At 31.8% G+C, this 72,089-nt stretch overlaps 3 protein-coding genes across 7 annotated transcripts; 1 reads left to right on the plus strand and 2 right to left on the minus strand.

Annotated features, from left to right (window-relative positions):
- Nucleotides 1–1,763: 1,763 nt before the first annotated feature.
- EMF2 (VEFS-Box of polycomb protein) lies at nucleotides 1,764–21,848 on the minus strand. 4 transcript variants are annotated; one of them, XM_085675846.1, is made up of 23 exons: nucleotides 21,539–21,848; nucleotides 20,743–20,869; nucleotides 20,519–20,642; nucleotides 20,280–20,335; nucleotides 19,473–19,578; nucleotides 19,197–19,362; nucleotides 19,035–19,112; nucleotides 12,753–12,886; nucleotides 12,514–12,576; nucleotides 12,263–12,384; nucleotides 10,223–10,255; nucleotides 9,964–9,995; nucleotides 9,353–9,405; nucleotides 9,202–9,255; nucleotides 9,060–9,119; nucleotides 8,427–8,473; nucleotides 8,224–8,333; nucleotides 4,988–5,117; nucleotides 4,235–4,280; nucleotides 2,987–3,070; nucleotides 2,496–2,575; nucleotides 2,329–2,418; nucleotides 1,764–2,252 (listed from the first exon to the last, which is right to left on the minus strand). In XM_085675846.1, the coding sequence occupies exons 2-23, from the start codon at nucleotides 20,775–20,777 to the stop codon at nucleotides 2,132–2,134; spliced, it is 1,824 nt and encodes a 607-aa protein (XP_085531972.1). In that variant the 5' UTR covers nucleotides 20,778–20,869; nucleotides 21,539–21,848; the 3' UTR covers nucleotides 1,764–2,131. The 4 variants fall into 4 exon arrangements, with proteins under 4 accessions (XP_085531972.1, XP_027937254.2, XP_027937253.2 ...); XM_028081453.2 differs by having other exon boundaries at nucleotides 4,235–4,283; nucleotides 21,553–21,847; XM_028081452.2 differs by having other exon boundaries at nucleotides 4,235–4,283; nucleotides 21,539–21,847.
- A 6,855-nt stretch (nucleotides 21,849–28,703) lies between these two features.
- Nucleotides 28,704–34,073, minus strand: LOC114192716 (polycomb group protein EMBRYONIC FLOWER 2-like). The gene is made up of 9 exons (XM_028082508.2): nucleotides 33,924–34,073; nucleotides 33,017–33,116; nucleotides 32,739–32,794; nucleotides 31,446–31,551; nucleotides 31,161–31,320; nucleotides 31,006–31,077; nucleotides 29,821–29,954; nucleotides 29,556–29,618; nucleotides 28,704–29,196 (listed from the first exon to the last, which is right to left on the minus strand). The coding sequence occupies exons 2-9, from the start codon at nucleotides 33,023–33,025 to the stop codon at nucleotides 29,110–29,112; spliced, it is 687 nt and encodes a 228-aa protein (XP_027938309.2). The 5' UTR covers nucleotides 33,026–33,116; nucleotides 33,924–34,073; the 3' UTR covers nucleotides 28,704–29,109.
- A 3,949-nt stretch (nucleotides 34,074–38,022) lies between these two features.
- Nucleotides 38,023–50,744, plus strand: FU (kinase family with ARM repeat domain-containing protein). Of its 2 annotated transcripts, none has more exons than XM_028081969.2 (22): nucleotides 38,023–38,237; nucleotides 38,318–38,392; nucleotides 38,910–39,002; nucleotides 39,162–39,236; nucleotides 39,432–39,524; nucleotides 39,906–39,969; nucleotides 40,077–40,161; nucleotides 40,778–40,850; nucleotides 40,947–41,015; nucleotides 41,124–41,204; nucleotides 41,284–41,365; nucleotides 41,495–41,644; nucleotides 42,705–42,843; nucleotides 44,449–44,620; nucleotides 45,875–45,973; nucleotides 46,167–46,694; nucleotides 46,892–48,049; nucleotides 48,269–48,502; nucleotides 49,029–49,172; nucleotides 49,496–49,576; nucleotides 49,946–50,134; nucleotides 50,294–50,744. In XM_028081969.2, exons 1-22 carry the CDS (start codon nucleotides 38,148–38,150, stop codon nucleotides 50,537–50,539), a joined length of 4,020 nt encoding a protein of 1,339 aa, XP_027937770.2. In that variant the 5' UTR covers nucleotides 38,023–38,147; the 3' UTR covers nucleotides 50,540–50,744. The 2 variants fall into 2 exon arrangements, with proteins under 2 accessions (XP_027937770.2, XP_027937771.2); XM_028081970.2 differs by having other exon boundaries at nucleotides 41,516–41,644.
- The last annotated feature ends 21,345 nt before the right edge of the window (nucleotides 50,745–72,089 follow it).

Raw genomic sequence — 72,089 nt, forward strand, 5'->3', positions numbered from 1 at the left:
AAAGTTGGTGAAATGAGAATTTGTGAAGGGATGAGGTGAACTAGGATTTCATGGGAATTCCTAGAAAAAGTACTTAGTGTGTGTAAGCATTTAAGGACTCGTTTTTGGTTGGCATCCTGACGCTCCAATAATCCATTAAGACTCACGTAGAGCGTAGTGGGTTATGTCGTGAGGAGTAGCAGGAGGTCCTAGTCTGTGGACCCGATCAGTCATAGACGCGAGGGGACTTACCTTGGAAGTGGTTGGGTGATAACCCCTTGAGCCTAAATTCTGCAGAGTTTAGGAACCTTCACAGGTGCAAGCTACCAAGAGATCCAATTTGCTTACACAATCCGGATATTGAGTTAGAGTCGGGAACTGGTGTGTCTTTTAGTAGCGACTTGGTTTAATTTTCAATGCGTGAAAAGTTTGTTTGTTTACTAAGTATGTATATATTTATGTGACTTCACCGTTCTTTATGTGAGTTGTTAGCTTACCCTTCTTGCTTGGCATGTTTCCTTGAATATCTTCTTTTGCGATGACCACCTATTACTTGGTGTGAGCAGAGAAGAATACAGGTGATGGTATGTCTCCCTCGGACCGGACCTAATCAGTGACTCTTAGTGTTCCTTTGTTTATGGACTCATGTTTTTAGAATAGAGCATTTTGGAATGTATGAGTCGTACTTTTCCTTAAGCCTGCTTCTGGTAGTAGTACAAGGATTGAAATAGGTTTTTTTTTTTGGAATGACTGTATTAAACTTTTGTATGTCTTTCTGTCGATCTGCTTTGCTATATCATAATATGATATTTTGTTTAATAACCGAAAAGACTATTAAATAGGATGTTATTGAGTTCATATTTTTATTATGGGTTTTTTTATTCGTATACTCGTGTTTTATACGATGGAATGATGACTATAATTCTGATTAGGCATGAGTAACGATTAGATTTAGATCTAACAATCAGTATAATCTAAAATTAATATTTCAAATTTTATATCAACTATATCTAACTTATCTGATTAGTCTGATATGAAATACTCAGATTATGGATTAATTTAAACAAATTATTCAGATTTACTTTTAAATTGAATTATTTTTTTCTAAATTATCTGATTAGTCTGATATGAAATACTCAGATTATGGATTAATTTAAACAAATTATTCAGATTTACTTTTAAATTGAATTATTTTTTTCTAAATTTATTTTATTTTAGTTTTTAATGAATGAAATAAATATATCGAATCTTTGGCAAAACAATCACACATGCATGACTTTATACAATTTACTACTAAATTTTAACCAAAAAGTATAATATCAAAATAAAATAAAAAAAAATTTAAAATATATCTATAATTATAAATTTATAAATATTAAGATATTATTTTCGAGTTAAACTGAATAAATTATGAATAGATGGAGTGGAATAATGTTGCTAAATTGTGCAATCATAAGTCAAAAATGATCTCCAAAAGTTGGAAATAATTACGAAAAAAAAAAGAACTTTCAAATTGCATAGTACAAAAGATACTTTTGACTTTACATTCCACAATCTGAAAGTTATTTTTGACTTCCTAATTCTACAATCCAAAAGTGTTTTTCTTTTTATAAATGACCACCTTTGCTCCAAATTGTATAGTTTAGAAGTGATTATTGACTTTCCCATTGCATAATCTGAAAATCAATGAAAAATTTAATATTGATGGTAGTGCAGAATGAAAAGTATGGAGGTGCAGGAAGAATTCCCTGAACCTAGTACATCACTGAAACCTACATCACCTCTTTTCCTATTAATCTTTCTTCATCATAAATTTTCATTAAAATTCACAACACTTCACAATTTGTAAGTCGAAACATGAATTAAATATTTTTACACATAACTCCCGGAATCAGAGTTGTAATATGATGTGATGAAGGGAATAAAAAAAAGCAGAATGCAGAAATAATGATGTCTTTGCTTAGAATTTTCCTCGGTTCAATGCCCGAGGGATGCAAAACTTTATCCCTCAACAACAGTACCCCACAATAGCAAATTGTAAAATTGAAACCCTTACTATTTGTAGCTTGTGAAGGGAAAAAACCAAATCCAAAACCAAAACCAAAAGGTCCTTGCTCTTTGCCATCACTTTCTTCAATCAAGGGTTTTTTCTTTAGCTATTGGGGTCTGAATTCTCCTTATGGTGGTGCTCAAGAATAATATTACAGTCATTCATGGTTCGAGCATCTAGAAGACCATGATTGTATAATTTCACCATAAATATTCTCCAACACCTGCCAAGAAAAAAGGGTTTTACAATTATAGCCACATAGTAAGGTATAAATTCCAAAGACGAGAAAAAGCAGTTACCCGGCCAGTGAGCGTGACCGAAGAAACTCAGGTGCATGCAATTTGGAGAAAGCTTCACATGCCCATGAAATGTGACCATCTGCAATCACACTGCCACCACCGCAACAAAATAATTGAATCAACAAACTATTAATCAAACCTATATTCAGTAGAAAACAAGGATTTACCGATGCTTCCGAACAAACGAGTTCCACATGTGCATGAAATTCTTCTCATCCTTGCTCACGTCAACGAAATTTTCAAGCATCTGCAACATATCAATACCAATAGTAAGAGCTGCAACACACATTTCGTAATCCCTGGCCATGCCTCAACCTAATCCTATGTTGATCTCTGCGGGACGTAGTGACAAACCTACGTGTATACGAGAATGGACAAGCACACCCCTAATTTTTGTAAATGATTACCAAATATCTTATTACTTTTACTTTAAAGGGTTGTTAGATTGAGACCAAAATAATTTCTAATTGTCTCCACAGACTTAAAGTTTTAGATTTGTCATTGACTGGACCTATGACAGTTGGGCTTACAAATAAAGTTTATGAGAAAGAAGAAAGAGGTTAAGGGTATATGCAAGTTGGGCTTACAAATAATTAATAGAAATCACTCTACAATAATTTTAGAAAATAAAACAAAAAATTTATATAACCAAACATACCCTTCTATCTTCAAAATCAGCAACATCGTCATCAACTTCATCTTCGCTATCTTTATCTGATAGAACTTGTTCAATTGTCATTGGCTTTAAGCAAAAGTAAAAAAAAAAAAAAAATTAGCAACAAAGCATATGATGCCAACAGAAATAAAAACTAAATATAACTAATCCAATAATACTGGACAAGAAACTTTGTTAAGAAACAATAAAATCTTTCAACAGCAAAAAATGTTGTTCAAGAAGCATCATGCCACCATAGAGTGATGACCACCAGAATCTGAGATTAGAATCTAACTCAACCAAATGACCTAATTATAAGATGAGAATTACCCAACACTTATAAACACTACTTACGTCATTTATCTACATGATACAGTATTTAACACGATCTAGGATGTAATTAAGAAAACCCACAACAAAAAGAGACCACAAAAACGGAGACCTTCTAACAAATACAACCAAGCAGAAACTAATGACCTAGCAGTAGTAATTTTATTAAACAAAGCAAGTCTGTATAACTAGCAATACGAAATAATTCAATAGAGCTCATAATTATGCATTGTTGTTGTGTTGTAATAATATCATAACAAAAACCACGTTCACAAAGAACTAGTACCCAATTTATGATACTTTTCTAAATTGTACTAATTCAACCACCACTGAATTTAAGCAGCTCCCCATTCAGCAGAAATGAAAACCTTCAATTTTATTATTTTAATGGATAATGTCAAGTGCAGATGTGTTTCACAAGTCAAGCAAAGCTAACCCAAATTTTAAAATATTGAGATCTGAAATCACGCCTATATAAATTTGTGTTTATGGCCTTTTCCTATTATTACGTTCACAGATGCTTTATGAGAATTTATTTCCGTAATGGAAAGAAATGAGAATTTTAGTACATATTTAAGCCAACTTGACTGGCTGTTTTCTTTCCAATTTCATATTTTAGACGATTTCATATCCTCCTTCGAGATGTTTTCTCATTCCCTGTTATATATATATATATATATATATATATATATATATATATATATATATATATATATATATATATATATATATATATATATATATAATAAAACACAGTCGTTTCTAAACTCCACATCAGAAGAGTCAGATCATATATTTAAAGAGAAGAGGCAGGTGATAAACTCCCCTTTCTAAACTAAGTCCAATATTTTGCAGCAATTAATATAGCAAGAAACAGTGATAAAAAGTACAAAATCATAATATAAAAATAGAGGGTTTTACCTGAGCTTTGTGAGAATGAAAAAACTGTCGTTTCTTTAAGAGGGCACTGCTGAAATGTTTTCAAAATAATGTCAGATGAGTGACCATAAAGATTACACATATTAAAGATATGATAATCATTAGTAAAATTGGATATTTGCTAAATATTCCGACACTACCAATGAGAGGAAAGTCTATAAATTTCAATAAAGTCACATTCATCTCTAAACCAGTCCAAGAATCACATATGAAGAACATTTTGATACCATAATAACATGATTATATGTAATAATATCAAATACATTCAACCTACAAATGTTGTTGGATTAATAAAGTGGTAAAAATCAAGATATTGCTTATTAATTGACACAAATACATAAAAAGTACACCCAAATAATCAAATCATAAACCTGTCAAATATAAGCATCCTAAATGAGACATTTTAATAAGCTAAACCAACCCATAAATTTGTCATATCATTTAACTGATCAAAATAATTCTAACATTGAACAAGAAATTTATATTTAACCATTTAGCCTAATTGATCTATTAGGTTTACATCTGTATCTATGATATGTAAGTAAATTATTACTAAAAAATATCATTACAATTTGAAACATAAAAAACATTTTTGTTTGGAAAGCTTTCATTTCAGGAACATTTTAGCATTGCATTTACAAGGATATCCCCTGTAATTGGGCATCAAAAAGTTTCCTAATGTAATATCCTCCGTTTTGTTTTCCAAGAATAGAGAAACAAGCCTGTAGAACATACTTTCGTGAGTCAGAAGACTCAATTGACAACTTCCTAGTCTTGGCAAACTGAAGCACTGCTTGATCACAGTCTGACATTGACTGGACAGAGTCTCGATCAGGATGTGATCTAATAATTGTGGCAGAAATCCCTGCAATGTCACAGCAGCATGTAACATATTCCTAACACAGTAACATGCTGGCATCACTAATGCAACATCTTGGAGCAAGAATCACAACTCAAGAAATATGAAAAAAATAAAACGATGACCGTATTAGGAAAAGCAATTAATAAGCCTTTTGACATAAATATGACAAAACAGAGCCTCATTGCAAAAGTTTAAGTCTAGATTAGATAAAGATACTCTGTTTCATGCGTTGCACAGTTTACTTTTGATTTACATAATAATTAAATTTTTAACAATCACATGAATAAGTTTGACTTATTTTTCTTATGTTTAAAAGAACTATAATGAAAATATTCTAACACTCTTTGAAGGACATCTAAAAAATACAAATCCAATTAATTCTAACAAACTTTTACAATTATACAAAGTTATTACACTTGTTTGGATTTTCAATTTAAGATTATTAACATAATTTAGTACTTGCATGTAAATTGAGTAAATAAAGGGAAAATTTGTCATTTAAATTTATTTTAGCACATTATGACAATCCTTTTGTGATATAAAAATCATATGATTTTCCTTCCATGTACTTTTATTTTATAATTTTATTAAAAATGTAATTCAATCTTAGTTATATTTTCATAACTTTTTAATTATATATGACAGTAAATTATTTTACATAGCAATTAATAATTAAAGTTTATATTAAGTAATTTTAATACTTTGTGTTTTAGTTTATATCACAATATATTCCACAGTAAACATCAAACATATCAAAATTTTATTAACTACTGATTAATTATAAAAAAGTCTATGGCCCTCAGTAGCCAAGGAGCAAGTCACTAGTAGATTTAAATTTTTCGATACAAAGAAAGTTATAAGAAAAAATGGAATGGGTATAGTGAGGAAGAAATGGAAAAAAGTACGCTGGGTCTTCGTGATTCAGGTCTTTGGCAATTGGATGACTCATACCATGTTTTTGTATAACAAAGGAATTAGCATCAAAGATTACATAACAATTTAAAGAGCAAATTAATTGGCCGAGAGAGACTATACTATAAGACCAGGGTGATATGTACAATTAGGGATCGCAAATGCACACGCACACGAGCAATTACAAGACGAAAGTAAAATAAAAAGAACATAAAAGATTTACGTGATTCAATCAAAATGACCTACGTCCACAGCCGACTGCACTAGTATTCCACCAATTAATAAACCAAGATTCCAGACTTTTCTTAAATGTGAAAGAGATACACCAGGGAAAAAAGACTATAGATGTAAGATATAGAAAGGGATGGTATTTTTGATTGATAAATTAGGTTTACAATTATACGAGTATTTATAAAAAATAGAGTAAGTATATGGGCCAGGCCCAATAAACCCTTCAGACTCCACATACCCAACATGTACAAGACAAAATTAAGGTTTATAGGAGATAAGGGAACTTGATCAATTATTTGAGATGCAACTTTGAATCCATTGACTGCAAGTAGAAGCTGAGGAGTTTCTTTAGTGATAATGATAATGAAAAGCTATTACTAGAAATATAGTCAGAGAACCTAAGTCAAGTATCCATGGACCTTGACCTTCCACAAATTGAGAAATACAAGTTATTATTGAAACAATTGGTACGGAGGAAGATTGACAGTGATGGTTAAATTTTTCAAATTAAGTCCCAAATACTCTTGGTACTCCTCATCAAAGGACTTAGACTCTCCTTTTTCAAATTTAGACACATGGGTGGCCTTGTGTAGAGAACCATACAAGGAGTAGCAACTCTTCCGGTTATGAGCCATTCTTTTGCAGTAAGTGCAATGAGGACATCCACCATGACCTCCTCGATTGCTATGATCTCCTCTTCCTTGTGGTGCTACCATTGTTAATGTTTCAATAACTTCAACTGGATTTTCATCTTTCAACAAGGTAGGAACATGAAGACATTTAGTGATTAAGATATCCATTTGAAAGAATGTTGCCACCAACTAAAATTTGATCCAAGTACATGATCAAAATTTGTGTAGACTTCTCAAAGTTATGACCATGTATAATTTATCAAGTTTTTTTGTTAATATACTCCCACGAATCATCCACAAGAAATCTCTTTTGGTTCTTCTACTGTAGCCCAAGCTTTTGCTATATGTGAGATCATATCATAATTGGTCTACACTAGAGAGGCCAGTTGAGTTACATCAACAAGATGTTGAATGTCATTAGCAAAAATATTTTATGCCTTCTTACATAAAAGAAGCTTGTCTTAAAAAATATCTGAGTATTTCTAAGACATCCTATTCGACTTACTGTCATAAAACATGTAATTGGAAGTTTAATTTCTGCCAGTGAGAGTTATCTTCAGTTGGAACAGCACTGACTTCCTTTTCCAAGATAAGTAGTTCTTCCCAATTGAGTTTTGTTGAGGTAATGTTAAGGAGTAGAAATATACAAGTCATTCCAGATATAAAGCTACAACACAAACAGGTTTGAGAAAGAGAAAAGAACCTTAAGTCATGAGGAGAGAGGCTTGACCAGCTATCTAAGTACATGGAAATAGCAAGATAGCAGAAACATGCCCAAAAGGTCTCAACAAGATGAACGGCAGTGGTCTGTGGTCTTGTATGATTCTAACACCGGGAAGATGGGGTTTGGAACCCACACATCCATTGACCAGCTGACAAAGGCCAGCACATTGTGAAGATTTTAGTCATGCGACCACCGGGGTAGGGTATCACTCCTAGAGGTGTGGCTAACCTTGACTTAGTCAGACAAAACAACACTGGCAGCGTCTAATGATGGCCAGAGACAGAAAAAATGGCGGTCTGGCAACAAGGCTCTAGATACCAACTTGAAATTGGATATGATTAAAAACTCAGTGAGTGTCCTGCTCAGCTGATGTGTGTTTATGTGCGTGTGTGTGTATGTGTATGTATGTGTGTGTATACATACATACATATATATATATATATATATATATATATATATATATATATATATATAAATATAAAGAGAAGAGTAAAATAGAAGGAAAAGTTATATCCTATAACACTCAAACCCTTAGACTAGATACATACACCCAAACAACAGTTTTATGAAAGCTGTACAATCCAATAACAATCATAATTTTAACACATACCATCATCCTTCTCCAAAATATCAGCCTCTCCTGCAGGAAAGGCAGACTCTAAGCCTACTGCATTTTTAGAAGATAGGTCCTTTGGTGTCCTACGCTTAAGGGGCTTTCCACTGCATATAGACATGGTATGCCATCTGAATCTCATAGCATGTCATGAAAGCAATCGGAAGCCAAAAAAGAATAGAAGAGGCAAAATAGCTTACCAATAGAAAAATGTTTGCACTCTTGGATCAACATTATCAGCAACAATCTGAACAAAAGATAGTGTTTGAGATGATAGAGTGCCTCTCAAACAGAAAGAGGAAGACTAGCTCACAGCAATAAGCTGGCAGTGACTATGGTAGCAAATGTTGAGATGCATGCACGCAAATGTAAGACAAATTTAGAAACAAAGGTATCTACAAGAAAGTTGGTGTAGCAATTTTTAAAGAGAAGATGACAGAAATCTAAAGTGGTTTTGTCATGTGAAGAGAAAACTCAAATTAACCCAAATGGATTATTTGAAATCTAGTATTTTTTTAGCTCAAAAGTGAATCTGATTGGACTCAATCAATTGATAGAAGAACAGAAAGATTTTGAAAAGAAAAATAACAAGGAGAAATGAGCCAGCATTTTTATTAAACTTCTATATGAATAAAAAAATGAATAAGAGATAAATAAGGCCCAAAATCAGAGTCAATAATGTCCAAGAACAAATTAGAGGTCCCAAATGAGAGATATATCTTCCCAAGCGTCTAAGAAGCATTAGTTTGTAATAGAGAAAGCATAACAAATTAGATATATTAAATATAATATAATGTTTATGAATAAAGTAATTGAGCAGAAACTATCCTTACCTCTGATCTCGAGATATCATTCTTCACAGTCACATTTACAGCATGACACTCATCCGATACCTACAAATTATGTACTTGATTACAGATGGTTCAGTACAGCTCACTGAATAGAATGCCAGCAAGAGATTTAAAGACAACTAACCCAAAATTCAAAGTTGAAGAGATCATGTGACGAGGACAAATGACATCTTAGACCCTAGAAAAGATCATGTCAGAAGCATTAGAAACATGTTTCAACATCATATAGGCAGGCATATAGGAAAAGTATTGATTTAAAAGAAGAAAGTTTTAACCTTAAAACTAGAACATTTGACCAAACAGAATGGACAAGTGAAATCTTCGGTGACTGCAATCAAACATTATGTTCGAAGAAACATTGTAAGATACAATAACCCATAGACATTCAAAACTAGGCATGTGACGATAAATAGGAACTATAATTGGTCACATCTAAATAATATATATGTAATATGATACAAAACCATAACCTAGAAGTCTTTTCTATACATATATTTTATTGTGTGACTACTCCTAGAATAAGCCGTATACAAACAAACTAATAATAAATAAACATAGTATGGGATGTTCTAACTAATGGGCTATCCATGAAATGACTCTGAAATCTTACTACAATGTTAGGAATGATAGATATCCTTTCATCATTTTTAGGTAGAGCGCTGTAAAATGAGCAAAATATGAAGCTTGTGGATCTTTTCTTTATGCACATATTTAATTACATTTATTCCCTCATTATGACCACCTTACATAGCCCTCTATATCTCCACCCTCTATTTTTCTCTCTTTCAACAATTTTCAAATGATCATAAAAAATACATTAATAACTCGATAAAGAAAAGAAAGCAATCACATTTTAAAATGAGAGACAGAATAATATTTACATTACCTTCTGTCCTCTGTAACTTATTATTGTAATACCTGAAATATTTTTAATTAAAAAAAGGGCTCATTAAGAAAAATAGTACATGAATAATCATTTTTTTCTAACAACAAAGGAAACATGGTGTTCAGAAAAAAAAGAAAAAGTTCTCAAATCCCTCAGCATATCTTGACCAAAACAACCCCTTTAGACTTTAGAGGAAATCCATGATCATAATAAACTCATACAAATCAAATAAGAGCACTGAAAAGTTAAAAAGTGATACCTGTAATTAAACATGACATTTCCTTCCCTCAACCTGGACAACACAAACAGCTTGTAGTTAAAATGTGCACCAAATTTATTTAATAAAATTAAATAACAGTGTCATTACTTCTCTGTTGTTTTAAAATGAGTATAAGGTAATCTTTCCTTCTTCTTTTTTTTTATTTTGGCAATAAAATAAGTATAAAATATTCTCTTAAACAAAGCAACAGAGGAGAACAAACAGTGATGGACAATGACTAATAAAAGTTACCAAGATCAGCATGCCCACCAATGATATTAAAATATATAGTCAAGCTAAGGATAGTACGTAAAAGATTTTATCTCAGATCCCAAAGGCCAGAGAGCATTTCACTCCAGTGAGACACCAGAGGACAACAGAATTCGTGCACTGTCAAAAAGCTTTAGCCTCCTTACTCCATCCAAAACTTGTAAAGCTAGTAACAAGTAATTGCTCAAGCTCCAGGAGCACATCCAAAATTCATTTAAAACCAAAACAACAACTCAAAAATATTTATCTCACTGCTAAAAGACAAACAAATACATGTTTCCAAATTAAGGGAAACATAAAAGATCATATCTTTAATTAGCATTCAAGGCTAATAACTGAATACCATACCACAAGCCAAAATGAATCGGCACCTTTGGATTTCCAAAACAACCATCTCAGGCACTATTCTCACCAGGTCAGAGAACACGATATTATTGTTTGAGCAACTTTAGGGAGGAAATCTTGCGATTCCACCCCTTCTTTCATTTATCAGATACAAAACCCTATGCTTCCCCTTCTGGCAAGGACCAAGATTTCTAAAGCAATTTTTTCTGATCTGAACGCATTTTCTACCCATTTCCCAGTTCTATACTGTGTCCTGTACAGCAGCAGCCACATAGTAAACCCCAGCTTGTGGAACTCTAGCACAACATTGTGTAGTCTCTACTCTCTTTTTCAAATTCTTTGGGATCTGTTCTATCCGTGTCAAAGAAGGGGTCTATGTTCTGTTCAATTCTTTTTCTTCAGCATGTCTGTTTTTTTTTCTTTCATATCACTGCATATTACTCGACTGCTGTAATTAACTTGTTTTTGGCTCAAAGTTACAAATTAATTATTAATTATGAATATCTCTAATTTTGGGTAATTTTTTTTTATTTACATGTGATATGAATATTTAAGTTATATATAAACAATTTCACAATAGCAACTGTCCGGCTATAGGGTGTTTGGATCGGCTGCTCCATGCCACTATCTGAGACTGATAACTGCAGCAACAAGTACTGCCATGTCAAGATCCCAATAACTTCCATCCTCATGAGCATCCACTGCTGCGCTCAACTCTGTCAGCTTCCTTCTTGGCTGCACCTCAATCATAGTGAGAATTGCAAGATAGTAATATAGATATCACATTTGTCTCCCGGATTTGAAACTTTGGGAAGAAACTGACCTGTAAGGTGCTAAACCACTGATACAGTACAAAAGACGAAGAATGAAAAGTTAAGGAACCCGTGGATTTTAGGTGTAACCATTTGCCATTGCTAACTTTAACTTGATCCAAACATTCATTGGGGTATATTATTGAACATTCTCAGCATAAGGTGTAATATGATGTGTTGCTCAAGAGTTAGGGAACTGATTAATGGTGGGATGGGTACCACCAGCAGTATACAGGTGCCAAAGGAAAATGCTGGATAGACGGTGGCTAAGGGAAATAACCTTGCATAAGGTTGGCTAAGCACGGAAGGGCCCCAAGGCTGCATCCATTAAATTGTGGATGGAGCCATAGACATAAGTTAGATGCCAAGAAAATTGGTAGTTGTAGAGCAACTACGTACAGAACTTGCAAGGAAGGAAGATACAATAAATTACTTATGAGCAAGTGGCCAAGTACACAAATCTAAAAGCTAATTACAATATGCAACAATATCCAAGTCACTATGTATCTTTTTTAATTTTATAAGAAAACGTTAATAGAAACAGAGAAATCACAAGCTTTCCAACTATAATGATTGAATTGCTAATAGATTCAGATGAGAAAATAAAATTTACCCAATCAAGTGAGACAATGATGAGGACGGTACTTCACTGCCTGTGTACGAAATACAGGGAGATTTTTCTTTGGCCCCAAACTCTTCCGCAGAAATTGTGATTTGTACTTGTTTTGATGCACTCTTTAGAAATCCCAAGAACAGGAAAGACAAAAGGCAGTTAAAACAAACTCTTCATTTTATATCTAACTACTATGAGGTTTGTGTGAATTTCTTGCAACAGTAGGAAATGACTTTAAAGCAAGAACTGACCATATTCTCGAAATTAGAAGGAACTTGAATGGATACTCTTCTGTCGTCGTTTTTAAAATCTGACTGCATCATAAAGGAAGTTGTGAACTAGTACATCTACCAAAAATGATAATAGTAGTTTAAATGAATTCTTAGAACAAAAATAAAGTGTTCATGCATAGCATAACATTAAATAACCAAAAAGGAAGCAGAGTAATGAAAATGTTTTCTACCCAAAGAAGCTGTGTTAATCATTGTACCTTCAGAATACATGGAAGCAAATCCACAGTTGACATAATCTCTGCTCGCTGTCCCAAACGAAAATTTGGAAAACAATCCCAAGCCATATAAAGTGATTCTAAAGACACTTTCCCCCAAAGGCAGTACTCTCCAGCTGTCAACCACAGAATGAAGAAAATTGAAAAAGGAATTCCAGCATGCATTAAAAAATCATTTGGAAAAATTAATCCATGGTTAGAGCTAGAATATCTATAAAATACGTCATAAAGTTTATTGCATATTTGACTATTTTAGAATATGTTACACAATTTGTAGAAAATACAAAAGAATCAATTAGGTAACTGTAAAAGAAATTAATCCTAGGACTATTCATTACATTTCAAAGATTTTCACCTTATTTAAAGAGGGAGTGTTCTTAGGTTTATTGTATTAGTGGATTGTAATACCATCCCTGTCTTGGTCTAGTTATTAGTACAAATACGACCTGGATCAGTATTTTGTGTAACATTGTCAAAACAGCATATCAATCTAATAATTTATTCTTTCTTTTACTTTCCTACTTTCAGAGTTCACTCCCTAATCCAATAATTACAACATGATATCAGAACGACAACACCATCTTCCTGTCACCATTATGTCACCCAGTTCAAAAAATATGTAACTCCACTACAACAAAGCCTGATCTCCATAGTTATTGTTAAAATGTTGCCCACCAGCTAGGCATATAGGCAAAATAGTCCTTATAATACATAAGCAATTCCCCCAAAGAATTAACTTTTGAGATTGACTAATATGTTTTGCTTTGTGGCCTTTTTCTTTTCTTTGTATGTTCCAACAAAATATCCATCCTTGCCGAATTTCTTCCCTTTTTCAAGTATTATGAATGCAAGGATAAGACTGCATACAATGACCCTCCCCCAAACCTCTGCATAACAAGTAGCTGGCTTTGGCATTGGGGATCCTTTGACATTACCTTAGTTCACAAAAATACGTAACTCCACTACAACAATGCCTTGTCTCCATAGTTATTAAAATGTTCCCCAACAGCTAAGAATATGGGCAAAATAGTCCTTGTAATACTTGGGCAATTCTACCCCAATGAGTTAACTTTTAAGATTGACTAATGTGTTTTGCTTTGTGATTTTTTCTTCTTTTCTCCCTATGTTCTTATCAGATCTCCTTCCTTGCTGAATTTCTTCCCTTTTCAGGTATTATAAATGCAAGGAGGGAAAGGTTCATTACATGGTAACTTTGTTCCCTCCAAATGTGAAGATCACAGGTGCAAATCTCCAAAAAAACTCTTTGCTTGCATAGACGAAGAGAGGTTGCATGCACCCCCCTTCTTAGACCCAATTTCAGGAGCCTTGTACACTGGGTTGCCCTTGTAACTGCTCATTTTCCATTGCTGGCATAGCATTAAGAGTGAGAATGAAAAGAATGGCCCATACCCAATTTACGCTTCTTAGTTAGATCCCATCTTAAAACTAATTGATATCAAGTAAAATTGTTAACAAATGTATAAACCACACCCAATTTGCCTCCTTATACCCTCTTTGAAGGAGCCTTGAGCACTAGGCAGCCTTTTTTAACTGTTCATTTCTTGAAGATAGCATAACATTAAGAGTGAGATTGAAAAGACTGGGGCATACCAAAAGTATGCTTCTTACCCACTATGTTAGATTCCATCTTAAAACTAATTATAATAAGTAAAGTTGTCCAACAAGTATATAAACCACACCCCACTAATTGAGGTCAATAATATCCATCTTTGTTATCCATGTTAAAAACACAAAAGCAACAAAAACAGTTTATAGGTGTTAGATAGATCATTAGATATCTTATCTCTATCTTTATTTTCAGTTTCATTTGTTATTATTCTTTATGTGTATTTTAGGCTTAGCCCATATTTTCTTTATTATAAATACAACACTCTATGTGTATTTTCCACACAAGGAAGATTAATCCCAAACCTATTTTCACTATATTTAATAATAGGCTCTAATAATTCTATCTTAAAACCTATTAGCTTTAAGTGAAGCTGCCCAACAAGTACTCAATAATTGACAAAAGCAATGTGGTACCTCTCAAAAAATTGTGACTGCTCTTGCCACCATCAACCACTCAAATGATGACTAAAATTGATTGAGACTCGCACCAGCATCAAATTTAACTTCTGGGTTTATTAAAGATTTTTCTCTTGGTTGAAGCATGAGAAGTTTTAATTCTTGTTGATTCTATCTTAAAATCAATTAGCATCAAGTGAAGCCACCCAGCATATATACATAAATTGCACCCAATAATTGAGGCAAACAATATGGGACTTCTCAACAAATTGCAACTTCTCTTGCCACCAACAACCATTCCAACAGTGACCAATGTTATTTTGCGATTCACACCAACATCAATTTTAATTTCTAGGTTCATTGAGTTTCTGGGTTTTTTATTGTTTGAAGCATTTGGAGAAGTTTTAGTTATTTTAGAGTACAATAACATGCCAGGAAATATGACCAAATCTTCACAACAATGATTATTTCACCTATCTTTCTATGTTATCTTTTCAATAATGTTCATCCCTCCAATTTCTTCAGCATCTCTACATAGTTTACCCCGGAGGTTTATTGAACCAACTTCATATGCTATTTTATTTAAGTGCATGTTTGTAACAATCTTAAGCTTAGTAAAATGAAGCACAAAGAGAAATGTAAAATATCTATAAAATATTTCATATCATCTTTTATTGTACAATTAAATATTTAAGTTTTCATAATCTTCCGTGATATTTAGAATATACTGTGGAATGAACAATTCCATCCATCCAACTGAAAAAGTAATCCTTGTTATTTCATATTCAAATGGTTCCTAATTTATTTCTGTATTTAATAAGGTGCTAGTAGCATAGAAACATAATTCACTCCTCACCCCTACAAATCGCAAGTTGGTAACTTGCATACCAATTTGTGGTACTTTCACAAAATGGTTATCCCCAATTCTTAGCAAGCATGTGTTAGGTTCATCAAGAAGTCAAGGAAACTGAGAGGAAAAAGGGTTCAATTTATCGCATGCAATTAGTGATTGATGTGTTTCTGAAGATGTGGAAGGAGGATCTCAAGGTCAAGGACAAGGTGCTCCTATTCTTGGATGGTAATTGTTAAGAAGTGGACTTTGGCTTGTCTTACAGACTTGACCTAATTGTTACTATATCAAATAAGGCCATTGGGCATGTATTTGGTATCAAGTTATCCACACACCTTATCAATAAAATATCTAATTAGTTAGAATCTATTTCTTTTTTCCCTTCATTACCTAAAGAGTATAATTTCAATGGACAAGTAGACTTTAAAATATCAGAAATCACTAGACATTCCATCTTATGATTTTCAAAATTCCTTAATTTCTAGGTAGTATGATTTACAGCAAGTCATTTTATTGGGTCGTAACAAAACTAAAGGTTATTGGTTCACAACAAAAATCAAGGTTGATACTAATAATATTGTCAAGAAGCAACTCATCCTTGCTTTGGTTTCTGGTGCAAGTCAGTAAAAGTTTGGTGTCAAGAACCAAAATTATAGTTTGATTATTGTTAGATATTTTTTAGATATTGTTTGATATTATTAAGATATTGTTAGATATTGTTAATCACAATATCAAACAATATCTTCTATTTACTCTATTTATTTTCAGTTACTCTTTTTAATTGTACCTCTATTATAAATAGATTACCTTATGTGTGGTTTATACACAAGGGAGATTAATCTCAAACCCTATTTTCTTTATTCTCAACATGGTATCAGAGCCTGGTTAGAACTGGATTTTAAGCCTAACTCAATCCCACAAAACTGGCTTTTAAGGTGAGGTGTGCACCCCACTTATATATTGTGAAATTGCCTTATCTCTAGTTGATGTGAGACTTCCAACACACCCCCTCACGCCGAGATATATTCATCTCGTGCGTGGGACTAGAAATGGGTGGTCCGATAGCGGCCGAAGATAGCGGGTGGAACAGAATGTTTAAGAAAGTTTGCTAGGATAGACTTTAAAATTTTTTAAACAATGGCTTTGATACCATGGCCTCTTTATTAACTGGATGTTAAAAATGTTTTCTTCAATGGTGATTTGAAAGAAGAAATCTATATGGAGCAACCTCCTGGGTTTGTTACTCAAGAGAAGTCTTTTGGGATGGTATGTCGTCTTCACAAATCCCTATATGGCCTAAAACAATCTCTAGGGCCTAGTTTGGAAAGTTTAGCAATGTTGTTCAACAATTTGGTATGACTTGTTGTGAAGCAGATCATTCTGTCTTTTATCAACACTCGAGTGCTGGATGTGTTTACTTGATACTATATGTTGATGACATCTTTCTTATAGGAAGTAACAACCATGGCATCTCTCAGTTGAAACAACTTCTCTGTGACCATTTTTAGACAAAAGATCTTGGCAAACTCAGATATTTCTTGGATATTGAGGTGGCACAGTCCAATGATGGTATTGTTATATCTCAGAGGAAGTATGTCATGGATATTCGGAGGAAACTGGATTGGTGAGTTCAAAGTCTGTTGATACACTCATGGATCTCAATACTAAACTTCTACCAAATCGGGGGGAGCCTATATCTAATCATGAGTAGTATAGAAGATTGGTTGGAAAATTGAATTATCTTACCGTTACTCGTCCTGACATTTCCTTTGCAGTCAATGTAGTAAGCCAATTTCTTAATTCTCCATGTGAAGATCATTGGAATGCAGTCATTCGTATCTTGAAATATATTAAAAGATCTCCTCGAAAAGGATTGTTATATGGTTCTAACAACCATACAAGAGTTGTTTGCTATTCAGATGCTGATTGGGCAGGATCTCCTTCTGATAGAAGATCTACATTTGGGTATTGTGTCTCCATTGGTGGTAACTTGATCTCGTGGAAAAGTAAGAAACAGAGTGTTGTAACAAGATCCAGTGCAGAAGCAGAATATAGAGTTATGACCTCAGCTGCCTGTGAACTTGTTTGGCTCAAGCAATTACTTAAAGAGTTACAATTTGGAGATGTTACTCAAATGACACTTTTGTGTGACAATCAGGTTGCTCTTCATATTAGCTCTAATCCTGTCTTTCATGAGAGGACCAAACACATTGAGATTGATTGTCATTTCATTCGAGAAAATATCATGTTTGTAGACATCAAGACTGAGTTTGTTAACTCAAGTGATCAGTTAACAGATATTTTTACTAAGTCATTACGGGGGCGTAGAATTGATTATATTTGTAACAATCTTGGCAAATACGATTTGTATGCTCCAACTTAAGGGGGAATTTAGATATTGTTAGATATTGTTAATCACAATATCAAACAATATCTTCTATTTACTCTATTTATTTTCAGTTACTCTTTTTAATTATACATCTCTCTATTATAAATAGATTACCCTATGTGTGGTTCATATACAAAGAAGATTAATCTCAAACTCTATTTTCTTTATTCTCAACAACTATGAATGAGATGACAAAGATTGGATCTCTGACCATTTGGTTGCTCACGGGTTCTACTACCATGTTTGAAATTTAGAAAGAGGAAACAATGAGTATACTAGATCACAATAGAGGAAACAATGCTGCAGGTGAAAGCACACATTGCCTCCCCATCGTACATTTGCAGGAGGGATAAGCATGTAATTTTATAGCTGTCAATGAACCACCTAGAATTAGTTCACAATTAATTAAACCTTCATTAAGGGTCAAGAATTCTTCCTTAACAGTCTTCCATTGCTATGTTTTATATGTTTAAGAAACCATGGACCCTTTATGTATGATATCTTATGATTCACGGTCCACGATTCAAAATTGGATTAATCGGGACAAACAATTCTTGATATGATTCCCAATCTGACAACTGTGGTTTGGGTAGCACTAGATATTTATATTCATAGATATTTTAGGGAACTCCTATTCTCTTTTTTTGTTATAAATACTTTATATGATGAATTCATTGTGAATGAAAGGACATATATAAAAGAGGATCAACCATCCAACAACCTGATGCCAAATAAAATAGAGAAAAGCATACAGAAGTGTAAATTAGAAGTACTTCAATTGACCATGAGATGTGCTTCAGTACACCAACTGGACTCCATGTGAGGGGCCTTTACAAGCAATGTAAAGGGTTTGAGGAGACCCACTAGAAGAAGCATCAGAGCCAATACCCATCAACGTAAATATATTTAAAAAACAAGAGGGGGCTCAAATAACAACGTAACAAGGAGATCAAAGCCATCATTTTGTCTGACAGTAATTAACAATTAAAGCACAGCTCACATTCAAAAAAAGTTAGATGATTCGTATCCGAAGGCATGGAGTTTGAATTGACTCCAGATGATATATTCGAGTTTTTCACTGCAAGTAAATAGTCATAATAAGGAACACAGCAAAATTTATAGAATTTTTCATCACAGTTGAAAAACATATGCGTATACATACCAGTGGCAGTGCTGACAAACAAGATATCAAGTGAGCAAGATCTAGCTTCATCAGCTAACTTGTTGACTTCAGGAAGAGTAAAATTTGCTTGGACTTGAGTATTTAAATCAATTTCAGGGGAGTTTCGAAAGATGAACATTCGACCGATTCGATACACGGCAGATTGCTTTTTTTTTTTGGTGAGTAAAACAAAAGTCATAACATAACTATTAGATATACAGCATTTTACACTAAGGAATCGTAATTGAATCAACTTATTAGAAGCAGGATTCCTACCCTTGAAGATCCATAATCAGAAACCCGCCTTGCAAGACAGATAGACATGGGAAACACATTTTGACTTTCCGTAATAGTCCGCATCAAGGAAACTGTCATTTGTATTCTAAATATGCAAATATCATATCTCATTAGCATATTAAAACCAATATTTATATATTATATATTACTAAATTATTTTCACATAAAACAGACTGAAAACAATGTCTCACATGAAATCACTAGAAATTACAGAAAGTTTGAGCTTATATGAAAGAATAAACAAACTCCAGCGTACAGAAAGAAAAGGAATTCCAAGGATGACATAAAAGTAATTATCACAGTCTCAAACAGAACTAGATTTATCTTTTTTATCTTAAAAGAAGAAATAAGAAATTCACTAAGGCAAAAGGAAAAAGTTTACTAAATACATTGTTGAGGCCAGATTCCATAAATCTGCAAGAATTACTTCATTTGATAATCCTAATCTTAATTCATTTTAGAATCATAAAATCCAAAAATCTTAGCGTACAAGTAGAAACTTGTTCACTCAATTAAGTCCGCTCATCTTCTTTATATAAAGACCTACGTTGCCATATTTTATTATAGTACCAAGCATATACCCATTTATTCTTTCTCCATTCACAAGTTTCACACGTGTTATTAATCACAATCACAAGATGTTTCATTTCAGCAGTCAACAATGACTAAATAAATCTTTCTATTTAATTTTAAACTGAATTAAGCAAGTATGAACAAATGGACAAAATGATGTCAATTGTTAAAGACAGCAAGTTGGAGAAGGAAGACTATATACGAAACTTTTACCTCTTCTTGTGTTTTTCCTTTATCTGGTAGTGCAAACATCTCTGAAGGAATAATGGCTGCATAACAGAGACATTCTATTAGCAATACAACATGCCCCAGTAGTTCATAGAAAGAAAAAATTATGAGAATAGAGCCAACAAGAATACAGTTAGCCCTATGCCTCGCACATTCTAAAAGAACGAAAAATAATGACAATACTTTTACAAAGGTAGATAATTTTAGCCAATCAGATAGAGTACATTTCTCATGGCACGTCGCTGGAGAATATTGTAAAATTCTACGGGCTTGCAATAAATTGAAAGACTCTCTTCAGCTGCAAGCTCCTCTTCCGCAGATAAATGTTCACAAGCATCATGGTGGCTTCTGCAGGGAAAAACAGATATAATTACTAGTTATGTTACAAAATTCTTTTGTAAAAATTAAAAGTTAACAAAAGGTAGTATTTGTCTGAAAGAGGATATACGAGGTTGCACGAGCGGCAACAGGAATGCCTGGCATTCTTCTTATCAAACAAGTCTCAGATACATATAATATTTATCTGCAATTCCGAATGTTTAAGAACTTGATATTTTCTCTTGCTAGTAAGAAACCTGCAATCGAAAATGGCACAACAAATCATTCAAATATTGAAGACATAAATGGATTAGATTTCAATCATCAAAACCTGAACATCACCATGTGAGAAAAAAAAAATCATTCTTTTATCAAGTTGAAAACCACTGGGCTTATAAATGAAAAAATGCTCCAAATTACAAAAACTCCATGTAACATATAATGTAGAGTGCCTGCTTTTATGCTCATTAAGAGTTGAAAGAGGCCAAATGTCCTTGCGGATGACAGTGAAAACTTAATGAAATTGTTTAATCGTGAACATGAAGATATCATCAAAATCACAAAACTTTCCCAAACTCTCCTCTCTTTTTTTTTGTAATATTTCACATGCGCAGGGAATCCAATCACAGGCCAACTCCTTGTTTTCTCCAATCGTGGGAAAAAGAAACCTCAGAGGTGTCTCCCATTGTGGAAACAAGATGGCATATCCAGTTGCACGGAATAACAAAGTACAGCACAAAAATCGATCACAAAACAAGAAAAATAAATAAAGAACATAAAACAAAAGGATCAGAAACAAATAAAGGGTTCTACGAACCAAAAAAACAGAGAATGTCCAGGAGAGGTTTTCTGGTAAGCATAATGATAAGAAACGAAAAATACAATAATATTGCCAGCAAGAAACCAAATGGGTAACAGAAAAAAACCTCAAAGTTCTCACTTTGACACGAACCGAGCAAATGGCAGCAATTGAATCCAAAATTGGTTCAAAACTGTGCTCCAAAAGTGAAGTTTGCGAGTGTGATCGCTCATTTCATATCGAACCTCAGAATTGAACCAAAAATTAAGACGCGAAATTGAAAATGGAATGTTCTCGAAATATGATTAAAATCTAACAAAGTTGTTCTCTGTGTGTCTCTTTCTCTATCGCTCTGATTAATACTCAAAAGAAACACATTTTTTTGCTGAGTTTGGGAAACTTAAACAAATGCAAGTGAGGTAAGTAAGAAACTTCAAACACAAAAGCCCTCTGTGAGATAAAAAAAAATACTATTATATACAACAGAAAAATAATATAATAATGAAAGCATTAAAACACAAAAATAATATCCAAAAATATAACTAAAAACAAAAATCGTTATTTTCGTTAATTAATAACATGTAAGATTATCTAGACTTATTACCCTTTTAGTTTTATCATCTTTTCATTTCCTTCCATTTAGTCTTTTTCATATGGAATTAACTTTTAAAATTTTAAAAATAAAGTAACCCTTTCTTTTAATATTCAATCAAGTATCTTAATTTTAAAAATTAAGACATTTTCGAAAAAATTAAATAAATAGTTTTACAAATTGTTATTAATGGTTGATTATAAGTTTATATAATAAGAAAATTAAATTTATTAATATTTGTTTGATAACAATTCTAACAAGGGTTGCAGTTTTAAAAAGTAAAAAGTTTGATCGAATATTTTATTAACTTATTAAAAAATAAGACCAAATTCAAAAATAAATAAATAAACAAATATTAATGAAGCATATTATTTAACATTAATACAAGTGAAATGAAAGTTAGAATATGATAACTAGCTATTCAACTTAAACAAAAATGTAGGACACAAAAACTAAATAATAATTGTTTAACTTAACGAATATGAAAAACTAATTATTTCTCTATAAAGGATTTATAGTCTACATTTTTCACTAACAATTTATATTAATCATAAACTAAAAATATTACTGAGCATTTTTTTTTCTCAACAATTTATAACGAATCTAATTTATTGGCGAAATAAGTTAGTTTATTTTTAATGTAAAATTTTGTTATAAATTGTCATTTTACATCAAATGTTATTTTTCTTATTAACCATCTTAGTTTATGTTTGATATGAATTGTTAATAAAAGGTTATTAAGATTATCTAACAAAAACTTAATATAATTTATCGAAGAAATGTTCAGTTAAATAAATGAATAATTATTCAAATTTATTTAAAACGTTAAATAATTATATTTTTTTGTTCTATTATAAACTATTTTTGAATCTTTATCGATTTGGATAGACCATAAAAAAAATCTAAAATAGACTCTTTTACTCTTTACATAAAAATTCGTTTTCAGATATATCAAATTGTCATCGTATTTTTTTTTCGTAATTTTGTAGGTTGTTTTGCTAAAATTTTGTTTTTTATGAAAGGAGTATTTGCAATGTTTTTTTCTGATTTTATAAATTTGTATATTTATTTGTAATAAATTATTTTACAAAATTAAATAAAATTATAAATTGATGTGAATATAAATTTAAAAATATATTTAATTTAATATTTATAAATTAATTCGGAATAAAAAAATTGAAGAGTGATTGTAATAAATAAGATAATTTAAATATATTGTAATTATAATAATAAAAGAATATCATAATGAAATATTGTAATTATGGTTTCTTTGTTTTTTTTTAAATTATTTTTGACAAACATATACTTATTTGATTAAAATAATTTATGTAATAAAAATAAAATTGTTCAATAAGTTATAAAAAAAAATTGAATAATACTATGATTGTAGGTGAAAATATTTGAAAAGAAATTTAATGTAAAGTTAAAAGTTAGTAATATGAATGTAAAATATTTATGTTTATTTGTATAAAAAAAACTTTTTAAAGAAAATATTAAAAAGTATACAATTTAAAAAAATAGAAAACATATATAATTTAATTTTTTAATATTTTATTTCCTAAAAAAACACAATTTCAGCTGCAAATAACCTGCACAATAAAAATAACATGATGTGAAAAAAAGAAATATACACAAAGATATTTCTAGATTGGTGAATCAATCAAACTCTACATTCAATATTGTTTAAGTATGGTCCAACAATATTCTCATAGTTTTGATTTAGTGTTTATCATAACAAAAAGTATAACATGAATATGCCATGATTAATGAAAAGAAGCATATCAAGTAGGTACAAATGTTTTCTTTGACAAACAATACAACACCATGTCATCTTCACTTCGTATATTAAGTGAAATACCTAACAAAACAATAAGCCTACACAACCTTTAAATTTATGTTGAAAATATTCTTCACACTTATTTTTGTGTTGCAAGAAATGTCTTTGTCTTTTGTCTACTTAGATGACCCAAAAAGCACAAGTGTACATTAAGGTCAATTAAAAAGCTAACTAATAATGTTATTTTGATTCAATAGTTATTTTTATATAAACTTATATAAACTTTGATCTAGCTATCTATATTTTGCTATCTTTATTTTCACTTTATTTTAAATAAAAGCTTTCTTACCTAGTGTTTACCAACTATCATAATGTTGCTTGAGAAAGATATTGATATTTAATGCTACTCTTAATATTTAATACGTTTATACTTTCACGCTCATTAAACATTAAAAGATAAAGTTATTTGAGTTCAAAAACTCTCAAATTACTAGAAAGAGATTCTTTATGATTCTTTCTTTCAAGTCGTATATTAAGTTATTCTTCGAAAGAGATGATATAGAAGAGAATAATTATAAAGTATCAAAAGGCTACTAAAATATTTTTACAATTTTAAAAGCTTTATAGAAAACATTGTTCATATAACTAACTAGAGAGGAGTTCATATATTTATATATGTCATGAGCCACTAACACTCTTTAGTGAATAAACTCGTGATATTTTTTATCACATTTTTACAAACATAATTATTTAGTTAAGAGTAGTTGTATTATTACAATCAGTATTTTAGTCAGAAGTGGTTGTTATTCAAACAATGTATATCTTAACCAAGAGTAAAACTTATTCAAACAATATTTTGTATTAGTTAGGAATGATTATGTTTCAAAATATATGCTAAAGATTGCATTTGAAATAATATCAGAAGACTTTTAACCAATAATGATTATGTGTTCAAATAAAAGTTGAGTTTTTGCCACAAGTGACTATGCTCTAAAAATAATACTTAATTTATAACTTGAAGAAAACTTAATTAATTGATTAAGAAATGAACGTGTATAGTATATGTTATTAGATGAAATAGTACAATAATCATAAAGTAAATATTTTTCTCCTATCTTTGTCCATCATATATTATCGTAGTACCATAATAAAATAAATGAGAGATTTCTGAACCAAAACTTTAGAACAAGTTTTTTACAAATCGTTTGTAAACCCAAAAATATCGTCTAACAACATATTATTAAACTATACATTACGAAAAATTAAAAAACTTTTAAAACACAATTCAACCATTTTGACGTGTTTTTTTCACAAAAAAAATCAACCAGCTTAACCCTCAAGAGTTACTGGCATGCAGAACAATACTGCAAACAATACATCTATAAACAAAATTAATTGTTATATTTTAGTTTTTTATCTTTTTTCACATATCTTATATGCATACCTCTAGTAGTACACCAATTTATAGTGATGACTATTTTCATTGTGCTCTTTCAAAGTAAATAAAATGTTTTTGGGTTTCACTAAATTTTTAGTTATGTCATAGATTTTCTCATTACTTCTCAATCTCCCAGAGATATGAATCCACCATTAATGTATTTATCCACTTATAATATCTACAAAGTAATTTCATAATTAATCATTTCCCATTTTTCGTATTTTCCTATTTTAGTAACTATGAGTTGTAAATATTTTTTATAATATTTTATATTTATCATCTTGTGCATAACCTAACAAGACATAAGTCTTCCACATTGACTATTTTGAAAATCATAAATCACCTTCAAAATTAGGTGATGTGGAAACATCTTATAGATTAATCTACGTATAATTGTTAAATTGACTTAATTAACTATTTCCGAAGTCATAAATCACCATTTGAGTTAGGCCATCCAAAAATACTTTAGAAAATAACTTCACATTGCTCAATTCAAATCCATTAGGATTTTGTCTCTATTATTATTTTTTAGTTCAAGTATGAATCTAAGTCTCATATTGAGTAAAAATATTGTTGGAAGTTACATATCGACTAGAGATAAGACCAATTAACAATATATATAAGTGGGGTGCAAATTTCACCTTACAAGTCGGTTTTGTGGGATTGAGTTAGGCATAAAGTTCATTTCTAACATAGTATCAGAATCAAGTTAAAGCATATCCTAACGAGTTTTCTAGGACTTTCTGTTCCATCCGATATCGGGTCGTTAACGGACCACCTGAATAAGAATGAAGACTCATTGTCTTAAATTTTTAAATTAAGAACTGTATTAATCTTTTATATGTGAGTTGAACTCATGTCTCACTGGTATTGTATATTTCAGTGATCGTCTCGGAAGATCCAACATTATATTCCAAACAATTTTGTAGAATACAATTTTTTTTCTTCCAAAACACATAATTTGTAAAAAGCAGAATCCAAAAATTAGATTCTGATTTATCCTATATATGAAAGACTTTCAAAACTAGTGTCAGAAAACACCATTTTTTTTCATGAAACGGTTTCCAAACTAGAGCTTAACACTTACCATAGAGAAGTAAGTTCAAGATCTTGGTCTTTATCAACACTCTTTACGAACCCTGATCCACCACCAAGGAACAACAATGGAGTCTTCGTATTAATATAAATGCCAAGGACAAATGGACAAAACGGTCGTTTTGAAAGTTTAGGGTGCAAGAACAAATAATAGAGGTCTACGGGAAATTCGAGCTCTCCCAAGGACAATTATAAGAGAAAGAACAAAAATCCACTTCACTATTATAAAGACTATAAACTCCTTATAAATGAACACGTGTCAAATGACATAAAAGTATAAGTGTAATTTTTATATAAATAAATAATAGATTTTATATTACATAATAATGATGAGTCCAATTTTATTAAATTACCTTAAAAACACCATGTGAAGATATATGCTTCTAAAGATCACGAATTAGATCGGTATTCCTTTTGTTGTTTTTTTATTCATCAAGTATCTATGAGAATATATATATAATATTAGTATAAATAAATTTGATTTTTCTAAAAATTAAATTTAAATGAGTTATATTAGAATATAAACAGATTTTGGTTGCTGAAGTTCTGACACGTTGGTTCAGGAGATAATCGATTCTGAGATCATAGAATCGATTCCAGTGGTCATCATGTCATTGGAAATATATTTGATTTTAATTCTTCTACACATCCATTCTGTTTTTTATTTTGATAATTAATAATAATATATAATATATAATATCTATTAATTTTAATCATAAGTACAAAATTATAATATTAAATTTTAATCTATTAAATTTTTGTATCTATCACATTGTTAAATTGCTCACAAACTTTTACCTTTTTTTATCTTCAAATTCTTTAAACACAAATAAACAAAGTTTATCTTCAAATTCCCTAGAACGAACAAACAAAGTTTACCTTCAAATCTTTCCCATCAGTGACTCAGTGTCCCTTAAATTCATGCGGAAATCACCTTTTTTAAATTCTTACATATGCAAATCTAAAATGGAATTGGTTTTTATGTATTCATTTCAAAACACTTCATCATAAATGTATTAATTACGAAATAAGCTTAGTAAATTATGAAATATTGATTCTTCTACAATATTTTAATAAGAAAACATTTTAAAAATGATGCTAGAAAGCCCTCTATTTCTACAAAATAGTAAATCTTCAGACATATGGCTCCCATTTATATTTAAATGGTAATCGCTTGCCTGTGTAACACTGACAAAAAGACTGAAAATCGAGCATATATCTTTCAGACTTTTTCTTTCTTAAATGTTAATTTTTATATTTTTTATGTTTTTAATAAATGTGAAACTTTCAATTTATACACAGATTCATACCATATGAGACCCATACATAACTCAAATAGTTAATATGCAGGTGCTTGACTTGTAAGCCTATGATAATGGGCAATTTTACACTTTGGAATGAAAGTTGCCGGTTCATGACAAGCGTTTCAAAATGTTTTCCAGATAAAACATTTCAAAAATTAGGAAATCAACATTCCAAAATATTTTAAAATCATTTCGAAAACATTAGTTGAGAATTAAATTTGTAGGGTTAAATATTTGTTAGTCCTTAAACTTAGATCAAAAATTGAAATTTGTCCTCTTTCAAATTTTGATATAGTTTGGTCTTTAAATTTTAAAAATGAATAGAAATAATCATTCTAACTCAAATGTGTGAAACTTTTTTGATGTATTAAACTGCATGTCAAGTTTATACCATTTGACACTTTTTAACTCAAATAACAACTTTGAACACTATTTAACACCTATACAAAAAATAACATTGTTATATCAGAATGACAATATCCATTTAATTTTCAAGTTTGAAAATCAAAATGTATCAAAGTTTAATCAAAAGACGAATTTCAATTTCATGTCCAAGTTTAAAGAATAAAAACAAATTTAACCAAAATTTTATCATACAATACTTTAGAATGATCAGTCGAGAGTAGTTAAAAATCAACTATGAAATCAACATTTCTTATGTTATTCAAAATTCTCATTTCTAAGTATACCTTTGCAAAATGTTTACGGAATGTTTAATCCAAAAAGCCTTAACGTTTTTCAAACAATACTTTTCAAAATAATACAAGAACTTTAAAAGATCATTTTGATCTTCACAAGAGGGAGATGTGCCAAGAAAGCACGAGTACAAGAAGCAATTGCTCTTAGAAAAATCAGGTTCATGCTTCTTAAGAAATTCGGAAGGGGAATCAGAAAAATCATGCATTGAAATGAAATGCACTGATACAAAGGTAAAAAAATGAAATGCAGCCTTAATTTAGAAGTGAAAACAAAACCACTCACAGCATTTCACTTTGGTTTCAATCCCATTACTGCACCAGAAATCACATAAATATTCAAGGCTTTCAACAACTGTCAACAGCAGCAAAAACTCATTTTTGAATGCTCTTTCAACAAACTCCCATTAAGCAGTTATATATAAGTCTAATATAATGTATTATTTTAATTCAGAATCATATAGTGACCATGTCACTACCAGCTATATCCTGCAGAAACAGTTTTAGGATTGGCTACTTTGCACCACTTCTGTGTTTTGATAACTATGAAAACATTCAGCTATGAATCTCAGAAAGCATAGTTTGTAACTATAGGCATGAAGAAATAATCCAGAATCTTCAATATGGAACCATCCATATAGAAAAATAGACAAAGCCTAAGTTGCTAAAAAAACTAGTTGAAGAGTAACTGCATGAGCAACAAATTGAAATGATATCCAAGTCAGTGTTTCCTTTTTGAGATTTTGTCAAAGTCCAACAATTTACCCGATCATATGAGAAATGATGAGGAGAAAACTTCACTCCCAGAGCACGAAAGGCCTGGAAGATTTCTTTTTGGACCCAAACTCTTGAGCAGAAATTTGGACATGTAACTCTGATACGCTCTCCAGAAATACAAACAAAAGGAAGGAAACAAACAACAGTCAATACAATTGATTCCCCATTTGATATCTAAGTCTATTGGGGACAGATTCCAGTGACTTTTTTTCTGGGGAAAGTCACGTAACTTTAGTTAATCTTCATGTGTTGAATGATCAACTTTAATTTTTGAAAGAAGAATATATATATATATATATATATATATATATATATATATAAAGTCAGTTAAAAATTGAGCAAAATTAATTAAAAATACATGATTTTTCCCAGAAAAAAATCACTGAATCCGTTCCCAAGTCTATTATGAAGTTTAGGTGTGTGATTTTCTTGATGCAAGAGAAATGACTTTGAAGCTAGAACTAACCATATTTTCATAATTAGATGGAACTTGAATGGAGACTTTTGAACCGTCATTTTGAAAATTCGACTGCAACATAAGGAAAGTTATGAACTAGTACATCTATGGAACCATGAAGAATAGATAACAAAGCTTGAAATGGATTATTAGACCAAAAATATAGTGCCATGCATATCATATCATATCCTATAAGTAAATTGTATAAAAGGAAGCATAGTAATGATAGTGTTTTCTCCGCAAACAAAAAAAAAAATTGTGTTAATCATCGTACCTTCAGAACACATGGAAACAAATCCACAGTTGTGCAAAAGTCAGTTCGGCGTCCCATATGAAAAGTAGGAAAATAATTCCAAGTCCCATAAAGTGTTTTTAAAGTTATTTTCCCCAAGAGACAGTACTCTTCAGCTGTCAAGCACAAAATGAAGAACAAATTCCATCATGTACTAAAAAAACATTTAGGGGAAAACTAATCTATTACTACCATTCATCAACAAAATATGTTACAGTGTATTTGAGGATCTTACACGATTTGAAGATAATACAATGTTAGTTAACCTATTGAGAAATTATTCCTTGGAATTATTTCCAGTTCATTGTGTTTATTGATTTCCATAATTTAATAATTTCTGTTTCTAATACCATGCTAGATTTTATCTTAAAACTGAAAAGGCAACAAAATTTGAACATAGGATCTAATAGTGATAGATTTTATCTTTAAATTCACATGACATTAAGTGAAGAAACCCAAGAACTATATGAACTGCACCCCAATAATTGATGTATGTAATGTGGAACTTTTCAACATGTCTTAGCTTCTCTCACCACCAACAATCATCCCAATGATGAGTTAAGTTGGTTGTGACTCACCAACATTAAATATATTTTCTAGGTTTATCGAATTTCCAAGTTTATTTTCTGTTTGAAGCATTTGGATAAGTTTTAGTTCTTGTTGAGTATAATCAAATCACATGGCAGGAAATTGCCAACTTGCTCTTCAAAACATTGATCATATTATCTTAAATTTTCTGTTTGAATATCTAAGGATTTAGGATATCTTATCTGGTTTGTATAATATATTGTGAACTAAAGTGTTTATAAAATTTGGGAATGACTTTAATTTTAGCTGAACTTCTTACATCTTGTTCTATTGTATAGTATTAGCCAGGCAACAATATTGATAATGGTTAGAGATGTGGAAATCATGTCAACACTAGTAACCTTCAAAATATGAAGCAATATTCACTTTGATGGTTAGAAATGTAGAAATATGTCACTATTGGTAGCATGGCAAAACTTCATAAGGTTGCATGTCATGTACTAGAGAATATTGCAAATCTGGTAACTATGTTTAGTAGTTATACTATATTAGTAGTACTTGACCTAATTATCAGTATATATAGATCAGATCATGGGTCTAGAGTTCTTGTTGTAGGCTCAAAAATCATCTCATATTCACCTGAAGGACGATGATTCAGATCCAAAGGCGGCAAGTTTGAACTAGCTCCATCTGATAAATTTGAGTCCTCAACTGCATGTAAATAGTCACTATAAGGAACTTGGAAAAATTGCGGATACTTTCATCACAATTCAATCACAATAGCACATACATACCGGTGGCTGCGCTGAGAAACAAGAGATCAATTGTGTCAGATATAGCTTCCTTCGCTAACTTATTCATTTCTGGAAGTGTAAACTTTACTTGGACCGCAGAATTCAAATCAACATCACCTCGGAAGACGAAAATGCGGCCGATATGATAAACAACCCTATCCTTTTTTGTTTTTGGTGAGTTAAAAAACAAAAAGCTATTGTCATACAGTTTTACACTAAGAAGTAAGAAACCGATTAGAGTAAGGAATAGAAACTGAATCAGATTTTAAGAAGCTATGTTCCTACCGTTGAAATTCCTCTATCAGTAACCCGCCTAGCAAGACAGACATACATAGGAAAGACACTTTTCCCATTAGTGATAATCTTCTTTAAGCAAACTGTCATTTGTATTCTACATTATGCAAATAAAATATCTCATTAGCATATCAAAATCAGTATTTACATTTACTAAATTATATTCAGATAAAACAGGATGAAAACAATGTGATACGATCCTTGGAAAAAATTATTATTGTTTCTGAATTTGGATTCTTTCTATGAAATAGATTAAATAAATCACATAATACCAAAAGATATATAAGAAGAACACAAAATAAGACGGAGATGAATGACATCACAATCTAGTATATTAACACGTCAAGGAAGAAGATCCGCCATAAAGAATTCAATCTTTGATAAGAACCAGTGTTCTATAACAATAACCAAATAACCAAGAGAATCATCTGTTAAATGAAAACTAATTTCATATAATGATCAACAAAAGTGTCTACAAATGTATTTGGTGTCCCAATATATAGGCACAAATGTTTAAGCAACCTAAAAAAACCTAAAAGAAAGTCCAAAGACATTGGGTCCAAAAATAACTTGAAAAATAAAGAACATGGACTCTTCGCCATTAGCATATCAAAATCAGTATTTACATTTACTAAATTATATTCTGATAAAACAGAATGAACACAATGTCTCATTGTATTACTGTAAATTAAAGCAAACACCACAATAAAGCAAAGAAAGGAGTCACAAAGTTTGAACAAAAATAAGAAACTTAATTAATCTTCATCATCTCGAATAGAACAAGATTTTTCCTTCTCTTAAAACAAGAAATAAGAAATTCATCAAGACCGAAGGAACACGGTTGCTAAATATGCTCTTAAGATCAGTTAGATACGCTTGATATAACAGTTTGAAATAATACTCCTGATCCTACTTCATTTTAGAATCACATAAAAAATCTAAACATCCAAGTGTAAGTTTTGAAACTTGATCTTTCAACCAAGTACACCTCTTCTTCCTATCAGAGACTTAAGTTGCCTCTAAATTTGTGATAATGGTAAGAAAACACTTTTTTTTGTTTCTCCATTCCCAAGCTTCACATGTGGTATTAAATTCATGTCTCTATCTGAATCACAAAATATTCATTTCCACAATAACACACAGAAACTTGACTAAAAGAATCTTCTAATTAATTTTAAACTGAACATAGCATATATAAAATCATGGACAGAAGCATGTAACTGATGTCAATTGATAAAAGAAAGCAAGTTGGAGAAGAAAGTCTACATATATTATAACTTTTACCTCCTCTTGTGCTTCGCCTCTATCTTGTGGCGCAAGCATCTCTGAAGGAATATTGGCTGCATAGCGAAAACCAATTATATTAGCAATACAACATATCATAATTAATAGTTTATCAGCAACCCAGTATCTTCAAAAACCAGAAAATTTAAGAGACAATTATGCACCAAGAATATAAAGTAAACTCAGTACCTCATACATATTCTAAATCAAATGATAGGAACAAAAACACAAAATTATGACAATGCAGATCATTTTAGCAAATAAGATAGATATAGTACATTTGACATAGAACGTCACTGAATAATGTTGCAGAGTTCAACGGGCCTGCAGAAAACAGAAAGAATCTCGTTGGCTGCAAGCTCCTCTTCTGGATGGCTTCTGCAGGAAAGAACATATACAATCACTGGTTATGTTATAAATGCTTTTATCAAATGAAAAATGAGAGCCTAGTCAGAAAGGGAACATATAACTAGTTGAAAACCAGTGAGGTTGCTGATATAACTAGTTATCACAGCAAGTGACATGTGCCTAGTGATGATAGCATAAAGGCAGTGATTGGAGTAAAAAGCATCATATAGAATTATATAGGTGCATGCTTCTATGTTCATTAATCTTTGAAAGGTGCCCTTAATGTCCTTATGCATGCCAATGAAAATAAATTGTTTAAGCATACACAAGAATATATCAAAGTGTCAAAATGTCCTAATTTCTCTTGTTTTCTTGTTCTCTTCTTTCCTTTTTCCTTTTGTAACTCACATAAGCAGAGAATGTAAATAACAAGCCAAGTTCTAGTTTTGTGGGAAACATGACTGGTATATCCTGGTGCATGGAATAACAAAGTACCGTACAAGCATCAATCACAAAGCAATAATCAGAAAACATAAAAAGGGGTCAAAACAGATAAAGGGTTCTAAGAACCGAATGAATAGAGAATTCCCTGAACAGAAAAATACAACCTTGACAGCAAAAAAGCAAATGGACAGGGAAAAAATAAAAAATAAAAACTGAAAGGTTCTCACTTTGAATGAACTACAAAAGGGGTGAAAGAGATGGAGAAGACAATAATGGAGTGAAGTATAAAAGAAAAGAGTAAGAGGGGAACTTTGAGATTATGGAACCAAACAAATGCTTCAAAAGTGAAGTGTGTGGAGTTTGTGATCATTCATTATTCATTTACTATGGTACCTCAAAATGAAACAGAAGAGATTGAAAAACCAATATTGATCTCTCTCCCACTCTGTGCCTTTGTTTCTCTTTGATTTATAACAAAAAGAAGGCTGGTTTTGGTGCAGACTCAGAGGAGTTAAAGTTTGAAATGCAAGCAAGTGAGGTAAGAAAGAAACTAGTTTGGAAACGCTTCTGACAATAAAATAAAAATTACGAAAGTATTGAATACAATAAATACAACATTAATAAGTATATTAATTTATATTTTAATAATTACTTTAATTAACATTAATATACAATGATCTTTGTCAGATATAATAAATACATTAATTTAAATTTTAATAGTTACTTAAATTAACATAGGAATAGACGAGTGATTTTGTCAGAAATTTGTTTATGTATCGATATAAGACACGTTAATTAACGTTATTAATTTTAGTGTTTAATATATTTTTAATTTTTGAATTTATATGTGCAATTAATATTATATTTTGGTTTCCAAATTTAAAAAATAGTAAATTTATTTTAACTTAATTATATTAATCTTTTTTTACGTGTTAACTTTTATATAGCAAGATGTGTTAAATAGTATAAAAAATTAAAATAATAGTTTTAAATGTTATTTAACATGTAAAAAAATTTATATATTAAGTTAAAATGACTATATATATTATTTTGTTAGAATTGAAAACAAAATTGTTTCAAAATTTAGAAAAATACGAATTCCAATTTTATTATATCTTACTTTATAAACTAAAAACATATTTAATCCTTAACTTTAAAATAAATATATTAAAATTTAAGTTAACATATTTATTAAATTTTCAATATAAAAGTATTTAAAATGATTTTAAGATATCACTTTCTATACGAATAATCATGGAATTTGTCAAACTTATCGACATGTACAAGAAACATGTTTTTTTTTCTTCACTTTTTATATTTTATGTTTTATTCTATTTTTGAATATTATTATTAATAGATTGTATTATGTGCATTACAATTACTATATTTGCTAGAATCGTATCTAGAACATTATTTAATTAGCTTATTATTAAGAAGTGAACTTTAAATTTAATTCAGTCTAACAAAACTAGCTTGGAAGGTAAGGTAAAGTTTGTAAACACCTATATATTGTTGTTTTATCTTTAGTCGATACGTAATCTACAACATATCCTCTCACGTCGATATATATGCATCTCGAACGTGGAACTAAATAATAACGGATGATTTGATAGCGGCCCATTAGTAGGTGGCATGATAAGCCCATCCAACAATGATGGCTTTGATGTCATGTTAAGAAATGAACTTTAAATTTAACTCAGCCCTACAAAATCGGCTTGTAAAGTAGTGTTTGCATCCACTTATATATATATATATATATATATATATATATATATATATATATATATATAAATCAGCCTTATATTAGTCAATGTGAGACTTCCAACACACATCTCATGCCGAGGTATATACATCTCGAGTGTGGGACTAAACAATAATGGGTGGTTCAATAGCGGGTGAAACAATAAATGCAACAAACTTCACTATAAAGGCTCAACCACACATATCTAATATCATGTTAAGAAGTGAACTTTAAGTCTAACTCTATCCCACAAAATCGACTTGTAGTATACTATAAACTCATTTCATCTCTGGTCAATGTGGGATCTCCAACACACCCTCCTCGCAACGAGGTATACACATATAAAAGAAGGAACTAGACATTAATAGGTGGTCTAATAGAGGCCCGATAGTGGATGACACGATAGAGGCCTTGAAGTGTGGTCATACATTGCACAAAACCTATTAGTAATAAAATGGACTATACATTTTGCTTCATTTGTCAATTATGATACTGAGATCATATTACAATTCAACTTCGGGACATTTAGGACATTTTGGAGTTTCAGTCCTCCATTAAGGGAAAATTATCTTTCCTTGTTTGCCAACACCAATTCACCATTTGGCAGTCCCATAAACAACGTTCCAAGGCTCAACTCTCCCAAGTTTTCTAACATTCTTGTCATATGGTTAGAGGCACCACTATCAACAATCCACTAGTCACATGCTTTCTTACTGGTCATCTTTTTAGTTTCATTTGCCTTGCGATAATTCAACATAGCTGCCAAAACCTGCCATTGCTCATTACTCAGTCCAACTACTTTTGATTTTTTTTTTTGTTTTTAACCTCAAGTCACTACTAACTACACCAGTATGCGCCACATTGACATGATCCTTTCCTCCTTTCCCTCGGGAGGACCCTCTTTTGTGTTAATTTCATTCCCTACTTTTGCTTTCATTTTGTGTCTCCTCTCATCACAATTCTGAATAATTAATGATCTCGAAGCAATTGCTTTTGTCATGTCCTGTTCTTCCATAATGCATGCACACAACTTATTTTTCTTTTGCTTCATTATGCAACTTGTTCTTGGTATCCGCTCGCACAACCATTCCCATCATCATTCCTCGTTTTTCTTTAAACCTAGTGATCACTTTCACCATTTCTTTTTTCACCATGGTGGCATATACCTGATTTAATGAGGGCAATGAATCTATTGCCAAAACATTTGACCATGTTGTTCTATGGCTTTCATCATCAACCCCATGAAGAACTAATGAATTTTTCTTCTTCTATCTATTTCCCAAGTTTGGTCATTGCATCCCACATTTACATTGTGGGATTTGCTTGTTCATCCCACAATGCTTTTATGTTCCTATAATAGGCAACCATATGCATTCCTTGTTGTTTGTATTATGCCAATTTTGGCTTTAGCTGTTGGATTCTTGGTAGAGTTATCAAAATGAGTTAAAACCCGTGAGCTAAGTTGACCCACCACGGATTCAAGCCAGGTTGGGTTAATTTTTTTGTTGCAAATTTCACTACAAGTCAAAATTGGACCTGACCCACTAAGAACCCGATTCATCCGGATTGAACTCGTGGTGAGTTGGATTGGTGAGCAAAACCACACCCATAACAAAACAAACTTATTTATATTTTATTTAGAATTATGATTTAGTTTTTGAAATGAATGATTTATTTATTGTCTAAAATGAGAAAAATCAAAATTTTTAAAAATGTTAGATTGAAGGAAAAATTATAGTTGTATTTTTTTAATTAAAGTAAGCTAACTTATTTAACCTATTAAGATGTGGTCGAATTAAACTCAAATATTATGTTATAATTTATGGGCTAAAAACATAAATAATTTTTCTGAAATTCCTTCTAATTCTAGATATCTAAAGCAAAGTTTTTATGTATAACTAAATTTTAGTATAAGTTTAAACAATTTGAAAGAGTATTATTTTTTAATTAATCATACAAAAATTGATATCAATATTGTTGTAAAAGAAAAAACGAAGGAAACAGTTTTTTTTTCAACAATAATATAAACTGTGTTAATTACATATTTTTTTTATTTACTAACCAAAATATATAGGAAGTTGTACAAGTTTTTACATCTGTTCCCAAATTTTACTTTAATTAATAAATTTTCCCTGTTACTTGACTAGGATTGTGCAGTTTGCACCGTGCTTTTTTAAATGTCTTATCTTATCTTCTTAATTTTAGTATTAATTAATTATTTATGGTATTAATTAATTAATATGACCGTTGATGGTCTGTTACTTTGACTGTTTCACGACAAGTTTTATCTTCTTAATTAATTGATATTTAACTAATACAATTGAATATTCCTTAATAATAATCTTTTATTTATTTTTAAATAAATAAATAAATAAATAAATAAATTAATTGCATATAAACCTAATATGATCATAACATGCAACTAAGCAGGAAAGAAATCCCGTTTTAAAAATACATTTTTACTAAAAAATAAAGCTAAATATATTTTATTTGCTGATAAATTATCTATTTTTTTACTTATAACTTCTAACAAATTATTTTGAACTTTGTTGTTGTCCTATAATTTTTTTTTTCCATAAAATCTACCATGGATAACAGAATCTAATAGTCTACCATGATTATAATCTAACACATTAAACTTTACTAAACTTGTTCGACTATTTTTTTTTTCTTGATAAAATTAATAATTTATTTAATTTAATAAATAATAAATATCGGAAAGAGTGGAGCGGGAAAAGAAATTCGAATTTCTCTGCTCTCTTCTCTCTCCTTCTCCGTTCTGCAACGTTCTCAAATCTCTTCCACTTTTGAACATCTCCAAAATAGTCTTGTTCTTCTTTCTTCTCCTTCTCTCTCTACACACTTCGAATTCAACAATGGGCGTCGAAAACTACCACGTGATTGAACTCGTAGGCGAGGGTTCCTTCGGGAAGGTATACAAGGGAAGGCGCAAGCACACGGGGCAGGTAAGCTACTCTTCTGATTAGGGTTTTCCTGAGTCGATCTTTTGCGATAATTATCTTACTTTCGATTCTCTTATCAATAGACCGTTGCAATGAAGTTCATAATGAAGCACGGGAAAACTGAGAAGGATATTCACAATTTAAGGCAGGAAATCGAGGTGATTGATTCATTTTTTTTTTTATACTTTTTTTACTATTTGAATCTCATTGTTATGGATTTCTAGTTGTTAAAAAATTTGAGAAGCGTTGGTCATGGAGTTTGTGTAGCTTGTTGTTTTGGGGCGTGAATTTCCACTTTTGTCCCCATTATAGTGTCAAAAGTATTTGGCTTTGAACAAACATGTTGCCTCAGAGGTATGACCATCAGGTGTATTTTGTCAAGAAGCTTCTTGTTAATTTATACTATTTTTCAATTTTAATTATAATATCTGTTGTAATTTTGTGTCGTTACAGTTAAATCATGAAGTAACATTAGTAGAAACAACCATTTCAGTTTTTTTAAATGATTTGTTGATGTACTGCCCATTTACTTAATCGATGAATGTACCTGACCTTACCTTGTAGTGCATAAAGGTTTTCTTGTTATTGTTGGTGCTACTTATTAATATGGTAATTAATAACTAACTTCAAATGTTTCTGCTGACTGGTGACATTTGATATCCTTAAACTTTGCAGATCTTAAGAAAGTTGAAGCATGGAAATATTATTCAAATGCTTGATTCCTTTGAAAGCCCGCAAGAATTTTGTGTCGTTACAGAATTTGCACAAGTAATCATCTATATTTTCAGTTGACAAACTGATACTTCAGTATCTGGAAGTTAACACTTACCCATTAATTGGTGATCTAAGTATACTAAGGTAGCTGATAGTGGAACAGAACTTTCAATATAAATGTTGCCAGGCTGAGAATTTGTTTTTATTTTGCAGGGTGAGCTATTTGAGATTCTTGAAGATGATAAGTGCCTTCCGGAAGACCAAGTTCAAGCAATTGCAAAGCAATTGGTATTTCCTCTTATTGAGTGATCTTTGCTCTTTCTTTAATAACTTTCAATGAGGAAAAACGCAGACGAATACTTTAAATGAATATGTGTGCGCTATATATATATATATATATATATATATATATATATATATATATATATATATAATATTATATTATATCATAGAAGAAGTTCATTTTTAGTTTGGGTTATGCAGGTAAAAGCTTTACACTATTTGCATTCCAATCGGATCATCCATCGCGATATGAAGCCCCAAAATATTCTAATTGGTGCTGGATCTGTTGTCAAGGTTTATTTAACTGCTAGTTTGTTCACATGGTGAAACATGCACTTAAATGTTGTTTTATAGCTTGATATAGTAGAATTTTGCCACTAATCCACTATCTATTGTCATGGTTTACATTGTAACCGAGTTTAAGCTTTGTTTCATTCAATAGTACGGCACATCATTCCAATAACACATTTCCCTCCTTGGCGGCACTTTGTGCATGTTTGGCTCAACTTTTTTAATGTAAATATTTGTTGTTTTTTCTCAAAAATTTGTCGTTGGAAGCTGTAAATAAATGCTTTTTTGAGCCCATGAGAAGCTAATTCAAATTTCCTGCAAATGAGTACATTGGAAAATGGTCTAATATGTGATTTTTTTCCCTTTCTGATGAATATGTTGTAGCTTTGTGATTTTGGGTTTGCACGTGCAATGTCCACAAATACAGTTGTTTTGCGATCAATAAAAGGTTTGGCTGATCAGTATTGATTTTGTTACTTTTTGAATCTTCACTGCAATTTATACTTGAGGATAGTTCTATAGTGTGCAGATATTTAGACATAGTATGTTTTACAGGCACTCCGTTATATATGGCTCCAGAGCTTGTACGTGAACAACCTTACAACCACACTGTAGATTTATGGTCTCTTGGCGTCATACTGTATGTTGGGTCTCTCTATTTATCTTCATCTATTAATGGACTTTTTATTGTGATTGTGGTCGATTGTTCATTTATATCTGGCCTAATGCTTAAGTTCTTTATAGCAGATCCCTTTACAAGATTTACATTGGCCATTTGTATTTTGCTGAATACATTCATGGATGGAGAATACAATTGCCATATAGATGTATTCTGAGTACCTATTTAGGTTCCTTTCTTTAGTTGTATAACAAGAGGCTAAGTGTGAAAAGATATTTAGGGAAAAGGAAGAGAGGATTGATGTGTTGCTGCTTTTTGGTTTTTACTGAGTAGTCAGAGATGGCTGCTATGAAGTTGTCCTAAGTGTTTTTTCCTTTGCAACTCTTGGTTTCTCGTTTGAAATCCTTTCTATTTGTCATATACTTATGCCATTCTTTGGACAGAACTTCTTGTTTTGTTCTAGCAGAAGATACTTTCCCCAGCTTCTTGTATGTAATATTCAACCATTTTTTCACCTTACCCTCGTGTAGTATGAATATTCCAGATCTGTTGCACTTTCCAAGAGTGATCTGAATGATGACGTTGTGTTACTAGTAGTTATGGTATGGTGTTTTGTTAATTTTCATGTTTACAACAGGTATGAGTTATTTGTTGGCCAACCACCATTTTACACAAATTCTGTATATGCTCTCATCAGACACATTGTCAAGGTACATTTCCCAAAATGCGTTACTTTTGTTATTTAATCACTTGTGTATATTTATTAGTACTGAAGGGTGGGCCTGATCACTAGTTCAATAATCCAGGATCCTGTTAAATATCCTGATCGCATGAGTCCAAATTTCAAAAGCTTTTTAAAGGGTTTGCTTAACAAGGTAACTCACTGGTGAATGTATCCCTTTTTTTATTGCCACGTTGCTTTATTTTACTTTGATCTACAATGATAGTTAACATGCTTTGGTTTCTGAAATTATTTCAAGTAGGCACCGGAAAGTCGTCTAACTTGGCCGGCTCTTCTTGAGCATCCATTTGTTAAGGAAACCTCTGATGAACATGAGGCCAGGGTTAGTGTTAGATTGTTCCACAATGTGTAACTTGGTCGATATCTTAATTAATTTAATAAAACATGAATTGAAACTTCAGGAATTGCGAGAGATAAATGGTTCACGCATGCGCAGTGAAGCTGAACGGATGGTTGAAGGGAAAACCATTCAAACTCCAACAGGTTCAGCCACTTCTAGTACTGCAAAATGACAGTACCTACCTTAGTCGTATATATTGATAAAGTACAATCGAAATATGCCTAAATCTTTTTACTTTCTTTCCCTTCATTGTAATGTTTATTTTGTCACAGCCAAAAACAATCACATGGCAGGTATGGAGGGGCATATTGCTTCACCGCTTCAGAGTGAAGCTCAGTTAAATGGTCATAATATAGACAGAACTAACTCTTCAGTGCTTGATGATTCCCCGGGATTTTCAAATCAAAATATCGGAGAGTCAGGTAATTCTGTTTGCTTTATTGTGCAGTATATGCAAATATCATTTTTTATTGGGAGAAACACAATCTTGTTTCTGAACTTCCAACCACTGGTATTCCTGTTATATTTTGTTACATTTCTTCCAAGTGCATTCTGTTATGAAAAATAGGGTTATTGCACTTTTGTTATTTTAATTAAGAGGTAAAAAAATTAGAATTACAAATGGTCCTTCGTTGTGACATTTCTATTTTAATGTGTTAGGATGTCATTAACGTTTCCTCTTTACATAAAAGAATATTTAATCTAATATTTAAATTTAAATTGGTATGGCGAGCTTTTTGTTGATGTAATTATGTTCTGTTTTGTTCGGGGTGCTCATGAGAACAGAGGTAACATGTATGCTCCGTCTAAAGGAATTGATTGAATTCCGCATACACTGAAAAATTCAAGAACTAAATTATGGGTATGGTTTTGGTTTTGGTCTAATATATGATGTTGAGCCTATAAATGAGCTTCCTGGCTAATGAAAAAGAGATTTCCTCGAAGTTATGGGTTCTCTTGCTTTTCTGAATTTGTGTAAACTCACATATTCTTCGCATTTACCAGTTCTAAACTAAGTATATTAATTATATTCTAAGACTCTCCTCAAGCCAAAACTAACATTGCAAAATAATATTAATACAAAATGTTAAAATTGTCATTATGATCACTCTCCATTCCAATTACTTACTTTGGAGCTGTATCCTTTCATACAAATGAATTTGTAGAAGCTGTAAAAGCTTGTGCTGTTCAAACATCGACGTTTTTTTTTTGATGTTTTTTCGTACACGTGTATTATACTTGAATTTCTTCTTGAGACGCCTTTTATTCACCATTTTTTTTTTCTGGGGAATGGATGTATGCATAACTTTCGTATGAATCCAGTAAGGGACTTTAGTGATCTGTTCTTAAGGATGGATCTATGAACTTGAATTACAATTTCTATTCTGTTAACTTTCTGAAATGAATTTTCAAATGTCTCGATTATTATTCTTTATTTACACGAACACCTGTAATATGATTGACGTAAATACTTCTGGATAGGCTGCCAAAGATTGGACAGACTTGAAAATAACTCTCGCACAGTCAAAAGTGCAAAAATAATTGGTCAAGATAATGAAGCGTTGGGACATATTCTGCTACCACTGAAGAAATGGTCAAAAGGATCTCAAAATATTTGCAGGTATATATGAATTTCATACTTCAAATAAAACTTCTATTTTGCATATGAAATCCTCCTGAATCTCATCAAATGTTGAGTTGGTTTTAATATCTTGAGTTTACTCGTTGTAACTTTTCTTTTAAGATTTTGTTCATTATAATATTCAGAAGGGGGAAGTATTGTTTTTGACTTTGAATGTAGAAATGCTATCGATTTCTTATCCTTCCAAAACATGGTTTTATTGTATTTCTGCTCAATGTATAATGTTTTTCGCATAGTTTTAAAAATTCAATCACAAATTTGCAACATGCTCTCTCTCTCTCTAGTTAAGTAAATCATGTGTTGTCTATTTTACTTCCTTGATATCCTGCTTTTGTACGTCAGGCTGTCAGAGGGTCTCTAGCAGTCATTCTATAAACTTTTTAATGTTGCATTTTTAAACTAATTACTTGAAATAGACTTAGTTTGTGTTTGGACGTTGACGGGGCCAAGAGCCATAGATAATTGCTGTTTCCATTTTCTTTGTTTTTCTCTTCTTGGTACTTGCAAGACCAGCCAGATAATGTTTGCTGGTTGGTAGTTATTAGTTCACTTCCTTGATTGCCTGCTTTTGTATGTCAGACTGTCAGAGTTCTCTGGTAATCATTGTAAAACTGTTTAATGTTTGTGTTTTTATTAAAACTAATTAATTGAAACAGCCTTAGTTTATAAATGTTGTTCTTAATTATAAGTATGTTTGGACAAACTTCTTTACAAGGACCTGTAAGAAAGAAAAATAAGAAAAAACTGAAATATGTTTCTTAATATGTTAAAATTAGCTTATGTATAAGCAAATTTGTAGAAACTCTCTCGTCTACTTTTTCTAAGTTCTTATATTTTAACATATGTATAAGTTAATTTTAGCTTTTGGGGAAACTCATTACTTTTTCTTTTTCTTATTTTTTCTCTTCTAGAAATCCTCATGGAGACGTTTTTTCTATCAGGTTCTATGTGACATTTTAGTTTATTTTTTATTCTAGGCAAATAGTATGTAATGTACTCGGCTTCCATTTTGTGCCAGCAGTACCATGTTGTTTTTATGTCTTCCTAAGACCTCTCTTGTCTTACCTTGGGTATTTTCAGCGGGGTATCGTCATAAATGAGTTGTTGAAAGGTTTTATGTAACTTAACTTTTTCTATTTTGGTAATTATCTTCTCAGTTGTAGTTTGCTGCGAAGGATGTAAAGTGCTAATATGATTTGCAGAGTACTGCTGCATCACATAAACCCTTTTAAGTTTGCATTGTTTCTGACTAAATCATTGTCTTTTATTTTTGAAATGGTAATGCAAACTCAGAGTCTAGTGTTTTTTGGGCTTTTCATTTCATGTAGTGTTGTCCTATTCTCTCTTTATCTTCTACATAAAAATAAAATAAATCATATTGATTGACAAGTGGACTTATATATATATATATATATATATATATATATATATATATATATATAAATAGTTATAGTTATTTACAGTTTAGAACACTTTCAGCAATTCAGTAACCTTTAAATTAAAAGTTATTGCTTTTTAGGCTCGAGTACATAATTTTTATAATTAATTATCTTTGAAGTCTAATTGCATGTGAGTAATGTACAGTGATCAAGATGTTCCTCAATCAAATCAGTCATTGAGGATTCTCTCAAACCTAGTTGCAGCTGGTGCCTTCAATTCTAGTGGACGAATAGATGAATTAATAAGAGAGCTTCTTGTGTTTACTGGATCCATTATTGCCATTAAGTCCTCTGAAGTTACTGACATGATAGCAAAGGTACATGAAAATGACATCTATTATAGTATTTTTCTTTGATGCATGTTAGAATATTTCAGTCTGTGTGAATATCTTGGAAGTTTTTTTGGAATATAATCTATTATGGATTCAATTAGTTTACTAGTCATATAATTTAGGAAGCAATCTTAGTAATTGTTGAAGAAGCGATCTTAGGAGCTGTTTATAATTTCTTATGTTTCTTGAGTTAATAAATTTATTTAGAGCTAGCAGTCTTATTCATCGTATTAGTGAGCTCGGGCTTATACTAGACGTACAACAATGTATTCTGATTAATAAGTTATTCTATTTATAAATTGGTGGTATTGCTCTGAACTTTACACACATCGTATGTATTATACCTCGTTATCCATGAAACTATTACTCCCTTATTCTCCTTTAGTCCTTCCTTCCTTTCCTTAGCCTCAATATTTAAGATGACATGACAGTGGTTTTGTCCATCTGGACAGGGTTTGTCCTTTTAGCTATGTTGAGTTCTGATAATGTGAAAACTCTTTGTCAATTGCCTCCCAAATATCATCCTTGAGAGCCCATGTTTTTTGAAGACTTTTTTTCTAGAAGTATGTATGGGGAAAATTGGGGTAGGTAGCATCTAGGAAAAGACTAGTAGAAGCCCTAGTGTTGGAAAATTGCCTTAATTGAACTCATTCCTTGACTGCTTTGATCATGTCCTATCAGACTTGGTAGCTTTTTGGAAAGGGAGCCTATGGTTGGGTGAAGTGTTGGGTAGTGCAACTTGTGAGACATTGGTTCTCAACGGGGTTAGGTTAGACATTCAATATCAACTAGAGTATGGCTAACACAGTTTTGTAAGACTCGAACCATCTTTGCTTTACAAACTGATTTGTGGAGTTGAATTAGATCTTAAACTAAAATTCTAAGACCTAGTAAGGAGAGTAATAATTAGATGCCAGCACGGTCCAATAGTTAGAGGTAGAGGGAGAGTAAGGAAAACTATAGGCCAAACCACTAAAGAAAGACATAGATTGAAATGGGTTGTCATTAGACATAACTTATGATAGGACATTGTGGCATTGGTTGATTGAAGTGCTGATTGCATCTGGTTAGGCTCTCGTAACACATTGTTTTAGAAGGCATTAATCCCAGCACATGAATTAAACTAGACGCTCTTAGTTTAACTAGGGAGGCATTAAACTGGGTTTGTCTACTTTATGGGTTTTTGACAATAATCGACAGTCTTTTATTCCCAAGCTTAAGCCATTTTATTCGGTGCAGGGTTTCTCTATCACTAAGATTTTGCTAGATAACGGCGGAAGTTGCTCTTCAAGCTCTTATCTAAGTCACTGGGTTGAATTTGTTGAGATCTATTCTCAGGTAACCCTTTTTCTATCATGTAAATTCACATCTTGATAATTTATATTTTCAATCAAAGTTGTGCCGTTTTCATCCTTTTTTCCACCCAGCCTATATGGACTGAATACTAGTTTGTATAACTTAGATGCAAAAGCTCTTGATAATTGTGTATTTCGAACTTGTTTTTGGTACTTAATATTATACGTATTTTTAGGTTGTAGCATCAAATAATGATGCATCTGGAAGAGTTCTCTATGAATCCAGTGCTTGCATTACAGTCATGCTGTCTAGAGTTGCTCAGGTGCTCAAGTCATCTCAAATTTCAGGCCAAGAGACATCGAATGAAACAGCTAACAGAATTTTAGACCACGCAAAAACAATGGGTTTAGTGGACCATCTATGTTTGTGTTTAGCCACATCTGGATCGAGTCTTATTTCAGGTTCTTCCAACATGCTAAGGGCTGCTTCTGAAGCATGCAGAGCTATCTGGTCTTTGATTAATGCACTGGATATTCTTTTTATGAAAAAATGTGCCATTTTGTTTCCCATTAATGCGTTGCGCAGTCATTCTTTGCATAGGATGGAAGTTGTGCAACATGAGCAAAATCTGTTTGACAAAGCAGATTCAACAAAAATTGTTGATGCAATGACAAGAGCATTTCTTAGATCTAAAGCTGTCCAGGTTGCTGTTTACTATTGTTTTCACCAACGACTTGAGTCAGCAATGAATTGTTGTCTTCAGGTAATTGTGGTTTACCCCTTGCCCCTTTTTTTTGGATATATGGCAACGAGTTTTATACAAAAATATTGGTCAAATATAGTAGATCAATCAAATATTGTTTTGCTGTTTTCTTGATGATGTTGTAGCACATAATTCCTCGTGGTTGTAATTATGGCAGAGGTAAAGGTAATTTAATTTGTTATATTCTGTTTCTCCAGCTTTTGTCAAGGTGCTGCCTACACAATGAAATTGTTCCAGCTCTCCTTTGTGGTCTTCCCAGTTCCCTTCCGGTGACTACTGTTGTTAGTGGGGGTGGTGATGGAACTATTGTTTCAGAAGTTTTCACTGTTTTATCATTATGCAGTTCTTCTGTTAACAAAGACGCTCAGAGTATAGAACCAAGTAATGTAAAGTTCAAATTAACAAATCCTTCTGCTCTGGTTCGTCATTCATGTCTTGTTCTCGCAATAATTGGTCAGTGTTTGAAGTCAACTGGAAGAAATTCAGCAATGTTTATGCTCACTACCGCACCAAAGAAGCAGCTTGCTCGACTTTCAGTGCTTTCAAATCATATTACTTCTGATGATAAAATAAAAGCCTCCATCGAACCTCAAAGTGCATCAGCCATGTTGGCTTTGGCATCCATTCTGTCTCTCGAATCTGGGGCTTTAGTTGAGTCTCAAATATCTGAAATTGCATTGCCTTTAATTCCTCGAACCTCTACACTAAGTGATCTTCTTAAATTTTCATCTGGCAATGAAAACGAATTGGACCCTTGCAACTTCAGTGGGAAACTCTCATATTGGCAAGGGGTAAGAGATGGGTATGTTGGTCTTTTAGATTCCAGACTCAAGTTGGGAGGACCATTGGCTGTTCAGCAGTTGTGTGCAAGTGGCATTCCTCTACTTCTTATGGGCTTATTAGGCAATGATGTTTTAAACGCATCTCATGGAACTGAACATCAAAATGATAGAGTTGGATTGTCTCCTATTGGTGTTGTATGGACAATTTCATTATTATGTCATTGTCTTTCTGGAGGTGCTTTGATATATCGTCAAATTTTGATTAGGAATGAACATATTAAGCTCATTTCTAACTTGATAGGTGATGTTCATATCAAGTTAGTGAAATGCTGGATCGGACCTGGTGGAGGGAAAGCAGGAGTCAGAGATCTAATAAATGCTGTGATAGATATCTTAGCATTTCCTTTTGTTGCTCTTCAAAATGCACCTGGCTTGCCTTCAGCCACTGCTTCTGTCAGCAGTGGGTTTCTTCTTAATATGGGCTCCCCTGGTCAGAGAATATGCATGGAAGATAAGGGTATAGTTAAGGCAATTGAAGAAGACATGGGGAAATATATTAAGATACTTGTGGAGGTAAAATCTTTTTTCGATTCCTCATTTGGTAACTTTTATTGGAGATTAAGAAGCTTCGAGCAAATATCATTGTATCGTGTGATATTAATGAGATGTCATAGTAACTGTTCTAATAGTTCCTATTACTTATATTTTGTTTTCAGTTGATTAACCGATGAATTGCTATATTTACTTTAATGGTCATGTTGTTATCATCATTAAATGGTTTGAACTTTTCAGGTTGGTGTGCCTGGTATTATACTTCGCTGTGTAGATCATATGGATTTGAATGATTTGGGTAGGCCTGTCGCATTTCTGGCTAAGATGGTCTGTCACCGTCCTTTGGCAATCCAACTCGTGAGTAAAGGCCTTTTGGATCCAAATAGGATGAGAAAGTTGTTTGACTGTTCGGGCCCAAAAGAAGTCACACTTGATGCTCTTATGATTATTTCTGATTTGGCTCGCATGGACAAGGTTAGTTTCATTTTCCATCAAATGATTTTATGAATGCAAATACCAAAATCAGTCAGTTCGTACCTTTATTCTATCTATTCTTTTCACTAAGGCTGGTGGGTGCACAAAAAAGAAAGAGGTACATAGGTGGAGATAGTGCTGCCACGCAAATCCTTATTTCATAAATGTATGTGTTAAAAAATGAATAGAATCCTTAGTTTGCTTATTTGGTATCCACGGATGCAGCCATTCTCAAGTTAATCCTCTAAGGATATATTTAGTTTTTGTGAATTTATTGAACTTTTAGACTTTATAGAGACTATCTTTGGGTGCTAAGGCTTTGTCTACAGGTATTTGTTTCAGTGTCAAAATGTCATTTTGATTTCAATTGGTTATAGTTTTAGTTTGAACGAATATATACTCGTGGTTTCAGGTCTTCCACGGTTATGCTTTTACTTTGGATCATTAATTTTTCTGTATTTGCATTTTGGATATTCCTTAATTGTATTTTGGAAAATCATTACTGTCTGTTTTTACTGGTGGTCAGGCATTCTATGAGTACATTAAAGGTGCTACTATTTTGGAGTTCTTGAAAGATTTTCTTTCGCACGAGGATCCCAATGTGCGTGCCAAAGCCTGCAGTGCTCTTGGAAACATGTGTCGTCATAGCGCCTATTTTTATAGTTCACTTGTAAGTGTTCTAAATAAGGGTATTTGTCTTAAAATAACTTATAGACAATGATATTTCGTTGTTGGATACTATTTCCTGAATTTCTTTATATGATTTCATCTACTTCAGCCATTTTCTCCTTCTGTTTATTTTTTGGTTTGCTATTAAGCAATTATGCCTTTTCCAACTGTTAGATATAAACAATTTTGTAAAATAGATTTATACTATTGCCGTAAGTGTTCCTTTCTTGATGGACACAGCACACATGTGAAAAACGAAAGTGATACTATGCTTTCTGCTGTTCTCATATTTTGAATTCTCTTATTTTCAATTGTGATTTCCAGGCTAGACATCAAATTGTTGGTATCCTTATCGAAAGATGTTCTGATCCAGACAAACGAACACGAAAGTTTGCTTGTTTTGCTGTAAGTTTTATCACATTCCCGCTGCCGAAGCTAAAACTTGATCATAATCGTGTCGATCATATTTATAAATGCGTTTGATTTTATAAATTTATTTATTTTGGCTTTAGGATATTGATGTAGTATATGATTTCCTAAAGATATTAGTGTAATTGCATGGACATAATAACATAAAATGCAATCAATTATTTTATTTAATGTTTCACTTGTCAAACACTTAACTGTTTAATTGTCAATGTACAAAGATGTGTCTAGCACCAATTTATCCTTCTTGGTTTTAGACCTGATGCTACCGTGTTTATGTTTTCTTATACCGTACACTTGCCACTTTTCTTGTATTTTCATCTCTTCTAATGTGGTACCTGAACTCAGATTGGAAATGCGGCTTACCACAATGACTTGTTGTATGAGGAGCTGAGGAGATCGATTCCTCATTTAGCAAATTTGTTACAAATGGCTGAGGAAGATAAGACTAAGGCAAATGCAGCAGGAGCACTTAGTAATCTGGTTCGCAACTCTGACAAACTTTGTGAAGACATCGTAGCTAAAGGAGCGGTTCAGGTTAGTGCAAAACTGCATTTTATAGATATCTAAATATTTTATACTAGTGATTATAATTATAAAAAAGCAGTTATTGTAAATTATAATAATACTAGTGATTGTACTGAACTACTTGTAACTAATTTTTTGTATGAGTTGGATTGTGTTTCTCCCTTGCAGTCTCTGCTGAAATTAATTTCCGATTGTGCGGTATCAGCCCTAAATCCAGGCAGAAATGATTCAGGAAACGAATCTCCACTTAAGATCGCTCTATTTTCACTGGCAAAGATGTGTGCACATCCACTCTGTAGACAGTTCATCCGTTCATCACCTTTGTTCCCTGTGATTGGAAGGCTTCAGCAGTCTCCAGAATCATCCATAGCCAAATATGCCTCCGTCATCATTGGTAAAGTTGCCGAACCTTGACATTTTAAGTCTACTTCCACTCAATGCTTCTTGAATTGTACGGACGCTGTAACACTGCAAATAAGTGATTTTTTGACTAATCATGACTTGCAGCCATACCAGAGACAAAGTCATCTTTGGTATATGAGATGATTGTTTATATATGTAAAATATGCAATGTACATATATTGTAATGTTTATTCTAACTGTTTAGTTTGTCTCTTCATGACTGCAACTTATTACTCAATTCACTTAATTAATATCAACTCTGTCTGAATAAGTATTTTTGTTACCATTTATTGAAGAAAAAAGTGACAAGTTAATTAGTGATTTCGTAGTTAAATTTAAAATAATTTAGTCATTTAATTTTAATAAATATTAAGACAAAAATAAAATGACAGTGATTATTAATTTGCAAGAAAAAATTATAAATTGATTAACAATGCAAAATATTAAGTTCATATTGAGTAAATAAATAACTTTGATAACTGACACGTGCTTTACACCATATACAATGTTATGAGAACCTGTACATTTAATAATTTAATTATATATGATAGCTTTGTTGAGTTTTGTAATAATTTTTCTTAAAAATCTTCTCATAATTGAGAATATTTATTTATAATAAAAATGCCACTTTGAATTTAAATTGGTTATTTCATTGAAACTCTATTGCAATTAGAAATGACATAGGTTATGTCCCTAAAGATTGAATAATTGTATCTATATTTTTATTTTTATATAAAAACTGAATTAAAAATATTATTAATTATAACTATTTTTCGTAAACAAAACAGTCGAAATTCATTTTAAAATAAGTCATCATTTGTTCAACATTTTTTTTAATTATAAATATTAAAACAAAATTTAAATAAAGTTTATTATAAAATATAAATTTAAATAAATTTAATTTTCTTAAAATATTAATAAAAATATCAATTTTAATAAAAATATCATGTTATTTATATTTACATAAAAATTAATTTTGATTTTAATTTGGAGATGGATAAAATTCTTCCGATTTAAAGAAAAATTAGAATTGAATTGAGATAAATGATAAATAAGTGACTAAATTGAGATTTTTCACATGATACTTGTTTTAATATTTACACATTGCATTGCCATTGTCATGATATACTCCCACATGTCAAAACTCTCGTTTGATATGTGGTAATCTTTTTAAAAAAATTTAAGATAAAAAATTGCATCATATTTTGAATTGACATGTGACACATGAGTTAACGATCGTCAGTAATGTACTAACAGAAACTATTAAATTGCATCATATTTTAAAAAATGAGGATCCAATTGAGACCAGTCATAATATAATAATTTAATTGAGATTTTCAAACAAAAACGAGGATCAACTGAGGGCTTGAACCTATATATTAAATATACAATGATTAGATGAGTCTAGAAACACATTAGATCAGTATAGGAAAAAGATTATGAGTTCAACAATAGACATTAAATAATTCTGTCTTATTAGATGAGTATAGAAAAAAATTAGACAAATCTAGGAATTACATTAGATGAGTCTATTCATATACTAATTACACGAGTATAATGAAAAACATTAGACAAACCATTCCATTCGTAAATTAAATGAATAAAACAAGAAAATTAAACATATCTAACAATACACATTAGACGAATATATTCATACACCGATTATATTTATACAACAAAAAACATTGGACAAGTCTACCAATATGCATTGAACGAGTCTTTGCATATACTAATTAGACGAGTATAACAAAAAAATTAGACGATCCATTCCATTCATTGATTAGACAAATATAATAAAAAATTTAAACGGGACTATTGATACACTAATTAAACAAGTCTAACAATACATATTAAACGAGTTTGTCCATACAATCATTAGACAAGTATAGCAAAAAACATTAAATGAGACATATCATACATTGATTACATTGATTAGACAAGTCTACCAACAACATACACTTATAAGATGATCTTATCAATATACATTAGACAAGTCTCTTTATTCAAAAGTTGACAAGTCTATTAATACACATTAAACGAGTTTGTCCATTCATTAATTGGACTAGTTTTGCAACACACTTTAGACAAGTCTGAACATGTAACATTCCAGTTGTATATTACTAATATTAATAAAATAAAATTAAATAGTTAATAAATACGCATTAATTTAAATTGCCTTTTCCCAAAAACGAGGAAGAATGAAAACATTTATTAACTTGCCAATAATTCAAAATCCACAAAACATAAAGGTCAACTACAAGTTCCAAGTTGGATAACATAAATGTTTACAAAATACTTAAAAACATAAAGCAATAAACTCCATAAACGCTTTTCCCCTCTTCAGCTCTATGCCTCACCAGAACCACCTAAACATCATCTGCTCCTGTGTAACGGATTACACGATCATCACCAAACACAAGCAAATACGGTGAGCTAACAGTACAAACATATATATGCAATTCAAATATATAGGCACACACTAACCAGAGAAACTCTATCCTCTAATTCTATACCACATGGCCACCACTAGGGGTGATCATGGATTGGATTTTTAATGATCCAATCCACATCCATTTTGGATTCAAATAATTTGATTAGATTTTCGATCCAAATCCAATTTTTCAAAAAAAGTAGATTGGATTTTTTAAAATTCCAGATCCAAATATTTAGATCAAGTTTAAATCCAGATCTAAATATTTCGATTAAGTTCGAAATCCAAAGTCCAATTTTCAGAAAATAAATTCAAATTCAATTTTTTAAAACTTGTGTCCATAGGACTAACACTATAGAATTTGACAGATATTTTGTCGGGGCCAACGAGGCCAAATTTCAGCATGGGATGAACTTGGATGACTTTCGAACGAATTTTGGTCGGGGATGACGTGACCAAATTTGGGCCAAGGTCGACTCGACAAAATTTCAGTCGAGATCGACTTGACTGGATTCGACTGAATTTCGGCCAAGGTCGATTTTCCCTAATACGACCAAATTTTGGCCAGAGTCGACTTGGCCAAATATGGCCACATTTGGACTAGGGCCGGATCAGTCAAATTTTGGTCAGGATTGACTCCACTAAATTCATCTGTCGGGACCGACTTGATTGAATATGGCCGATTTTCAATCACAGCCGACTAAGTTGAATATAGTCAAATTTCGTTCGGGACTTACTCGACTGAATACAGCGAAATTTGGGCTAGTGCCGACTCGACCAAATTTTGGTCATGGCCAACTCGACTGAATTTGGCCAAATTTAGGTCAGGACCGACTCGCCTAAATATGACCAAATTTGGTCGCGATCGACTATGCCGAATACGACCAAATTCAGGTCAGGACCAACTAAGTAAAATTTTGGTTGAGGCCAACACGACCGAATTTTGACCGGAGCCAACTCGGCCGAATTTCGGTCGTGGCCGACTTAGTTGAATACGACCAATTTCGATCGTGACCAAATCATTTGAATATGGCCAAATTTTATCCTAGGCCGTCTTAGCCAAATATGACCAAATTTGGGTCAGGGCCGACTCGGCCAAATCTCAATCGGGCCAACTCGATTGAATTCGACCGAATTTTGACTTGAGCCAACTAGGCTAAATACAACCAAATTTTGGTCGCGGTTGTCTCGACCGAATACGGTCAAATTTTGTCTAGGTCGACTCAGTCCAATGCACTTAAATTTGGGTCGGGGTGAATTGAACCGAATACATCCAAATTTTGTCCAGGATTAGCTGAGCCAAATTTCAATCGGGACCGACTTGATAGAATTTGGCCTAATTCAGCCAAATTTTGTATAGGGTCACACCAACTCAATCAAATACGACTAAATTTGGGCTAGTCCGTCTCAACCTTAAGGCTAACGTAACCAAAAATATAAACTGAAAATTTGGATTGGATATTTTGAATTATCCATTTTGAAAATCTAGATTTAGAGTATGGATATACAATCCATAAAATATATAAAATGTAGATCAGATTGATTCCAAATCCAATAAAATGGATTAGATTTTTAATAAAATGAATATTAAATGGATTGGATCATAGCAAAAATGGATTGGATCATGAAAATTAGATTTTTTGCCCATCCTTAGTTTAACTTTTTAGATCATCCCCTGCTTCCTTCCACTCATTTAAGAGTTCAATAAATATAAATTATTGTTGTTATCCTCATAATTTTTATTTTTGTGTTAAATAAACATTAATTATTACTTTTACTCTCATATTTTTATTCTTTCACTTTTATTTGTATTTAATCTCTTTTTATTAATATATTATTTTTTACAAGAGTATAATTTAAATTTGTTAGTACAAATTTTTGGATACATTAACAATTCTTTTTTTAAACTTCTAAAATTTTCAATTAAATTGTAAGGTTTAAGGTTTATGAATATAAATTTCAAGGTTTAGTGTTTACGGCCGTCTCACGTCGCACGTCCTACATGTCTCACGTCTCTCACGTCCCACGTCTCACGTCCCACATCCCACGTTCCACTTCTTCCGTCTCATGTCCCACGTCTCACGTCTCACAACGTCCCATGTCGTCTCACGTCGTCCCATGTCCCACGTCCTACATCTCACATCTCACGTCCCACTTTCCACATCTTACGTCTCACGTCTTACGTTCCACGTTTCACATCCTACGTCTCACGTCTCATGTCTCAAATCTCACGTTTCACGTCTCATGTCTCACATCTCACGTTTCACGTCTCACGTCTCTCGTCTTATGTCTCACGTCTCTCGTCTCACGTCTCTCGTCTCACGTCTCACGTCTCACGTCTCACGTCTCACGTCTCACGTCCCATGTCTCACGTCTCACGCCTCACGTCTCACGTTCAATGTCCCACGTCGCACGTCTCAGGTCTCACATTCCACATCATTCCACGTCTCACGTTTCATGTCTCACATCTTTCGTCGCACGTCCCACATGTCACGTCTCCCACGTCTCACGTCGCACGTCGTCTCACTTCCCACATCTCACGTTTTACGTCTCACGTCTCACGTCCCACTTATCACACCCACATCTCACCTTCCACGTCCTACGTCGCACGTTTCACATTATTGCACTGAAATACTTGATTCTTTCATAAAATAATGGTGCTTTAGTTTACTGGTTGCAGTATAACTAAGGTTCTTCTTTGTTGTTTATCCTTATTTAGATAATAGTTTCTTATTGATCGAAAGAAGGAAGAGAAATGATATTATTTTACCGTAAATAGGAAAACTAACCTTATGTAACAATAGTAATTTGAAGCTTTTGTAGATGTCTGCTATCATTACATGGATGATTTTATAAAAGTGTTTAGATGTTCGCAGACAATATTTTTTTATTGGTTTTCTGTTCTGACATTCCATATGCGAAGAGATGTGTCACTAAATTTTAATCAAGGGTGGGCAAAAAATCCATTTTTTATAATCCAATCTATTTTTTCTATGATCTAATCCATTTAATATATCTATTTTATTAAAAATTCAATCCATTTAAAATCCATTTTATTGGATATGGATATCAATCTGATATATATTTTTTGAATTGGATATTCATTCTCTAAATCTAGATTTTCAAAATGGATAATCCAAAATATCCAATCCAAATTTTCAATTTATATTTTTGGTTAGGTTAGGCTAAAAGTTAAGACCGACTAGTCCAAATTTAGTCGTATTTGATTGAGTTGGCATGATGCTATACAAAATTTGGCCGAATTCTGTCAAGTCGGTCTAGATCAAAATTTAGCCTAGCTGGTTTTGGACAAAATTTGGAAGTATTTGGTTGAGTTCACCCCGACCCAAATTTGACTGCATTGAGCTGAGTCGACCTAGACAAAATTTGACCGTATTCGACCGACACAACCGCGACCAAAATTTGGCTATATTCAACCTAGTTGGCCCCAATCAAAATATGGTCGAATTCAATCGAGTTGGCCCCGATTGAGATTTGGTCGAGTCGACCCTGTAAGACTCGTGAAAATTAATTAATTAAATAAATAAATAATTAATAAATGCGGGTGGGAAAATCATTTATGACATTAAATTATGATTGGGATGACGTGGAAAAGTGCTAGCTCAAATGGTTGAGAGTACTTTAGTTGTGTGAGAGGACTTGGGTTTGAGTCCTAAGTATGCTAATTTTGTGTTATTATTCGTTATTATTTTAAATATATGATAATCATGCTGTGAAATAATATGATAATTGGATGATGATTGTTAGCATGAAAAATGAATTGGCTTGGTGGTTTAGCTTTAATTTGGCAATTGCATGGTTATGGGTTCAAGTCTTGGAGAACTCACATTAAATTTTATTTTTTTGTATTTTTGGCTTTGGCTTGAATATGGAAAGGTTGACATGAAACACCACTTAATACCCAATTTTCGTCCTAGGATATTCACCTAGTTTTTAGGCATACTTTAAAAGGAAAAAGTGGGTTAACAAAGAAGGTTTGACAAGCTGGAAAATATATCCAGAGAGAGAGCACGAAAATCTGGTATTTGGTGAGGTTTGAGTGAGACTTTTGGGGATGAATTGAGAGAAGGCTGAGGAGGCAATTGGTGTAGGGAGAAATCTTAATCATCAAAGCTTTAAGCGAAGGAAAACCAGGTTAGGGGAGTTTTCACGTTAATTTTTATGTATGAACATGGTTTGTATAGCTTTTGATATGAATTGTGTGCATTACTTTCGTGTTGTTAATGTTTTTCTGGGTTTTTGGAAATTTTCCAGAAACCGCCTGGCGGTGAACTCCCAACCGCCAGGCGACGTGTGTTGGAAAGCCCAGTTTTCTGGGTTCTGGTTGAGTTGCACGACGGTGATGAATACCCGCCAGGCGACACGAGTCACACTGGTGCAATTTTTGTGTTTTCTGGGTTCTGGGAAAAATCTGATCGGAGGGAAAGATAAAGGAACCGGTTAAATGATGTTGTGATGGTAAATAGTATACGAGTTTACTTAATTGATGGCATGATTGGATGGAACAGTGGAAGGATACTTTATAGGGCTGAAAATTTGGGGTTCTTGTCCCAACGATAAATTGGTAGTTAGTGATACTAGGAAGGGAGAACGAGGGTGCTTAAAATAAGAATCGTATGATAAGGATTGTGAACAAGTTTAAGACCAGGATGAGGTGAGTGGAGTTGAGTTTGTAGGCACTGAGATGCTGGGATTCATACCCAGATTTACGTGAACTGCCTGGCGGCACGGGGTCTGCCGCCAAGCGCCATAGCAGAACCAGTAAGGGCGCTTGATTGGGGGAAATTGGGAAATTTGGAAATTTTGGGAATCATTCAGGTTCCTATTGTGTGACAGAGTAACATAGATAGAATTAGCATTGTTAATGATTGGCTATATTAAGGAAAGAGAGATTGATAAATTAAATTGAGGAGTCTATGATGGATTAGAAACCTGGTAACTTTAAGGATGGCAGAGCTGAAGTATAAAATAGTTACTTTGATTGGATAGGTTATGTTTGAGTCCAAGGAGTAGTCTGAATGGTTGTTTAAAGTAATTGGAACAATTGGAAGGGTGAGGAGTCTAGAGTACTAGAATGATAACATAGGGAAACTTGGTTACAGTGCTGTCATGTTGAAGAAATGGGAAATTTTGTCAAAACATAATGAGTGTGAATGCTTAGTGCTGTATTTGTGATCATCATTAGAGAGTGAATCCACATTGGTGATACTGTGATGAAGGGAGACATTACAGGTAGAAAAATTACAGTTACTGATATGTTGGAATAGTGGCAGTATAGTTGGACAATTTGATTGATATTTGAACACCTTCAGAATAGCCATTGCGTAATTACTGTCATGGCGCCTGGTGGCAATGTGCAACCCGCTAGGCGATAGCGTCAGAGTAGAAGGGACTGGGAGTTCGTAGCGCCTGGCAGCGAGAGTCAATCCGCCAGGCGATATAGGCAGAGACAGTGGGGTTTCTGGAGCGTTGGCGCCTGGCGGTAGTGGGTTGACTCGCCAGGCGGTGGCTACTGTGCTCGCGTGTTTTGAGACGCTTGGCGCCTGGCGATACGTGTCCCCCACCAGGCGGTCTAAAGCTGTAGTGCCTAGCGGTACGTGTCCCCCGCTAGGCGATTTGGCTGTTGTAAGTCCTAGTTATTGGACTTTGTAGGGTGATCTATAAGGCTTTTGGTGATGCTTCAAAGGTAAGATTGTTGGGTTCCTTGAGTTGAGCTCGGAACGTATCCCTTGAGTTGAGCTCGAGATAGGGGTTAAGCACGTACATTCCTCGAGTTGAGCTCGGAATGACATCCCTCGAGTTGAGCTCGGGATGACGAATGAACACGAGGAACCCTTGAGTTGAGCTCCGGTTGGTGAGTGTTGCCGGTGTGAGTGTGCTGGTTGTGGCCAGTATGAATGGGTCTAGATAGATTGCCCTCCCCAGTGAATCGCTGACGAGTTTGGTAGTCTTGAGACATTACAGACTATGTTCGTAATTGGGAACTCCACCTGGTGTTACGGTGTATGATCCGTGGCATTGGTTCCCGCACGTGCTATGTCGGTTGTGGCCGATAGGTTTGACAGCAAATTATCTTGGGGTAATCACTAGAAGAGGTAGAACACGAATGGTCTGGTTGTGGCCAGATGTTAGAGAATAGAGACAAAGATTGTATATTAGTTCTTTGTAGAAAATATAATTACATGGTTGGTTATTTAATTATTCTTATAATGTATGTTGATTTCATAAGCTCACCCTATCTGCTTGTGTTTGGCGATGATCGTGTACGCGGTACACGTGAGCAAAGGATGTTGATGCAGGTGGAGCTGGTGACGCTTAGCTACGGAGAGGGGATATCATGATGTTTTATATTACTTGTATTTTCTACTATTAGAAATGAAATGTAAACTCATTTGAGACGTTTATTTTGAATTATGACACTTTGGTAATTATGAAATTCGGTTTCCATTATTTGCATTTATGAAAGTTTAAATTTCCCGCGCTTTTGGGAAATGAAGTTTATACATAAATGCGATATCTTTATGATTTTATTTGTTTTATTTATTCAAATCGGTAATATCTTCACGGGATGTTATAGACCCTGATCCAAATTTGGTCGTATTCGGCTGAGATGGCCTAGGGTGAAAATTGGTCGTATTCAAATGAGTCGATCACGATCAAAATTTCGATGTATTCAACTAAATCAGCCACAACCGAAATTTGACCGAATTCAGTCGAGTCGACTCCGGTCAAAATTCGGTCGTGTTGGCTTCGACCGAAATTTGACCGAGTTGGTCCTTGCCTGAATTTGGCCGTATTCGGCAGAGTCGATCACGACTAAAATTTGGTCATATTTAGGCGAGTCGGTCCTAACCTAAATTTGGCCAAATTCAGCCGAGGTGGTCATGACCAAAATTTGGTCAAGTCGGCACTTACCCAAATTTAGCCGTATTCGGTTGACCAAGTCCCGAACGAAATTTGACTCTATTTAACTTAGTCAGCTGTGATTGAAAATTGGCCATATTCAATCAAGTCGGTCCCGACCGACGAATTTAGTGGAGTCAACTCTGCCCGAAATTTGATTGATCAGACCCTGATCCAAATGTGGCCATATTTGGCCAAGTTGGCTCTGGCCAAAATTTGGTCGTATTAGAAAAAGTTGGCCCTGACTGAAATTCAGTTGAATCTAGTCAAGTCGATCTCGACTAAAATTTTGTCGAGTCGACCTTGGCCCAAATTTGATCACGTTGTCCCTGACCGAAATTTGTTCGAAAGTCATCCAAGTTCATCCCATGCTGAAATTTTGCCTCGTTGGCTTCGACAAAAAATTTGTCAAATTCTATGGTGTCAGCCGTATCGAAAATCTAATCCACATCCATTTTGGATCCAAATAATGGATGTGGATCCAAATTTGTGTCCATAAGGCTGACACCAAAGAATTTGACAGATTTGGCCGAATACTTCATAATTTTGTCCAGGACCAACTGGGTCAAATCTTGATCGGGACCGACTTGACAGAATTTGGCCTAATTCGGCCAAATTTTGTATAGGGTCACACCAACTTAATCAAATACAACTAAATTTGGGCTAGTCCATCTCATCCTTTAGCATAAGCTAACAAAATTATAAAGTAAAAATTTGGATTGGATATTTTGGATTATCCATTTTGAAAATCTAGATTTCGAGAATGGATATCCAATCCATAAAATATATAAAATGTAGATTAGATTGATATCCAAATCCAATAAAATGGATTTTAAATGGATTGCATTTTTAATATAATGGATATTAAATGGATTGGATCATAGAAAAAATGGATTGGATCATAAAACTCAAGGGATGCCATCCCAAGCCACAACTCAAGGGATGCCATTCTGAGCCATAACTTAAGGAATGCCACGTGTTTACCCTTTATCCCAAGCCACAACTCAAGGGATAACATTCCGAGCCATAACTTAAGATCATCCTTAAGGTTTCATCCAAAGCCTTGTAGACGACGCCCATCCACAAGAAGAAACAAGCAGCAAGCCCTGCCCCTGCACTATCGTTTGGCGCTGCTCTAGAGCCACAAGCGAAAGCCAGTCACAAACCGCCTGATGGACGCCACAAACCGCCAGGTGCCACAAATCGTTAGGCGCCACACGCCTCTGAAGCCTCTAATCCTGCAGATACCGCTTGGTGGGACCACCCTCACCGCCAAGCGCCACACGTTCCAGTGGCTCTCTGGATTTGTAGCTATCGCTTGACAGTTTGTCCTTACCGCTAGGCGCTACACCAGTAATGCAAATTTACTAGTTCGTAGCACAACTTCATACCACTTATATCTCATTATTGGTCCCAAATATTACCTCACTCTCCACCTAATTTCAAATAACATAACAATTGTACGTTAACCTATATTTATACCGCATTTTCAATTTAAGCAAATCCACATAACATCTCCAACTCCTAAAATTATATTATGTCTCACCATCAAACAAAACTCTAGTTTAATTAAACCTCTAATGCACTATCATGGCATCCTAATCGGTCAAACCAAATCATAACTTAACATCCTCACATAGTCCCACCTCATGCATTATTATCCTTTTAACCCCATATCCAGCATATCCTAACCCTATTTTTAAGACTCCAATTGACCCAGATTAATTCCCCAACCCGCACTATATGCCAGGTGGTTCATGCAGTTTTGGAAAAACCCAGAATTTCCCCTCATACGTGAATCCTAAACTTTCCAAAATTCCAATTTCTATCAATTTTCAACTCAATATGCTACAATTTTCTGTTTAAGTTCACAGTTCATTCATAAAGCTTCCAACACACAAAATTCCAATAACATTCTCCACTTAATTAGATCCAAAATCTCTAAACGCCCAAATTCTCAAACCCTAATAATTTGTATACCACCAAATTCATTCAATTTCCTTGCACAACTCCGTAATTTCACAATAAATCCCTTCCCTCAGTCAACCCATAATTAAAATGACTTCTCCATCGATCAAAAGCAGCCCAAAACACAAAAATCCTAAATCGAGCCCATTTTGCTCGCGTCACTTGGCGGGTGTTCATCATCGCAATGCGAATCATGCAAAAACCCAGAAATCAGGTTAGAAGGTTGCGTCGCCTGGCGGGCCGCTCGTGCCGCCAGGTAGTTTCTAGCAGAAACCCAAAAATGTAGTTTAATTCATTAGTCAAGTCTTTCCATATACTGATTAGACCAGTTTAACCATACACTAATAAGATGAGTTTAGCAAAATATATTAGACAAGTCTTTTCATACACCAGTTAGACAAGTCTATTAATACGCATTAGACGAGTTTGCCCACTCACTAATTAGACCAATCTTGCAATGTACATTAGACGGGTCTGAACATACACTAATTAGACTTGTCTATTAATACATATTATACGAGTTTATCCATATACTAATGAGACAAGTCTAACAATACATATTAGAAGAGTCCATCGATGCATGGATTAAACAACTCTAGGAGTACACATCAGACGTGTCTTTCCATACACTTATTAGATGGGTGTAGCAAAAAGTATTACATGAGTCAAATAATACAGATTAGACGAGATTGTAGATACACTAATTAGACGAGTATAACTAAAATATATTAGACGAGTCATTCCATACGTTGATTAGACGAGTTTAGAAATACTTTAATTAGACGAGTTGTTGATGAATTGATCAGACTAGTCTAACAATACACATTAGACAAGTCATTCATATATTAATTAGACGAGTATAACAATATACATTAGACAAATATTTTCATACACAAATTAAACGAGTCTATTAATAAACATTAGATAAGTGTGTCCTTTCACCAATTAGATGAATCTTGCAATATACATTAAATGAGTATGTTCATACACTAAGTAGACGAGTTTAACAATACACATTATACGAGTTTATCCATGCATTGATTAGACACATATAACCAAAGACATTAAACAAGTCATTCCATACATTGATTAGAAGAGTCTAACAATATACATTATATGAGTTTGTCCATACACTAATTAAATGAGTATTGTAACACACACTAGATGAGTTTGTCCATACACTAATTATATGAGTATAACAATATAAATTAGATGAGTCGTTTATACACATACACATTATACGAGTCCATTAATACACATTAGACAACTCTATCCATTCTTTGATTAGACGTGTCTTGCATTACACATTACATGAGTTTATCTATACACATTAGATCAATGTAGTAATACACATTAGATGCATGTGTTTATATATGGATTTGACGAGTCTAAGATTAGATAATAGACGAATTTGTCAATGTATTGATTAGAAGAGTTTAACAATACACATTAGACCAATATGTCCATACATGCACTTATAACAATATATTCCACATATTTTTCATAATCTATCCTTTGTAATTTTAAAGAGTTTATTTTTTTTTTCACATGTTATATCCTTTGTATTTTTACAAAATTTACTCTTTACATTTTTACATACATGTTCACTTTCTAAACCTATAATTAACTTTTTACGTTGATTCTATTCAAAATTTAATTATAAATTTCTTGAATCTCTAAATATAATTTAACCTAATATATATTCAAATATATTTTAATGTAATATATATAATACATATTTACTAAAGAACACAAACAAACATCAAAACATCATCACGTGTATATAAACACGAATTCAAAACTAGTATACAGTTAACATATATTACTAATTAAAATTCTGACGTATGATAAGGTGGATTATTTAAAATTTGTGAGTTTCTGATCCTAATATCAATGCATTTATAAATATTTTCTTTAGTTTAATTATAGTTTAATTAGCAAGTAAATTTAGGATTAAAAATTAGAAGTGTAATTTCATACTAATAATTTTTTTTAGTTAAGTACCTAAAACGTTTTGCAAAATCAAGTGTTTAAAACAATTCAAGCAGCATTAATTCTTGACTTTATTGGTTAAGACTATAAAATCAATTTGCAGTACAAAATTCTCCAAAATAAACTGCAGCTCGGGATAAACACAAATAAGAAACTGAAAATGTGTGTAAGAAAAAAAAATGATCAAACGATTGAGTATATACAAAGAGTTACTTGCTCTTGAAAGAATATGAATAAATGAAAAAAAGAGTTTGCATTTATTTGCTAATTACAATGATGTCTGGCTGGTTCAGAGAGCTTCAAAGTTGTAAAGATGCATGGAACTATAGTGTCTGCAAATATAAAAAAAAATGTTACTTTCCATATAGGGAAAACAATATTTCATAAAAACAATTGAGTACAATATTTAATATTTAAACAAAAATAACAGCTCAAATCTTAAACAATACCTGTTTAGATATTATTTAGAACTACTTTTAATAGTTTCTCTATCGGAAACACAAAGCCTTTTTCAGTAGAAAATTTTTCAAAATTTTAGTTTCGTATTTGAAAAGTTCAAAATAAAATTTAAATTAATAATAACTATATAACCAACCTTTTCCTAATAATTAAGTGGATATATTTAGTTTTTAGGATTATTCATACATAAGAATGTCAACGGAGCGGGTAAGGTACGGGTAGTAGCTCCCCCGTACCCTACTCACTGGATAATATCTGTCCCATACTCGTACCCATATCCGTCGGATATTCGTTATGCGGGTACCCGCCTATTTTTTTTATATCCACGGGTATCCACAGGTATCCCGAAGATTTTTGTAAAATTATTTAAAAAACAAATATTTAATCATAAATAAAATAAAATAAAATAAAATACATCACTGTCATAAATTTTAAATAAAATTTAAATAAACTCAAATTCATACAAATCCAAATAATTATAAAAGTAAATATAAAATGACGTTCAACACAATGAAAATTCTTTAATTAGTGTTTTGATAAAAAAATCCACTTTCTCCAATTGATTCCTAAAAAGTAAACAAAATAAATAAATAATAAACCTCAATTGCCACGTGCCAAGTATTCTTATTTTGATTCCATCATTTGACAACAAGCATATCATAAATGTCATTGTCTATATAAGATTTGATGTATATGCCCAATTTCAAATACAAGAAAGAAAAGAATGTCAAGAGATGTACTTGAAAAAAGACAGTATACCAATACTTGAAGTTTGAAGAATGAAGACAAAATGTGCAACTTAGAAAAAATTAGGTCAAAATGTTTATATATATATATATATATATATATATATATATATGATTGTACTTTTGTGAATTAAAGTTTAACGTGTACGGGTATCCACGGGTACGAATACTATGATATCCGTACTCGCCCCGTTAATATGCGGGTATCAGAAATACCCGTACCCGCAGATAGCGGGTATCTATTTTTAATATCCGTTTCCTACCCTTTGCGGGTTTTATCCGTAGATACCCGCAGGTACGAATATTTTTGATATCCCTATTCATACATATTAAAAAAGGATTTTTGTTTGGAAATGAACTTTTATTTTATTGTACCTAAGATATTACTTGGGATAATAAAAATATTTTATCTACAGTTATCTGCAAATAAAATTGATGATAAATAATTGATATTCGTGAGAATTTATTATTTGTAGATAACAAATAATTTATTATTTATTTATAAAATATTATGTTACTATATCCGTTTATAATTTGTATTTAATCAAGTGTCTATTATATTTTACATGTTTTTAGTAATTCAATTTATAAATTATTTTTCTAAAGATTTGTGGGATCCATAAATGTGTATAAATCTTTAAAACCTACATATATTTTTTAAATGAATATGAGGTAAATAACATTGATTTTTCTGTTACAAATTGATAGTAGATAAATATGGTTCATGTCTAATTCGACTCGTTATTATCCCTAATATTACTATGATTCCTAAAACCCTAGATGAATATAAATGACGAGAGAAAAAGGATAAACCTGTGATGTGATTCCTCTTGTGTACGTGTGTTAAAGTATACCAAAATGGCGTCAGAAGGTATATATACGAAAATGTGATTTTTGAATTATATTTGTGAGACTGCAAGAACTTTTGAACCTGCACCTTCTTCCTGCCATATCCATGAACATACACACAGTAAAAAAACTGCATAAAGAAGAAAAAACACAGATGAAGTTTGATAAATAAAGAAGAGAAAATTTAGGGTAAAAACGAACGAGTGGAATGTCAAAGAGGCTTCTTCTGCGTTTTCTTGTCTCAAAAGCACCCATTCTGAGAAAATACTTTTGTGCATGACTTGCAACTTGTGTTGGAGTCTTTGTTCTTACATAGTTCTTTGAGATCTCTTTCCAATTCCCTTTTCCAACATTCTTCAAACCACACAAGAAGTACCTGTGCTCTTGCTCAGTCCATGGTTTCCCTTAAACAACAAATCATTCATAATTTCAGTTATCTTTATACTTTCTTGCAACCTCTTCCATGGAAAATTTAATCATGTCAAGGAAACTGTAGTTTGATTCTCATAATTTTTAATTAGTTTTTATAGTAAATGCATGACTTTATTCCACATCAAAAACAACCACATAGGAAATGATAAAAATAATTACTTATTGCAGTGACCAGTTTAGATACAAATTTATAAACTAACAATTATTGGTAAATAAAATAATTTAAACAAATATTATCATTGATTTAATTAATAACTAAAATAATTTCTAATATGAATCGGTCTCTAAACTTTTCACAAACATTACCTAAATTTTGACCAGCAAAAATATTAGTTTTTAAATTTGTCTATAATTAAAAAATAAATTTTGACCAGCAAAAATATTAGTTTTTAAATTTGTCTATAATTAAAAAATTGATGTAATACTTGATCGAATATTGACCTAGTAGTAAAAATTGGAAAAAAATATGAGATAGGTAATGGATCTAATGGTTTGAAGGGTTTAGGAAGGAGAGTTAAAAATGTCGTAGGTTCAACTCTTCCTATACCTAACTAACAACTAACATTTACTAATAAAGAATATATATATATATATATATATATATATATATATATATATATATATATATATATATATATAAAATATGAAGTAAAATTATCATAAATATATATATGCAAAACTTTTTTATATAAAATCATTTAATATCTTATTTATCTATAAGAATATATAAACAAAATTCTCTCCTTTGTGTACATATTTCAAAATATAAATTTTATCCGTTAAAATATAATTATTTATTAAATTTTAAAAAATTGATCGTTATTTTTATAATTTTTTTTTAAAATCCTCTATCTCTTCTCTTTTTCTTTATTTATTAAGAGTTATTCTCTCATTTTTTCTGATATATCTCACTTTATTTTTAATAAATATAATTTTATTTTATATATTATATATTATTTTATAATTATCATCACCTACTAATGTAATATCACGTATATCTACAAAATGCGTACACAGGAGCAACAACACCGGTGTGTACGCTAGTACATATAAAAATTAACACAATTTATACTTTTAAAATATATTAAAATGCAAACTATTTCATGATTATTTTATTGTTTTTTAATTTTAATAAAATTTAATGATTGAATTTAAAATTTCCTTTTTTATATATTATTTGGCGTCAAAATTCAATAAAAATATAAGTGCAATGAAAGATATTAAATATTTTTATAAAAGTTCAAATTTGAAAATATAATATGACCAATCAGACATGTAATCAGAAGACTCAAGAACCTTGTTTGATATAAATCCTATAAAATTATGAATTAAAAAAAAAATCTAATGAATAAATATAAGAACTTTGGTTATTGAAAAATGTGTGATGTGAAAAAGAAGGGAGAAATATATGAAAAATGTACCTTTGTTCTTTTTATCATGGAATGGTTGTCTTCGTTGAAGAAAGATATCAGAGAAATATCCAGTTTTGCAATTTTGTTTCAATGGCCAATTCATCATCGATTCTCTTCGTGCATCCATCATCATTGTATTTCGACCAACATTCATGTTTGATCTTATATACTCAGGATCATTCCTTAAATAACCAAAATATAAATCCTTATAATTTTTCATATTTTTATCGTTCTCCTTTTCTTCATAACTCAAGTTTACCATTCTTGAAAGTTCCAAATCACCAACTCTTGTAGCTCTCCCTGAAAGATCATACAATTCATAATTTTAATTATCATCTTCTGCAAATATAAAAATATAAACTTCAAGTGTGAAATTGGATTTATTAAATATAATCATATAATTGTTCTATATTTTTGATCTTGTATTTTAAAATGTAAAATAATAATCTTTTTCATAGCAAATGTTAACTATTTTACATCAATAATAACCAACCATGTACAAAATGATTTTGTAAATTTTAAACATGTTACAGGAAAAACACACTTTCTATTGACAAATGAAAAAGTTGTTAAATTTTGTTAGAAATTTAGATTTTCTACTGGATTCTTCTATACTTTAAAATATATTAATTTTTTAAAGTACCAATAACATAAAATATTTCTAATGTTCAGTAGAAGACAATATCAAAAAAATTTAATAAAGAATCTGAACTCGTTTGTTAGTGAAGTAGTTGAACTCATAATCTTTCCCACACTTTAATCCGAACCTTTCAAACCAATTTTATATCTCCCACTATTATTGAGGAGAGTTGAATTCACAACTTCTCTCACTCTTCTTCCAACTATTATTACTAAACTAACCTTCTATATCTTTGGAAAGAACACCCACCCAGAGCTCTTGCAATGTGGATGGCTGGGCTAACGCTAGCATTCGCTATCTCCATAGCGCTTGCTCAAAAGGTCCAGGGTTATACGGGTTATTAATACAAGCCTGAAATTGATGGTAAAAGGTATACTACACAAGAAGAGCTCCTCCCCTTAGCTTAGGAAAAAAAAGTTGAGTAATCGTAATTCGAAAAAAATGAAGGTGGTGCTGGGCAGTAGCACCGAGATCTCGTAGAGGAGGCATTTTTCTCGCGGGCTCCCTTTTAGATGTGGATTTAGGTGGGTTTTTTTTTTTATGCAAGACGAGTTAAATGGAAAAAAAAAGGAGCTTCTTTATGTAAAATTTCTATAAATAATTCCATTCTTAATGACAAAAAATTCTACCAAATACAATATATTAGTTTATGTATACGTGATGTCATAAACTATAAACTTCAACTCAATCTAGTACTAACAATCATCATAATATTATTCAACATTTATAAAACATATTCATTATGTTGTTGATAGAAGGAATCAATATGCACATATGTACGTACCCATATTATTATTGTGAAGTTGTTGATCAAGTTCTTCACACACATTTACATCTTTGCAAATTTGTTCTTTATCAATCTTCTTCTCTTGATGACAAGAACGTAGAGATTGAGGATCGCAACATGTAATAGGTTTGTTTGCACGAATGTTGACACCAAACAACCTTAAGCAACCTTCACTTTTCCTATGGCATGTCATTGGTTGTTCCTTCACCATTGTTCTTTTTCTTCCTCTCTTGCTATAGCAAAAAAACCTCTTCGCTTATAAAACCTCTATCTACACAATTAGTGATAACAATTTTGCTTCTGTGTCTATATATAAACCTTTTGGATTTTATCTTTTTCATGTTGTTTCCCTTTTTAGTAATTTCGTGGGATGAAAAAGTCCATTTTATGAAACTATACGTGTTTATTTCCTAATTCTCAATCTTTTTTTTTTCTATTATCCGGGAAAAATATTTGCTCAACGATCTAATTATGGCATCAAATTTTATAATTTATTTCAGTGATTTATTATTTCTTTTATTGATGTAACTGAAATTTCACTTTTTCTGTATTTGATTCGGTTTGACTTCAGAGGATTTGTGGGATCTGATTTATTTTAGATTTGCAACGACGTAATCTGTGTTATAAACTATATATATAAATCGGAGTCAATTTTTTTTTGTGAGGATAGAGTTCAAAACTTATTAAGCACTTACATCTTTTTTTTTCTTCACCAATATTTAAAGATAAACATGTTAATTAAGTTAATTTGATATTATTATAAAAAGGTGAAACGAGAAGGGAAACAAACTAGCATTATCTTTTGGTTTAATATATGTTTTTACTAACTAAGAATAATTGTCTTATTTTAATAAATGTTGTAACATAATATAATTTTTTTTTTGTCTTATATTGTAATCACACTTATTTGATGAACGATTAATTATAAAATAAGATCTTATAGTTATTTTGTGATGTGAGAGTAAGGAAACGGTAAGATACGATACGAGTCTCTATATTTTATATTTATAATCTTACCTTAATGTATCTAAATCTACCATAGTATTTTACGAGATTTTTTTTTCTCTTATTCAATCGTTAATTAATAATTAAAGATAATGTTTTTTTCATTATTTTTTTATGGCATACTTTTATTTTCTTATTTATTATGATGTGTTAGATTTCTTTTTAAAAATATAACGTTCATAATCATTATAATAATATAATAATATATAATATCTCATAACTTAAATATTTTAAATAATACTTTAGATATCAATATATAATACGTTTATATTTTTAGCAATTATAAGAGAAAAATTAACTTTTAAGAATTTGCTTCACTACTAAAATAATAATAATAAAAAATTATTTTTCTTAAGTTTCTTTCTCAATTTTCTCAATTGTAACATGTCAAATATCATATTGCAGAATTTTATTAACCTAATTTTTATTTAATTAAATTAATAAGAAAAATAAATTCTATAAATTTATTTCTTAAAATAAGTAATATTTGTAATTTTATAATTTATAATTTTTAAGTAACTAAAAACTAATTTTTAAGTAACTAAAATTGTTAAATAGAGCTTATGAAAGACTCTCTTGAAAGTACATTTAATTAATGACAAATCTATAAAATACTCATATAAGTGGACACATCATAATCTATGGACACATTTTTCTGCGAGTTATACGATACAGACTTGCGGGTCAGTTAACCAAAATACTCAATTCTCCTCGTACTTTTTCTTGCATTCTTGCAAGCTTGACCGCATGACCATCCCTAATTTTCTCGTTATTGAGTTGTCTAACTCAACTTTGGAAGTACAACTTTGGAAGTATTGTCATATTTCTCTTAAGCTTTCTAGCCCTAGTTTTCTTTCTTCTATACTATAAAATAATCCCTTAATTATAATTTTTGAATGGTAAAATTTTCATTTTCTATATTCTCTATTCTTAGTGATCTTTGCCGTAGTTTTGGTTAATATATTTCACATATTATTTCTGATTAGTGTAGACAATCTCTCAATTTCCAAATTATATTATTTTTTTGTATCTTTATCTATATATCAATTTTCTTAACTCTTAATTAGGAATGACAAATAAATTATATACAAAAGTGTTGTTTGAACACGTCCAACTTTATAACAAAGAATATTTGCATTGACTATGTGTATTTTAGTTATAAAGTTAACACAAATATTCTTGATCCAACTTTATAATCAAGAATTATAATAAAATTAATGTATGACAATTTTGATCCCTAAATTATTGATACAATGTATTTTTTTATATCAATTATTTGTCTTGTATCTTATCGGTATTAGATTTCTTTTGACATGAGATGTGCGTTATATTTTATTATATTTCTTATTTATTATGATTCGAGATCCTTAGGCGGGATCACAGTGAATGAGAAATAATTTGATATTATAGGCATATTTTGCTGTGTATTTAGAAACATTTATTTTGTTTATTTACACAATAAGTGTGCATTAAATGTTTCTTTGTTATTTTGATACCAACTTCTTTGCCTATGCCATTGACTTCGGTCAAAACTTTAAATGGGACAAATTTTGAGGACTGGAAAGAATCTTTGGATTTGTATCTAACAATTACCAACATGGACTTTTCCTTGAGAGAAGCAGAACCTTCAGCTCTTACGCTTGAGTCCACTAGTGTCCAGAGAGCTTCTCGTGAAAAATGGGAACACTCGAATAGGGTGTGCCTGATGGTGATGAGATATACCATGGAGAAGTTTATTCGACAAAGCATTCCAGATAATGACAATGCTAAGGATTTTATGAGATCAGTTGGTGAGAAGTTTAAGACTTTTAACAAAGCTCAAAAGAGTCAATATCTGTCACTTCTTGAGAAGACCAAATATGATGGTGTCAGTGGTGTTCATGAGCATATGATGAAGCTTGTGCACTATTATAACAA

Source organism: Vigna unguiculata, chromosome 7 (assembly GCF_037176805.1).
Source record: "Vigna unguiculata cultivar grain cowpea cultivar isolate G323 ecotype 2 chromosome 7, ASM3717680v1, whole genome shotgun sequence".
Taxonomy (NCBI): Eukaryota; Viridiplantae; Streptophyta; class Magnoliopsida; order Fabales; family Fabaceae; genus Vigna; species Vigna unguiculata.

Bases quoted from the DNA above. Each gene is read 5' to 3' on its own strand.
- EMF2 (XM_028081453.2), bottom strand. From the start codon at position 20,777: ATGCCAGGCATTCCTGTTGCCGCTCGTGCAACCTC. The intron at 12,887-19,034 runs GTGAGCTGTGCT...TGTGGTTGACAG, and splicing joins TCATCTAACTTTTTTTGAAT to CTGGAGAGTACTGCCTTTGG. The intron at 4,284-4,987 runs GTATGTTCTACA...AAAACATTTCAG, and splicing joins GAGTCTTCTGACTCACGAAA to CAGTGCCCTCTTAAAGAAAC.
- LOC114192716 (XM_028082508.2), bottom strand. The intron at 31,078-31,160 runs GTATGTATGTGC...ATTTACATGCAG, and splicing joins GTTTCTCAGCGCAGCCACCG to TTGAGGACTCAAATTTATCA. The intron at 29,619-29,820 runs GTACGATGATTA...CTTATGTTGCAG, and splicing joins TGTTTCCATGTGTTCTGAAG to TCGAATTTTCAAAATGACGG.
- FU (XM_028081969.2), top strand. From the start codon at position 38,148: ATGGGCGTCGAAAACTACCACGTGATTGAACTCGTAGGCGAGGGTTCC. The intron at 39,237-39,431 runs GTATTTCCTCTT...TGGGTTATGCAG, and splicing joins AAGCAATTGCAAAGCAATTG to GTAAAAGCTTTACACTATTT. The intron at 41,016-41,123 runs GTAACTCACTGG...TATTTCAAGTAG, and splicing joins TAAAGGGTTTGCTTAACAAG to GCACCGGAAAGTCGTCTAAC.